Here is a 50,568-nt window from a genome sequence, read left to right as displayed (position 1 = left end):
CCTAGTGTTTCTGATCGCTCCAGACTGGCCTCATATCGGATGAGAATATCGCTTGTTGAACCATTCATGCTACCCGACAGGATCTTCTCCACCAGGCCCCAGCCCTGCATTCAAGTCTGTTATCTGAAGCTTGGACATTGAGTGGAGAGTGCAGGGCCCTCCTCACCTGTTGTCTCTGTTAGTCAATTTATGTTACATGCTACTTGTTATGTCCTGTCTACCCGTTGTACAGCGCTACGGAATTCGATATATAAAACAATAATTATAATAATTACTGACCATGGCGCGTCTGCTGAGGTTTTGATGAGGCTTCTTCAGAGTTGCTAACTAGTTATGTCTGTTAAATACGGCAAGATCTGGAAGGACTTGTGTCAAACAAAAGGGTGCATCGTCCAAGAGCTCAGGTATCACTCTGCACTTGGACTTCCTTGAGGTTGGGTTCCACCTTCTGAAGGTTCAGATTGCAGCCTTGAGTGTATTTAGGGGATCCTGTTCCTGTTGGCGATGCTTCCTTCAGAATTTGACCTGGAAGATTGCTGAGATTTCCTGCCTAGGGTTTGGATATTGTCCCAGATGTCTGCGCCTGTTAGTAAGATTTTTCTCCTTGCATTTGCAGAGCTCCAGGCACCCAGAGACGTCTCCATTTTATCTAACGCATGAAATTATCTAATCTTGTCCCCAACTGTCTCATTCTCTGGGTTTTAAGAGATGCTTCTTTATTTAAAAATAAATCCTGGAGATTCTCCAATCCGTTTATCTGCCTGAAGGTTTCCGTTAGACGTCGGGTTGTTGCTTGCGTCAGACTTCCGAAGATTCCATGTCGGACTGTTCCGTCCCTCCTAATTCTTCTGTCTCCCAGTTTGCTGCTGGGCAGCGCAAGGGAACTATGGAATTCCTCGCCTGGGAATTTCTCTTCCTTTCGCTTATCATCCAGCGCCATGTCTGACTTCACTCAAGGGTAAGGGGACAGTCCGGGGGTATTTCCACGTCGTTTGTGCCATGCCTAAGAGGAAGAATAGCTATATCTACCCGATATATTTATTACTTGCCTTTATTTAGCACCGTCGATTTCTGCCGCGCTTCTTAGTCCGTATAGTCGAAGGGTCTGAGAGAACTAGAAATGCCCGTGAGACACGGCCGTGCTTTAGGCAGAGGTGCCCGAACTTGCAATGTAAGAAGCGTATGGTGAAATAAGGTAAGACTGTCTCCGTTTTCACCCGTTTAGTGGCCGTAGTCACCGCTTTAATGATGTGGTGTCGTTCTCCGCGTCCTGCTCTCTGTGTGATTGTTTAATTCCTTACAACAGACACGAAAAACCGCCAGCTGGCTCTCCCGCGAGATGAGGAAGGACGGGCATTGCGTGGCGTTGTTGAGTGGAGAGTTACCAGTCGCTCAGAGGGCCGACATGATCCAAAGATTTCGGGAGGCGAAAGAAAGGGTGCTGATTACGACAAATGTCTGCGCCAGAGGTAACATCGCCTGTAAACGCTGTTTTCTTGTCCGGCAGCATGGAGCGCTGTGTTCATTTCTGTCATCCTCTGCTTTTCCAGGGATTGACGTGGAGCAGGTGTCCATTGTAGTAAACTTTGATCTCCCGTTGAACATGGACGGGGCGGTCGACTTTGAAACGTATCTGCACCGTATTGGCCGCACCGGACGATTTGGAAAAAAGGGCTTCGCTGTCAATCTTGTGGAAAAGTGCAGCCTCTCTATGTTGCATGACATCGAAGATCACTTCAGTGAGTATGGGGTTAATGCCTTTCTAGTGGGAGAAGTGGAGCTTTACCTACCAGGCCCACACTGTGACGGCCGCCATTCTGCCCCCTAGGCTGAGAATGCGTGGGAGATGCTGCAAAGCTTGTGCATGCGTGAAAAGTAAGGGTTAACCCTGGGGGACGTAACTGTGCCGGGTTACTTCCTATGGATAAAGTACCGTTTGCTCTCCCCGCACAGTGTCCCCGATCAGCATTAAATTATTATTGTTATTATTATTATTATCCTTTATTTATATCGCGCCAACAGTTTACGCAGCGCTTAATACAATGCATAATAAATTCAAGGGATATGACAAGACAAGAATTGACAGACTAAGACAAACCGATACATTTGGTGGAGAGAGCCCGGCTCGCAAGCTTACAATCTAGAGGGAAATGTGGTGACAAACATAAGGCATAGAGAGAGGGTGAGAGGTAGTGTGGGGGTATCAGTGACGGGTGAGAGGTAGTGTGGGGGGTATCAGTGACGGGTGAGAGGTAGTGGGGGGGTATCAGTGATGGGTGAGAGGTAGTGTGGGGGTATCAGTGACGGGTGAGAGGTAGTGTGGTGGTTGTATCGATGACAAGGAAGTTCTAGCAGCTAAGATGGTGCGGCGTCTCTGAAGAAGTGGGTTTTTAGATGTTTCTTGAATGTCGGGAGGGAGGGTGAATTCTGAAGGTTCCTTGGGAGCAGATTCCAGAGATCTGGGGGCAGCTCGAGTGAAATCTTGTAGACGGGAAAAGGAAGAGGTGACGAGTGAGGAGGAGAGCCTTAGCCCATAGGAGGAACGTAGGGATCGAGTAGGAGAGTATTTGCTAATGAGGGCAGAAATGTACGGAGGAGCAGTATTGTGGATGGCCTTATGTCAGTACCAGGATCTTAAATTTAATTCTAAAGGTAATTGGGAGCCAGTGGAGGGTTTCACAGAGGGGGGGAAGCAGAAGAGGAGCGACGAGCAAGCAAGATGAGCCTAGCAGCGGCATTTAGGATAGACTGTAGAGGAGAGAGTCGAGACAGTGGAGTGCCAACCAGAAGAGTGTTGCAGTAGTCAAGACGGGAAATGATAAGGGAATGAACCAGGGTTTTAAATGCCCTCGTTAACTCTTTAGATAACGCTCTGACAGAACACATCTTCTCTTCCAGAAACGAGAATTACGAGATTGAACACCGGAGACATGGATGAAATTGAGAAAATCTACCAATGAAGTGAGGAGCGGCAGCCGCTTCTTTTCAGTTTGTTTGTTTTTTGCATTTTTCTGTAAATCTTTGTTATTATTATTAAATATCGACATAAAGACGAAGCACTTGGATCTCACTGGATTGTTCTGTTTGCATTTAAATTCTTCCAGACTCACTCATTTGTTGTTCTATAAAATGTATATTTAAGGTACACGCCATACGTTGGAGTAAAAGTCTCTCTGGGAAGCTTTTGGTTTTTCGCTTCACTTTTGTTGTTTCTCGAGCACTTTTACACCATGATCCGCTGGATTATTCACTAAATATCAATAAATGATTTAAAACCTGCGCTGCACCATTTCACCGCAGGATCTCTACATGACACTTTACGATTTTGTTGGGCTAAATATTTTATGGTGTGCATATATCTACACACGCCATGCACACACGTGTGGATTTTTGCTTTACTTTGTGCTATGTTTGTGTTGTATGTAAATAATAAATCTCATTTGTAATGTTTTATGCCACAAATACAAAGGTTTTATGCATAATCTCTAAAATGTCCAGGACTCGTTTAATTGTTTATATAGCGCTAGCACATAGACAGGTTTAGTGCTTTTTTGGATGTTACAGGCGACAAAATGGAAAATCCCCCTTCTCCAAACGTAAAACTTTTGCATTTTATTTTGCGATGCCCGGGGTATCACTAGGAAGGTTTGGACACCAAGCTCTGGCAAAGGAGCCATAACGTTAATTTTCCTCCAACGTTTCCGTGTTTCTTGTAATCGGTGCAAAGAATTATATGTGGCAGCAGAGAAACGTGCCTTCAGCTGCTGAAACCCCGCATGCGCAGGTTTTTGTGTGTGTGTGTGTATATACCGTATTGGCTCGGATATAGGCCGCCCCCGTATATAGGCCGCACCCTAAAAGTTTGGTGCTTTTTTAAAGAAAAAGCTTTTTTTCTTTAAAAAAGCACCAAAAAAAACATGCTGCCACTCTGTCCCCCCCCCCGAGATATGCTGCCACTGTCCTCCCTCCCCGCGATACGCTGCCGCTGTCCTCCCTCCCCGCGATCCGCTGCCGCTGTCCTCCCTCCCCGCGATCCGCTGCCGCTGTCCTCCCTCCCCGCGATCCGCTGCCGCTGTCCTCCCTCCCCGCGATCCGCTGCCGCTGTCCTCCCTCCCCGAGATCCGCTGCCGCTGTCCTCCCTCCCCGCGATACGCTGCCGCTGTCCTCCCCGCGATACGCTGCCGCTGTCCTCCCCGCGATACGCTGCCGCTGTCCTCCTCTGCCCCCCCCCTCCTCGACTTACCGGAGCAGACTCCCGGGTGTCTTGCGGGGCCGGCGAGGGACATCTACGCAATACGCGTATGCAACTTCCGGTACCGGAAGTTGCATGCGCGTATTGCGTAAATGTCTCCCGCCGGCCCCGCAAGACACCCGGGAGTCTGCTCCGGTAAGTCGGGGGTGGGCAGAGGTAAAACGCTTAGATAACCTCCCGTGCCGGCACCCCCCCCCCCGTGGGAAGTGCTGGCAGGGGAGGCTGTCTGAGCGTATCAGGGAGTAGGATGCAGGTCCCCTGCACCGCTGCGGGGGATCTGTATCTTAACCCCGCTGCCTGCCCGGCGCCCGGGACTGCATGTCCCGGGCGTCGGGCGCTAGACCCCGAATATAGGCCGCACCCCCACTTTAAAGACTTAAAGTGGGGGAAAAAAGTGCGGCCTATATTCGAGCCAATACGGTATATATAATTTTAGATCTACAGGGCACAGTACATTTCACTGCACATCATCAAACAAAGGGTTAAATGATAATGTGCTATACAAACCGTTTAGGTAAAGAGGTACGTTTTCACGAGTAGACCAGCCTTTTGCTTTTCTCCTACACTCGCTTTTGTGGATTACAGCTCCCCTCAGACTCGGGAGAGCTCAGTTTCCATGAGCGGAGCGATGCATCCATTCATAATGGATGTTTCCATTCCGACACCAGAACCCCCCCACCCCCTCGCGCACATCATTGAGGCTGCCGATTGGTCTCTGATGGGTGTGAGGCGGTCGTCTATACTGGGACCCGTCGGGTAGGTGCGGGGACAGCAGCGCACACCGCTACTTACTTTCTAACCCAGCATTTGTGGTCATGCGTCTGCTCTGTTGCCATGGCGGTGTAAGAGCCTGCCGGCTCGGGGGTCTATGAACTTGCAATCTGTGAGTGCTCGCCCCAAATAAGATAAACGCTCAACTGAGAATAAAATGCAGCTTTTAAACACTATTTCAATATCTTTTTTTGGAGGGCACTTGTGGATGATCACCGGATGAGCCCTTAAAAGGTGACATGTTTTCCCTTTAACTCCTTGTAACGGGTTCACCAAGAGAGCTGTAGTAACTCCCAGAGATCACCCAGTATCCTCCTGTTGTCCCCGGAATCGCTTCCAGCACCAGTCAGCATGCGCACCTTGGAACCCTGCTATGTATACCCAATAAGTAGACACAACTACCTTGAACTGAGTACAGAAGTTTATTGTTGTAAAACATAGACTGATATAGCCACAGACCTTCATTAACATAAATTAACATTGATAAACAGGTAGACAACCCAACCTTTAATCCCCTTTAGCTACTGAATATCCCCCTGGTAGCCATCCTGTTAATGGGATTAGTTTAACAATGAAGTTCCTGCCTGTTTGGCAGCCAGGCTGGAGCCATCTCTGAGTACCTTGGGCCCCTGTATGACAGCTCATTCTGTCACACTCCTCAACGACAAATGACGTGCCAGGCACATCACAGAAAGACTGAGTTAAGGACCAATGACGTGCCTGTCAACCATCTCTTAATTCACTCAAAGTGTGTTGCTGCAAAGCCGCCCCAGAGCATCACCGAGCCCCCACCATGCATAAGGCGGATTCTTCCTTTCGGGGTACGCTTCATTCTTCATCCTCCAGACACATCGCTGATCCACCGGGCCGAAAAGCTCCACTTTGGTTCTTTACTCCCCGGAACAGAATCCCAAAACGCCTGAAGCTTATTTATGTGTTTTTCAGCATATTGGAGGTGACTTTCCTTGTGCTTTGGGCTCAGTCATGGCGTAAGTCTTGAAGCACCTTCATGGAAACCTGCGTTAAGCATGCGCTGTCCTGCGCTCACTGACACCGTGGTGCCCGTTGCCACCAAGTCCTTCCGTCTTTTGCAGTCACTCAACCTGCCTTCTCAGAGATCTGGTTGCTGCCATCGACGGCTCCCTTTTCCGCCCCATCCAGGCCGTGTTACCAACCAACCCTAGCTAATGAAGCCCTTGATTGGTTACATCAGGTTTGTGCAAGATGACACCTGTTTTGCATATTTGTGCCGCTGGGATTCTGTTCAGAGAGTTGAATAATTTTGAAACTGAAGAAATCAATAAGTTGCGTTTTTAGTAGAATTTGAGGAAATCACTTGAAGCATTCGTTGTGTTGCAGGGTTTCAATTGCTTTTGTAATATTTGTTCATTGCAAACAGCTGAAAGTGTTAATTTTCACAATCAACCTGATTTCTAATGGGGGTTGAATAATTTCGATTGCAACCGTATACATTTCCATCACTAAAGATTATCCAATTCCCAGTCCCTCTTACCCATACAGTGCAGCAGCAGCACTATCCACATATCCAATTCCCAGTCCCTCTTACCCATACAGTGCAGCAGCAGCACTATCCACATATCCAATTCCCAGTCCCTCTTACCCATACAGTGCAGCAGCAGCACTATCCACATATCCAAATCCCAGTCCCTCTAACCCATACAGTGCAGCAGCAGCACTATCCACATATCCAATTCCCAGTCCCTCTTACCCATACAGTGCAGCAGCAGCACTATCCACATATCCAAATCCCAGTCCCTCTAACCCATACAGTGCAGCAGAAGCACTATCCACATATCCAATTCCCAGTCCCTCTAACCCATACAGTGCAGCAGCAGCACTATCCACATATCCAATTCCCAGTCCCTCTTACCCATACAGTGCAGCAGCACTATCCACATATCCAATTCCCAGTCCTTCTTACCCATACAGTGCAGCAGCAGCACTATCCACATATCCAATTCCCAGTCCCTCTTACCCATACAGTGCAGCAGCAGCACTATCCACATATCCAATTCCCAGTCCTTCTTACCCATGCAGTGCAGCAGCACTATCCACATATCCAATTCCCAGTCCTTCTTACCCATACAGTGCAGCAGCAGCACTATCCACATATCCAATTCCCAGTCCCTCTTACCCATACAGTGCAGCAGCAGCACTATCCACATATCCAATTCCCAGTCCCTCTTACCCATACAGTGCAGCAGCAGCACTATCAACATATCCAATTCCCAGTCCTTCTAACCCATACAGTGCAGCAGCACTATCCACATATCCAATTCCCAGTCCCTCTTACCCATTCAGTGCAGCAGCAGCACTATCCACATATCCAATTCCCAGTCCATCTTACCCATACAGTGCAGCAGCAGAACAATCCACATATCTAATTCCCAGTCCCTCTTACCCATACAGTGCAGCAGCAGCACTATCCACATATCCAATTCCCAGTCCCTCTTACCCATACAGTGCAGCAGCAGCACTATCAACATATCCAATTCCCAGTCCCTCTAACCCATACAGTGCAGCAGCACTATCCACATATCCAATTCCCAGTCCTTCTTACCCATGCAGTGCAGCAGCAGCACTATCCACATATCCAATTCCCAGTCCCTCTTACCCATACAGTGCAGCAGCAGCACTATCCACATATCCAATTCCCAGTCCTTCTTAGCCATGCAGTGCAGCAGCAGCACTATCCACATATCCAATTCCCAGTCCTTCTTACCCATGCAGTGCAGCACTATCCACATATCCAATTCCCAGTCCCTCTTACCTATGCAGTGCAGCAGCACTATCCACATATCCAATTCCCAGTCCCTCTTACCCATGCAGTGCAGCAGCAGCACTATCCACATATCCAATTCCCAGTCCCTCTTACCCATACAGTGCAGCAGCAGCACTATCCACATATCCAATTCCCAGTCCCTCTTACCCATACAGTGCAGCAGCAGCACTATCAACATATCCAATTCCCAGTCCTTCTTACCCATGCAGTGCAGCAGCAGCACTATCCACATATCCAATTCCCAGTCCCTCTTACCCATACAGTGCAGCAGCACTATCCACATATCCAATTCCCAGTCCCTCTTACCCATACAGTGCAGCAGCAGCACTATCCACATATCCAATTCCCAGTCCTTCTTAGCCATGCAGTGCAGCAGCAGCACTATCCACATATCCAATTCCCAGTCCTTCTTACCCATACAGTGCAGCAGCAGCACTATCCACATATCCAATTCCCAGTCCTTCTTACCCATGCAGTGCAGCACTATCCACATATCCAATTCCCAGTCCTTCTTACCCATACAGTGCAGCAGCAGCACTATCCACATATCCAATTCCCAGTCCTTCTTACCCATACAGTGCAGCAGCAGCACTATCCACATATCCAATTCCCAGTCCTTCTTACCCATACAGTGCAGCAGCAGCACTATCCACATATCCAATTCCCAGTCCTTCTTACCCATACAGTGCAGCAGCAGCACTACCCACATATCCAATTCCCAGTCATTCTTACCCATACAGTGCAGCAGCAGCACTATCCACATATCCAATTCCCAGTCCCTCTTACCCATACAGTGCAGCAGCAGCACTATCCACATATCCAATTCCCAGTCCCTCTTACCTATGCAGTGCAGCAGCACTATCCACATATCCAATTCCCAGTCCCTCTTACCCATGCAGTGCAGCAGCAGCACTATCCACATATCCAATTCCCAGTCCCTCTTACCCATACAGTGCAGCAGCAGCACTATCCACATATCCAATTCCCAGTCCCTCTTACCCATGCAGTGCAGCAGCACTATCCACATATCCAATTCCCAGTCCTTCTTACCCATACAGTGCAGCAGCAGCACTATCCACATATCCAATTCCCAGTCCCTCTTACCCATGCAGTGCAGCAGCACTATCCACATATCGAATTCCCAGTCCCTCTAACCCATACAGTGCAGCAGCACTATCCACATATCCAATCCCCAGTCCTTCTTACCCATGCAGTGCAGCAGCAGCACTATCCACATATCCAATTCCCAGTCCCTCTAACCCATACAGTGCAGCAGCACTATCCACATATCCAATCCCCAGTCCCTCTAACCCATACAGTGCAGCAGCACTATCCACATATCCAATCCCCAGTCCTTCTTACCCATACAGTGCAGCAGCAGCACTATCCACATATCCAATTCCCAGTCCCTCTTACCCATACAGTGCAGCAGCAGCACTATCCACATATCCAATCCCCAGTCCTTCTTACCCATACAGTGCAGCAGCAGCACTACCCACATATCCAATTCCCAGTCCCTCTTACCCATACAGTGCAGCAGCAGCACTATCCACATATCCAATTCCCAGTCCCTCTTACCTATGCAGTACAGCAGCACTATCCACATATCCAATTCCCAGTCCCTCTTACCCATGCAGTGCAGCAGCAGCACTATCCACATATCCAATTCCCAGTCCCTCTTACCCATACAGTGCAGCAGCAGCACTATCCACATATCGAATTCCCAGTCCCTCTTACCCATGCAGTGCAGCAGCAGCACTATCCACATATCCAATTCCCAGTCCCTCTTACCCATACAGTGCAGCAGCAGCACTATCAACATATCCAATTCCCAGTCCTTCTAACCCATACAGTGCAGCAGCACTATCCACATATCCAATTCCCAGTCCCTCTTACCCATTCAGTGCAGCAGCAGCACTATCCACATATCCAATTCCCAGTCCCTCTTACCCATGCAGTGCAGCAGCACTATCCACATATCCAATTCCCAGTCCTTCTTACCCATGCAGTGCAGCAGCAGCACTATCCACATATCCAATTCCCAGTCCCTCTTACCCATACAGTGCAGCAGCAGCACTATCCACATATCCAATTCCCAGTCCCTCTTACCCATGCAGTGCAGCAGCAGCACTATCCACATATCCAATTCCCAGTCCTTCTTACCCATGCAGTGCAGCAGCACTATCCACATATCGAATTCCCAGTCCCTCTAACCCATACAGTGCAGCAGCACTATCCACATATCCAATTCCCAGTCATTCTTACCCATACAGTGCAGCAGCAGCACTATCCACATATCCAATTCCCAGTCCCTCTTACCCATACAGTGCAGCAGCAGCACTATCCACATATCCAATTCCCAGTCCCTCTTACCTATGCAGTGCAGCAGCACTATCCACATATCCAATTCCCAGTCCCTCTTACCCATGCAGTGCAGCAGCAGCACTATCCACATATCCAATTCCCAGTCCCTCTTACCCATACAGTGCAGCAGCAGCACTATCCACATATCCAATTCCCAGTCCCTCTTACCCATGCAGTGCAGCAGCACTATCCACATATCCAATTCCCAGTCCTTCTTACCCATACAGTGCAGCAGCAGCACTATCCACATATCCAATTCCCAGTCCCTCTTACCCATGCAGTGCAGCAGCACTATCCACATATCGAATTCCCAGTCCCTCTAACCCATACAGTGCAGCAGCACTATCCACATATCCAATCCCCAGTCCTTCTTACCCATGCAGTGCAGCAGCAGCACTATCCACATATCCAATTCCCAGTCCCTCTAACCCATACAGTGCAGCAGCACTATCCACATATCCAATCCCCAGTCCCTCTAACCCATACAGTGCAGCAGCACTATCCACATATCCAATCCCCAGTCCTTCTTACCCATACAGTGCAGCAGCAGCACTATCCACATATCCAATTCCCAGTCCCTCTTACCCATACAGTGCAGCAGCAGCACTATCCACATATCCAATCCCCAGTCCTTCTTACCCATACAGTGCAGCAGCAGCACTACCCACATATCCAATTCCCAGTCCCTCTTACCCATACAGTGCAGCAGCAGCACTATCCACATATCCAATTCCCAGTCCCTCTTACCTATGCAGTACAGCAGCACTATCCACATATCCAATTCCCAGTCCCTCTTACCCATGCAGTGCAGCAGCAGCACTATCCACATATCCAATTCCCAGTCCCTCTTACCCATACAGTGCAGCAGCAGCACTATCCACATATCGAATTCCCAGTCCCTCTTACCCATGCAGTGCAGCAGCAGCACTATCCACATATCCAATTCCCAGTCCCTCTTACCCATACAGTGCAGCAGCAGCACTATCCACATATCCAATTCCCAGTCCCTCTTACCCATGCAGTGCAGCAGCACTATCCACATATCCAATTCCCAGTCCTTCTTACCCATGCAGTGCAGCAGCAGCACTATCCACATATCCAATTCCCAGTCCCTCTTACCCATACAGTGCAGCAGCAGCACTATCCACATATCCAATTCCCAGTCCCTCTTACCCATGCAGTGCAGCAGCAGCACTATCCACATATCCAATTCCCAGTCCTTCTTACCCATGCAGTGCAGCAGCACTATCCACATATCGAATTCCCAGTCCCTCTAACCCATACAGTGCAGCAGCACTATCCACATATCCAATTCCCAGTCCTTCTTACCCATACAGTGCAGCAGCAGCACTATCCACATATCCAATTCCCAGTCCATCTTACCCATACAGTGCAGCAGCAGAACAATCCACATATCCAAATCCCAGTCCCTCTAACCCATACAGTGCAGCAGCAGCACTATCCACATATCCAATTCCCAGTCCCTCTAACCCATACAGTGCAGCAGCAGCACTATCCACATATCCAATTCCCAGTCCCTCTTACCCATACAGTGCAGCAGCAGCACTATCCACATATCCAATTCCCAGTCCCTCTTACCCATACAGTGCAGCAGCAGCACTATCCACATATCCAATTCCCAGTCCATCTTACCCATACAGTGCAGCAGCACTATCCACATATCCAATCCCCAGTCCTTCTTACCCATACAGTGCAGCAGCAGCACTACCCACATATCCAATTCCCAGTCATTCTTACCCATACAGTGCAGCAGCAGCACTATCCACATATCCAATTCCCAGTCCCTCTTACCCATACAGTGCAGCAGCAGCACTATCCACATATCCAATTCCCAGTCCCTCTTACCTATGCAGTGCAGCAGCACTATCCACATATCCAATTCCCAGTCCCTCTTACCTATGCAGTGCAGCAGCAGCACTATCCACATATCCAATTCCCAGTCCCTCTTACCCATACAGTGCAGCAGCAGCACTATCCACATATCCAATTCCCAGTCCCTCTTACCCATGCAGTGCAGCAGCACTATCCACATATCCAATTCCCAGTCCTTCTTACCCATACAGTGCAGCAGCAGCACTATCCACATATCCAATTCCCAGTCCCTCTTACCCATGCAGTGCAGCAGCAGCACTATCCACATATCCAATTCCCAGTCCCTCTTACCCATGCAGTGCAGCAGCACTATCCACATATCGAATTCCCAGTCCCTCTAACCCATACAGTGCAGCAGCACTATCCACATATCCAATCCCCAGTCCTTCTTACCCATGCAGTGCAGCAGCAGCACTATCCACATATCCAATTCCCAGTCCCTCTAACCCATACAGTGCAGCAGCAGCACTATCCACATATCCAATCCCCAGTCCCTCTTACCCATACAGTGCAGCAGCAGCACTATCCACATATCCAATCCCCAGTCCCTCTAACCCATACAGTGCAGCAGCACTATCCACATATCCAATCCCCAGTCCTTCTTACCCATACAGTGCAGCAGCAGCACTATCCACATATCCAATTCCCAGTCCCTCTTACCCATACAGTGCAGCAGCAGCACTATCCACATATCCAATCCCCAGTCCTTCTTACCCATACAGTGCAGCAGCAGCACTACCCACATATCCAATTCCCAGTCCCTCTTACCCATACAGTGCAGCAGCAGCACTATCCACATATCCAATTCCCAGTCCCTCTTACCTATGCAGTACAGCAGCACTATCCACATATCCAATTCCCAGTCCCTCTTACCCATGCAGTGCAGCAGCAGCACTATCCACATATCCAATTCCCAGTCCCTCTTACCCATACAGTGCAGCAGCAGCACTATCCACATATCGAATTCCCAGTCCCTCTAACCCATACAGTGCAGCAGCAGCACTATCCACATATCTAATTCCCAGTCCCTCTTACCCATGCAGTGCAGCAGCAGCACTATCCACATATCCAATTCCCAGTCCCTCTTACCCATACAGTGCAGCAGCAGCACTATCCACATATCCAATTCCCAGTCCCTCTTACCCATGCAGTGCAGCAGCACTATCCACATATCCAATTCCCAGTCCTTCTTACCCATGCAGTGCAGCAGCAGCACTATCCACATATCCAATTCCCAGTCCCTCTTACCCATACAGTGCAGCAGCAGCACTATCCACATATCCAATTCCCAGTCCCTCTTACCCATGCAGTGCAGCAGCAGCACTATCCACATATCCAATTCCCAGTCCCTCTTACCCATGCAGTGCAGCAGCACTATCCACATATCGAATTCCCAGTCCCTCTAACCCATACAGTGCAGCAGCACTATCCACATATCCAATCCCCAGTCCTTCTTACCCATGCAGTGCAGCAGCAGCACTATCCACATATCCAATTCCCAGTCCCTCTAACCCATACAGTGCAGCAGCACTATCCACATATCCAATCCCCAGTCCCTCTAACCCATACAGTGCAGCAGCACTATCCACATATCCAATCCCCAGTCCTTCTTACCCATACAGTGCAGCAGCAGCACTATCCACATATCCAATTCCCAGTCCCTCTTACCCATGCAGTGCAGCAGCAGCACTATCCACATATCCAATTACCAGTCCTTCTTACCCATACAGTGCAGCAGCAGCACTATCCACATATCCAATCCCCAGTCCCTCTTACCCATACAGTGCAGCAGCACTATCCACATATCCAATTCCCAGTCCATCTTACCCATACAGTGCAGCAGCACTATCCACATATCCAATCCCCAGTCCTTCTTACCCATACAGTGCAGCAGCAGCACTATCCACATATCCAATTCCCAGTCCCTCTTACCCATGCAGTGCAGCAGCAGCACTATCCACATATCCAATTCCCAGTCCCTCTAACCCATACAGTGCAGCAGCACTATCCACATATCCAATTCCCAGTCCCTCTTACCCATGCAGTGCAGCAGCAGCACTATCCACATATCCAATTCCCAGTCCTTCTTACCCATACAGTGCAGCACCAAGTCCACTGGAACAGCAGCCATTCTGGCAGAGGCCCTTAATTCTTTGGTAGGTGCCACACAAGCTTCCCAAAGGCAGACTGGAGTCTCTGAAACGGCCAACATTCTCACTCCCCAGAGAACACAGCTCTCCCCACACCTGGTGGAGCCAATGGCTTTCTTGCAAGTCAATATGCTTCCAGTATGTTACCCAGCACCCCTCTTATAAGTGACTGGGGTTCTAGTGCATCTCCTCACCTGCCTTACTCTGAGGGATCAGTTCTTTAAATATTTTTCTAATTTTTGGGGAAAATCAGTGTCTTGTACATTGGGGTTGGATATGTGCCAGCGTCCACCCTCTCCCAGTACCCTGGTACTACGTCTGCGGCTGCTGCCAAATCACCTTCTTTACTCCGACGGATCAATTCATCAAAATGGTGTAGTTCTTGGAAGCATGCTGGATGTGTGTAATGATTGGTGCAGGGCTGCTGCGGGTGGTCCTGTATGCATACTGCGCATGGATCTCTTTCTAAACCTTCAGATGGTGCTGCTGGTGGTGAAAGGCGAGTCCAGAAGGCATCAGGAACCTCCTTTTTTTTGGAATGCACCACCCCTCCCATTTTGTTTACCAATCAAAAATGGCCCCCAAATTTGCGTGTGATTTTACTTGCCATGTAGAAGTCTGGATACATGCTGTAGCTGCAGGTCTTCTTTAATTCTGGCTGGTGGGGTAAAGATGGACCCGTATGTCATGCTAGAAGAATTGGCCATTTGCCAAGTTTTAGCAAATTTGGTGATTTGTACAAAGCCATGAAGAGAGACCAGAACCCCGTGAAGCAAGGTTTAATAATCCTTGTGTGGGAAGCTTCCGTTGGCGCATGTGTATAAAATAAAATATGTATACATGTATAAATAAAACTCAGCACTCCCTTAGTGTTGCTGCTCACCTCCAGGAGCCACGTTAAGAGTGCTGACCCTAGGGGAACTAGGGGCAAATCGCCTAAATATCAGCACAATTACTTTCCTAGTTATTCTTAAAAATTGTATTTGGATGTAGATCTGTTCTCTGCCATCTGCACAAAGCTTTTATGTGTATGAATTACTTGAGGGGATTCTAAAAGGATTTATTTTGGTTTAAAAGTGTCTTTAGGTAAACCTGGGTCTTTAAGAGCTTTGCCTGTCGGGAACTTTGGAGTCCTGACCAAAAGGAGAGGGGGATAGAGAGTTTTCTGAACCGTCTGAAGGCGGATATGGAAGCCGGAATATGCTACGTGCCTCTTGTTTTCTGGATTACTAAATACATTGTGCTTGTAATTTTATCAGATAAGAAAGCTGCTGAATCTTCTTTGGTAATCAGACCCACCTCACAACATTCCCCATTTCGGTGGAAGCTCTCACTAAGTTATATCCGCAGAGATGCCGACGGAGATAGATCATGATAGAGAGAAGATGCAGAAGTGGTCGGCGGAAGCAGAAAGGGGGCGTCCGAGGAGGTAGGGAAACATTTAGAGAGCATGAGAGAGAATGAATGAGAGTGAATGAGCACCACATTTCGTTCCTGAATTAAAAATACCATTTTCATCTAAACTGAATGGGTAGGAAATGTAATTTGTTGCCAAAAACGAACCGAACAAAAATCCTAATTTGCGCGCCTAATGCTCATCCCTGTACACAGAAAGGGTCAACACAGAGAAATTTTCATTCCGCTACCAGCACTATTGTCTACCTACCTGGCATCCAACGACAAAGCAATTCATAGCTGGGTAGGTGGGGTAAGAACCGTGGAGGAAGCGGACACAATCTGACACAATCTGTCGTGGCAAGAGAAGCCGACACAATCCGACACAAAACCATTAACAGACTACTTAAAAAGTATTGAGTGTTACGGCTTTTTAATATCCTGAAAATTCAGGAACAAAAATTGTGCGGATTATTTTTATTCTTCACAACAGAAAACATTAATAAACCCGGGGCGGCCCCCCGAAAGCTATCCGGCCAGGGGCTGATACTGTGCTTAACGTACCGCAACATTTCCGACGCTACTTCTCCCTTCTATGTTATTTAGCATGTTTTGTAACCTCATGTGTAGCGAGGCATCAAAAACCTTGAACCCACTTGTCTCGGCCATGCGCGAGTCCTGACTCAGCTTATTATCCAGCAAATATTTAAAAATATTGCCCCTGCAGCCAACGGGCGAGGAGCGTTACCGGTTGTGTCTTATTGATGATCTTTATCCTGACGCGCAGACGATATTCAGGTGACCCGGTACCTTTCTCTAGGAAATCGTGACATCGCGCTGGGCACTTTCTGTATTTATTTGACGTTTATTGGCATTTATTCACAATGAGGTAGTGATGGGACAGTGACTGAAATGTGCAGCGAGATGGGGATGTGATCGGACAGCCCCGCCAACTGTGTCACAAACTGGAACTTCTCTACGACCTGAGGAGAAAAGCAAAGAGGTCACCCGGCAGAAACATATAAATCAGCAGAAGGCCAATAAATGATAATACAGGAGGGATGCCCGGGGGCAACACACACAATAGATGTCTTTGTGACGTCTATCTGTAATACGGCATGGCCTGGGCGCGGGGGGGGGGGTGGTTCACATGGAGCATCAGCCAAAAAGCCCAATTCCTGGTGATTTCAGAAAACTTTTGTTGATAAGCAAGCATTTCATCAAAGCGCCTTCCCTGGTTTTTGCTGGGTTTTGGTATTTAACTCACCGCAGGTAACACGGAGAGGGATTTGCGGTACAGAATGTAATCGATGCGGCGCCCCGTCCACCACGGCTCATCTTCATCCACGTCCTGCGGAAGCGGGGCTGCTACATAAGTCTTGCGCTCGCCGTCAGATAGGAGAGTCCTGCAGATGGACGCATTAGGAAGAGATCAGAATGTCTCGCCATTAAAATGGAGGAGGAGGACAACAGGCCACTCGCTTACCTTCTGAGGTTCTCTGGAGTCTTCACGGCTTCGTGATATAAAAGCTCCTGTCTGAGAAGAGTACCTGGAACCAGCAAACAACGGTCTCAGCACCGAGCAACGCGTCCGAAAATGACGCATGAGGAACGTGAAACCCTCAGAGGCCGGGCTGCAGACGAGCCAACCACGGAACAAGAAAAATGGAAGAAAGAAAAGCCTCGTAACCTGAATCACAACCACGATCATCTCAGTCAACGCAACGGTGTCAGAAGATGAATAATGAATGGAAATAATACCTCGAAGAAAGCAGAAGGCAGAACGAGCATGAGAAGCGAGTGCCGGGTTTCTACTCACCCACGGTGCCCCGGCGCTCCTGCCCCGCGCGGCCCCTGCAGGGATCCGTGTATACAGAGAATAACTCGTGCTTCTGCTCCAAACAGTCATCTGAAAAGGATCGCAAAGACTATAGAAAGCTCCATAGACGCACTCGGCGCAGAAAATAACCTCAGTTACATCACGAGAGCATAAGAGACCCGACAGAACGCAGCGTCCGGAGCCGAGACCTACGGAGTTTATACGAAGGACGGTGACACTCGCAGCTCGGTTAGAGGAGACGCCGGGAGACGCGTAAAAAGCCTGCGGGAGATGCTCTACCTGAACTCTCAAATGGAAAAAGAGACGGAGATCCACGGAGCTGATGGGATCCTCCAAAAAGTATTAAAGAGAGCTCCAGAGGGTCCTGGCACAACCACTCATTTCACCGGTCTCTACCGACAGGATCACAAAAAAGACTCGGCCAACTACAGACAGTAGTCTTTACTTCCATAACGGGGAGATTATTGGAAACCTGTTCATTGAGTTCGGGTCATTCTGTAAAGCAATGGAGAATTAACAGTAAAACGGAGGATAGACGAGGCCTTACCAGGCGAGCAGTTATCAAAGTTTAAGTCCCCGCAGAGGACATCAAAAGCCACTATTTCCCCCTCGCTGTTCTGAGACTGAAATTCCGATATCCACTGAAGCAGGAGAGTCATTTGGTCACAACGAATATCCGCGTCCTCTGAGGGAACACAACAGGATGACACGGGTTACTCTAACACATTACATCACATGTTTAATATTATACATTATACAGGGGGCCGGTCACTGATTTAACTATACATTATACAGGGGGCCGGTCACTGATTTAACTATACATTATACAGGGGGCCGGTCCCTGATTTAACTATACATTATGCAGGGGTCGGCTCGCTGATTTAACTATACATTATACAGGGGGTCAGCTAATTTAACTATATATTACGCAGAGGGCCGGCTCGCTGATTTAACTATACATTATACAGGGACTAGCTCACTGATTTTACTATACATTATACAGGGGCCGGTCACTGATTTTACTATACATTGTACAAGGGGGCCTATCTGTACGCAATAAAGGTAAATGTAATAACTCTGGGTTATCCGCTGTTTAAATAACTGCAAACGCTGCCACCTTGTGGACACAGTAATGAGGTGCAAGTGAGCAGTGTAAGCGCAATGCTACAGCAGCAAACTCAGGGCTAAGGTAATTGAGGCAAGCGAGCCGCGGCAGGCAAGCAGCTCCTTCCATTTGGGAACATGTACCTGGCATTGAAATCAGGCGTGTGAGATGCCCCGCGCGGGAGCCACCGTCTACAAACGTGGTACCAACTTGTAAAAGAGCAAAAAATAGGAAGCCAAAAAAAAAAAAAAAAAAGAATAAAAAGAGGAAGCAGGACCTACGGGAGCAAAGAAACCGGTCTGTGACTCCAGGACACCTGCTCATCATAGAAGAAGGAAACAGAGAGTGACGGCCGGATCCGAGACCAGAACCCAAAGAGAGGGAAGCAGAGCGACAGATGGGGCTGGATCCGAGACCAGAGCCCCCAGAGAACCCAAACCCAAAGAGAGGGAAACAGAGTGACAGACAGCACTGGATCCAAGACCAGAACCCCTAGAGAACCCAAACCCAAAGAGACAGAAGCAGAGGTGCAGGTCACCCCCACAGCTAACAGCCAAGGGGTGCAGGTCACCCCCCCCCAGCTAACAGCCAAGGGGTGCAGGTCATCCACCCCCCAGCTAACAGCCAAGGGGTGCAGGTCATCCACCCCTCAGCTAACGGCCAATGGGTGCAGGTCACCCACCCCCAGCTAACGGCCAATGGGTGCAGGCCACCCACTCCTCAGCTAACGGCCAAGGGGTGCAGGTCACCCACCCCTCAGCTAACGGCCAAGGGGTGTAGGTCACCCCCTTTTTTTCTGGATTTTCTCTCATTGGGATTACCTGATAGGGAGAACACGAGTCGGAGGTGCAGGAGGTGGACAGAAAGTGACTGCTGAGGGTTATTTGTTTCACAAGCTGGGGAATTCATCACAGTGGGACAGCAGATTTATGCAGTCACTGCCAGTACTTACCCTCCGGGGCATGTAAGTGGGTACAATTAATATATCCCACAATTCTCTGCTTTTCTTCTGAGACACCAACCAGGACCTTGAAGAATGGAATAAAATACATTTTTATATAAATGACAGAAGGTGGTCACCCCGAGACATGCGCGAGACAGTATCCATTAAAGGTCTCCCTATGCGCTGGCTGAACGTATAGGAACGAGGGGCTGACTGCCTCCTCCTACCTAAGAGACGCTCCCCGTCCCCACAGCGTATCCACCACCCTGCCAGTGAAATTACCACCTGCTGGTTGATTGGGACAAAGACCTTCTACAACTGGGGGTCAACATTAAACCGTCGCTCCCTCTCCCCACTGCTCCTGCATTCTGTGATGTCACTGCCAGGGGCAGACCCCAGAGGTAGTCATGGCACTAACCTTAACACAGAGTAGTCCTTTGGCAGCGAGGGCATCCTCCCCACGTGCGTTGGGGTAGCAGTAGTACTTGGCAGCCACTGGCGGGTGCCGGCTGGCCAGGAACAGCCCGCTGTTAAAGAACCGGAATCCACAGTTATAGGGCCCTGCGGGGCCTACATCGTACAGGACATGGGGGAAGGAAGACGCCAGCACATGGCGTAACCTGCGTGACGCTCGCCCATCAAACACTTCCTGGAGACACAAAAAGTCAGCATCAGGGGGAAAGGTCACAGCAACCTGCCCCGGGAAGCCCCCGTCCCCACTGGGACCCGTCTCCTCCTCGGCCACGCTCTCCACCACGGTCAGGACATCCTCCGCGCTGCACACCGAGGCAGCATCCGCATCGCCCGTCTTATTCTTGGCCGGTTCCTGGGGGGCCACCAGAAGCTGTGCGATAAGGTCACTGCGCCATTGGGTATGTCCCAGGTTGCTGAACCGCGCCAGGCCATCGGGCAGGAGGCAGAGGTTGGCACTGATGATGGTAAACGTTCGTGGACCGTGGACTTTGGCACCAGTGTAGACACGCGAGCTGGAGCTTCGCTGGTAGCAGAAAGGGCGCCGCACTTGGTGAAGAGGAACCCAGAGCAGCAACCCCATGACCGCAAGCGGCAGAGAGATGGCGAAAAGCAACAGGAAGAGCGGGGCCCCCAGCAGACAGACAATCCTGACGGCCACACCTTGGGAACGTTCCACGCTTGTGACAACCACCACGCTCAGGAATCGATCCAGAAACCAGTAAGAAGGGAAAATCAGAGCTGAGCCGAGGGAGAAGAGAGGGCCCAGGAGACAGCATCTGAAGGGAGACTCCGAGAGAGACATCCAGATGGGAGCCGAGGATCCAGAGCTAAAACGTTAGAGAGATGGAGAAGGCATTACGGTTACACGCAGGGTAAAGAAGCCATGTCTCTGGGGGCCGTGACAAGTTTTACGCAAATAGAGGCTGGAAAAGGACGTGTAAATATATCTGGATGCGGCTGTAAAAGAGTCTAACACATTTAACATTTCTGCTAACCCCAGTAATATAAAAGGACCATATATAATTATTGGGATAGGCAATAGTCAGATATGTAACCATTGGTCATAAATAAATGATCATTAAGATATATTAATAGGCTTCAGGGTTTCCTTGACCTTTAGTATGGAAGGAAGGATTTGCTGAACAGGCTTTCTATAGATAGGATAGTAACTTGCTAATGCATGGTATAATTGTAACTGTAAAAGGGCATTACAATATGCTTACAGTGGCGCATGTGCAACCCACCAACAGACTGTACGCAATCAGTGTCGGCTGTACATACGTGTAACAGGATGCCGTGCACTGCTTGATATATACACAATGTGACAGAATGAGCTGTCATACAGGCCCCAAGGTATTTAGAGATGGCTCCAGCCTGGCTGCCAAACAGGCAGGAACTCCATTGTTAAACTAATCCCATTAACAGGATGGCTACCAGGGGGATATTCAGAAGCTAAAGGGGATTAAAGGCTGGGTTGAATACATGTATCTGTTGATTTATGTTAATGAAGTTCTGTGGCTATATGAGTCTATGTTTTACTACAATAAACTGTTCATTCCTGCTGTACTCAGTTCAAGGTAGTTGTGTCTACTTATTGTGTACACATAGCAGGGTTCCAAGGTGCGCATGCTGGCTGGTGCTGGAAGCGATTCCGGGGACAACAGGAGGATACAAGTGGGTGATCTCTGGGAGCTACTACAGCTCTCTTGGTGAACCCGTTACATGCATTTTTACAAAAAGTACATAGCTCCACGTATACGCATTTCAAATGGTTATGCATGTTCGGGGCGGGGGATACAGGTTACATAGTTGCAGATCTATGTTACACAGTAATATATGTTAGGGGCAGGGGGGTAAATTAGGTTACATAGTTATACAGACACAGGTTATACACAATTACATGTCTGCTACAGACAGAGGCACAGCTATACATGTCACACATGTCTGGGACAGGGCATGCGATATAAGTTACACACAGTTATATATCATACATACAAGTCACATACACACAAAAAGCTCTAACCTTTGGCAGGGGGCAGGAAGTTGGTGCAGCAGAATGTGGATGTGGATGTGATGACATCATCAGGTCACCTGACTTGGCTTCTGCTGTTAACCCCTTCAGCACCTTGTCCGGGCAGGACTTCCTGGTTCAGCAGGAATCTCCCGCTTTCTGTTTAACCCTTTCGTAACGTGCCGCTGCGTGAGTTGATTTGGGCTTGGCATAGAATGGGTTAAGGGATTAGGCTGCAGGGCTTTGTTCATTAACATTTTGTTTACATTTTTCCCTTTGGAACCGGAGCCCATTATGAAGCCTGATTACCCTGTGCTGGGTATTGTCAGGAAGATGTTACCCGTGGAGGAGTGATGGGCCAGACAGCCTAGCTACATCTCCATGGAGACAGGGTAAAATTATTGAAGAGATAATGTCTAAAATATGATGGTTACATAACATACATCACTATGACATCACTATGCCTGCGATGTGCTGGTGTCAGGGAGACCAAACACGCCGTGCAGACATGACTGTAACAGGAGTTATGTGAAAGTTTCCTTTTACCGCCTGACAGGGGTGCGGAGTTTGGATGAAAATGATCACTAGGCCCGGAGGAGGATGATGATGCTGCTGATGTCATAATTATACCAAACGGGATAATGCGATCCCTGCAGATGTCACCCGGTTTCAGGATGTCAATCAGCTGAACCCCCGACTCCCATCCATTACTCAGGTGACAAAAAGGACAGTCATAAAAAGATGGGCGATTGGTAAAAATGGGGTAGAGTCTGTTTTACCATCGAAGAGGCAACATCAGTGGAATTAATGTATGATATTTTACGCCGTGCACCGTGACCCATCTCATACTCAGATGAGATATTTTTCATCAGTTCTCTAATCAAATTCAGCCACGAGAGAGCCTTTTATATATATCACGTTACTAAGGGTCAAGTAGTGAGAGAGGCAAACGTGCACGCTAGCGCATGTTTTCAAAGTCGCTGTGTGCGTAAGGTGTGAGGTTAGGAAAGTGGAGTCATGGGGACTCAAACCTGCAACTGCTCGCTTGGAAATGTAGCTGCTGTGGCCTCTTCCCAAGTGGCCTCCTCATAAGCGGACAGATAAGAGTTAAACGGGAGGGAAACTACAAACTACATACCAAGTACCACTGCAGAAATCTACCCCAGTACCTCAACACTCAACCTTTATATGTGAAACCTGCCTGTGTTTGCTCTGCTACTCCTGTCCCCCACATATTCTCCCTATTCCTATCACTCTCAACCACCAAACTCAACCAACATGCGCAACCTAAACAATTTTATTCCTATCATCATCTACAACCATAAACTCCCTCCTGTCTTTAACTGTGTGCTATGGAATGCCTGCTCGGTATGCAACAAACTCGCTTGTATACATGGCTTTTTTCTATCCCATGCTTTTAACCTCCTAGCTCTTACTGAAACCTGGATCCCCTCCCATGATACGACCGCCTCTGCTGCACTCTCCTTCGGAGGACTACACTTCATGCGCACTCCTAGGCCTGATGGCAGAAAGGGTGGTGGCGGAGGCATCCTTCTCTCACCTCACTGCACCTTCCAGAATATACCAAGTCCTCCCTCCCTCTCATTCTGTTCCTTTTAAATTCACACAATCCGTCTTTTCTCTCCGCTCTCTCTTTATATATCGCCCTCCAGGTCCTACCTCAGAGTTCTTTGACCACCTTTCTGCCTGGCTCCCTTTCTTCCTCTCTCCTAATATCCCCTGTGTAACGGGTTCACCAAGAGAGCTGTAGTAACTCTCAGAGATCACCCAGTATCCTCCTGTTGTCCCCAGAATCACTTCCAGCACCAGCCAGCATGCGCACCTTGGAACCCTACTATGTGTACCCAATAAGTAGACACAACTACCTTGAACTGAGTACAGCAGGAATGAACAGTTTATTGTAGTAAAACATAGACTGATATAGCCACATAACTTCATTAACATAAATCAACATTAATAAACAGGTAAATGTAGACAACCCAACCTTTAATCCCCTTTAGCTACTGAATATCTCCCTGGTAGCCATCCTGTTAATGGGATTAGTTTAACAATGGAGTTCCTGCCTGTTTGGCAGCCAGGCTGGAGCCATCTCTGAGTACCTTGGGCCCTGTATGACAGGTCATTCTGTCACATATCTCCCCTTTTAAAAAGAAGACTGAACTGGGCCAGACCCCAACCGGGTCTGCATCCAGTTCAGTCGGGGAGCACAGCTCCGTCGCTCCTAGAGTTGTGGATGCAGGGGGCTGGCAAAGGGCACCTGTCCCACTAACCAGTCCTGGGGTGCACTTAGAGACTGGGGAGTTCGGGTCCCAGACGAGGACAACAGTCCCACTCGCCAGGGCAGGGAGACAGGGTCCATAATCTGCGGGTAGCAGGCTTGCTTTCAGTCCTCTCCAGGGGCCCCAGTGATGGACAGTTCCGTCACACACTCCATCACATATCTCCTTTTTCTGAGGGAGACTGACGTCTGATAAGACCCCACACGGCTTGACTCCAAAGTCAGTCTGTATATCCGGACCACCACTGCCAGCCACACATTGGTACTCCCCAAAACAATTTAACAAAGGACCAGTACTCACCCAGCCGCACTCTGCTTCTCCCAAATAGTGTAACTGCCGCTGGGGAGAAGGGCCAAATGTGCCTTCTCCCTGGAGTCCTCTCAGCCGCTGGGGAGAAAACAGAGCGGCTGGGGTCCCTTCCATATGGGGTTCTGGGCTGACTGCTCGGCACCTCTGGGGACTGCAGGTGGCGACCGTAGTCCAATCCACCTGCATGGTACAAATGTTTGTATGATCCTCGGCAAGGGGAGGAAAGCCACATGCATCCTCTCCTGTATACTCCATCTGCTGGGGAGAGATGTCGATCTGCCTCTCTCCCATTGTCAACACTTCTGCTGGGGATACAGGATCCATAGAAATCACTGCCTCTGGGCAACATTGGGGGGGTAAAGCCAATGGAGCTGGGGTCACAGAGGGGAGCGGGCAGAGGCCAGCGGCACTCTGCCCCGAGGGCAGCGCTTCAGCTGCATTTGTAAAATCCAGTGGCACCTCCAACTCTGTGGCTGCCTGACCGGACCCTCTTTGGATACTGCGGTCAGGCTTGGTAACAAGCGGAAGGGGTGGGCAGAGGCCAGCAGCGCTCTGCTTCGAAGCCAGCAGTTCAGCTGGGGGATCTGGCTGGGACATGCAGGGGGGTTCTTGGTCAGTTTCTGTGCCATATTGCGGGGAATAGGGAAAAGTGTCTGGGGTGAGGGAAGGGAGTGGGCAGAGGCCAGTTGCGCTCTGCTCGGATGTTTGTGCTTCTGGTGGGGGCACAATACTCACAGGATCCACTGGAGCACACTGCTGAGCACGGTCAAAGAGTTCTCGGTAGGCCTGCTCCAGGAACCATTCTTGGTAAACCAAATAATCGAAATCAGCCCATAAGTCGGGCAGGTAACAGGGAACATCTGCGAGAATCCCTTCCCTGAGCTCCCGGATCTCCTCGCACCGATATTTCGATGGGCTCCCAAATTCTCTGTCCTCTTGTAGGCTTTCCATTATCAATCCCGGGCCACCAAAGTCATCGCCCTCTGGCATGTAGTCATCCTTCAGCTCTGGACACCACTGCACGGCCTGCCAATACAGGGCCCGGTATCCACAATCCACAGTCATTTCAAGTGGAAGCAACTTCTCCAACTCAGCCACCAAGTCCTCTTGAGGCTGCTCTCCCAGGTACTGCATTCGCCAATCTAGTTGTAGCACGTACCATTCCTTGGAGGATGGGAGGACTATTCCCCGGACACCCTGGTCCACTCTGAGAGCCTCCATCCAGGCATTTATGTAACTTGCGACTCTGCTGTGCACAAACACGTCCTGTAGTGCTGGAACCATCTTTGGCTTGCTGCTGGTATACTCGCTGGTACTCCGCTGGGACGTTTGCAAGGAGGTTCCCACCGCTGCCGCCAATGTAACGGGTTCACCAAGAGAGCTGTAGTAACTCTCAGAGATCACCCAGTATCCTCCTGTTGTCCCCAGAATCACTTCCAGCACCAGCCAGCATGCGCACCTTGGAACCCTACTATGTGTACCCAATAAGTAGACACAACTACCTTGAACTGAGTACAGCAGGAATGAACAGTTTATTGTAGTAAAACATAGACTGATATAGCCACATAACTTCATTAACATAAATCAACATTAATAAACAGGTAAATGTAGACAACCCAACCTTTAATCCCCTTTAGCTACTGAATATCTCCCTGGTAGCCATCCTGTTAATGGGATTAGTTTAACAATGGAGTTCCTGCCTGTTTGGCAGCCAGGCTGGAGCCATCTCTGAGTACCTTGGGCCCTGTATGACAGGTCATTCTGTCACACCCTGTCTTATTCTGGGTGACTTTAACATTCCTTTCGATATATCTAACAACTCTGCTAGCTCCAAACTCCTCTCCCTGACATCCTCCTCTGGTCTCTCTCAATGGACTAATTCCCCTACTCACACTGAGGGACACTCACTTGATGTGGTTTTCTCCAGATCATGCTCCCTTTCAGATTTCTCCATCTCTCCCTCACCTCATATTTGTAGGCCATTACCGGATAAAACCATTACCCAACTGTCAGCCTCACTAGAACCTCTCTGTGACAGGGCCAGGCTAGCCGGCTCATATGTTCGTGTGAAGTTTATCAGGGTCATGGAGCGCTTTTGTGTCCATTTTGTGATACCCGTGACCCGGTAATGTTTTATATTGTGTTTTATTGTGTAACCGGCCCAGAGACAGGTGGGGGAACCCATTGTATTCCTTAATCCCCTCACCTGATACATCCCCTGTATACTGATGGGATTTGTGATGGGATGAGGCTGATGGGGTTGGGTTCGGTGCTCATTGAATTGAGATTATATATAAAGTTCTGTGTGTTTGTAAATAAAGTTGTTCTTGTTTAGCTACGAATGGTGGTCTGGCTGATCCGTGGATAGCAGGAGCTCCGTATGAGGGACTGGTGATTCCTCAGCCCTCAAACAGGGGGACCCAGCCTTGGGTACGGTGACCCTGTAACACTCTCTTACCTTCCATTTTAACCCTTTCCTGCCCAGACGCAGCTGCCTCTTTTTATAACAATACGCTTGCCTCATCTCTTGACAGCATAGCTCCAATTACTATATGTTACCCCCGACAATTGAAACCTCAACCATGGCATACCAAAATCACACGGCTTCTTCAGAAGTGCTGCCGCACAGCCGAGCGATACTTCAGAAAATCCGAATCCAGCCAAGACTTTACTCGCTATAAATTCATGCTTCACAGCTACAGCTCGGCCCTCTCTCTCACCAAACAGCTCCACTTCTCCACTCTCATATCCTCCCTTTCTTACAACCCGCAACGCCTTTTTCTACCTTCAACTCCCTTCTCTGTCCCTCCACACCCACACCACAAACCTCTATCACTGCCCAAGATCTTGCTGTGACGGGACCGACCTGTACCCCGACTGGGTACTCCCGCCAAATGTTGCTTCCTCCTGCCGGGACACCAACAAGTAACCCCTTCAGCACCAGGCAGAACCAGCGTTGTAGATAGAAGGAGGGACCTCGCTGCACCGAAGCCGCGTTGGCACTGTGGCTATCCGAAGCTTAGCTACACAGCGTGGCTACAGCCCACCCCAAACATCAGGCAACACTCATGTTGAAGTGAAAGCAGGACTCATTTATTAAAGCCAAATACAGAACTATATATACACAAGTAGAAAAGGGGCAAGACAAATATCACATGATCTAATTACCATGGCAGGAAAGAAGTAATTAGATCAAATCCTGCAACACAATATATCCGGGGGAAGGACAGAATGACATGAGACATAAATAATGACATTAATTGGGGACGTAGACCTGGAATGACGATAGACATATAATTAACAGGATTAACAGCTACCTGTTATGTAATTGATAATTAGGTGTGCAGCAGGGACACCTAGTCATACCTACAGGGGGTCTTAAGACAAGGGCTAACTCACACAATAACAGGGGAAACACTTCACACCTATACAATTAACAATGCTAAGACAATCGGCCTTCTTCCTACCACAGGATGTCCAGCAGACGTTACAGTTCTGAGACTCTGAGTGCTAAAACATGGGGAACATCAGCAGAAACTGAACCCCTGTATCCACACACAGAAGTCACTACAAGGCCCGGGCCCATAGTCGATAGGGAGGAGGCTGGCTCTCAGGCCTCTCCAGGGACCCCAGTGATGGAGGGTTCTGTCACACTTGCTACCCACTTCAAACAGAAGATCGAGACTATTAGGCAAGACCTCTCTTCTTTACAACTCCCTCCTACACCACCACTCTCTCCACTCCTCCCATACTAACTGCCTTTTCCTCTACAACCGAAGAAGAGATCGCCACTCTTCTTTCTTCCTCTCACCCAACAACCTGTCCCCTTGAACCCATCCCATCACACCTCACAAAGTCTCTATGTCCATCGCTTGGTCCATCACTTACCCACTTAATTAATCTTTCTCTATCATCTGGAACTGTACCAACGGCCTTCAAGCATGCGCTAATCACACCCATTCTAAAAAATCCTTCCTCAGATCCCGTCTGACTGACTACCGCCCGTCTCTGCTTCCTTTTACCTCCATGTTGTTTGAACGGATTCTGTACAATCGCCTCACTAACTTCTTCTCCTCTAATTCCCTCCTTGACCCTCAAACCCCTTCACTCTACTGAAATGGCTCTAACGACGGTCTCCAATGCCTCGCTCTCTGCCAAAGCAAATGGTCTCTTCTCCATTCTAATACTACTGGATCTCTCTGCTGCTTTTGATTCTGTTGATCGCAAACCTTCTTCTAGACTCACTTTATTCTATAGGCATTTGAGATGCAGCTCTCTCCTGGATCTCCTCATAGCTGTCTAACCGTTCCTTCTCTGTCAGCTTCTCTGGCGAGACATCATCGCCCCTTCCACTTTCGGTTGGTGTCCCCCAAGGTTCAGTCATCGGCCCTCTGCTGTTCTCTCTGTATACTTAATCTCTTGGCAAACTAATCAACTCATTTGGCCTCCAGTATCATCTCTATGCAGATGATCCTCAAATCTACTTTCTAAAACTGAACTCATTATCTTCCCTCCATCTCCACTCCACTCCCTGAATTATCGCCAGATCCTGCCGCTTACATCTAAAACACATTTCTTGTATCCGTCCATTCCTCATCCAAGAATCCACAAAAACTCTGGTTCATTCACTTATCATTTCCCGTCTTGACTACTGCAACCCTCTTCTGGTTGGCATTCCACTGTCTCGACTCTCTCCTCTACAGTCTATCCTAAATGCCGCTGCTAGGCTCATCTTCCTTGCACGTCGCTCCTCTTCTGCTTCCTCACTCTGTGCAAACCCTCCACTGGCTCCCAATTACCTTTAGAATTAAATTTAAAATCCCGGTACTGACATATAAGACCATCCCATAACACTGCCCGCAATAATAGTGCCCCTCCATACAATTCTGCCCTCATTAGCAAACACTCTCCTGCTCGATCCCTACGTTCTTCACATAGGCTAAGGCTCTCCTCCTCACTTATCACCTCTTTCTTTTTCCCCTCACTCATTGCCCCCTATATCTCTGGAATCTACTCCCACCACATCTTAAGCATTCACCCTCCCTCCCAACATTCAAGAAACATCTCAAAACCCACTTCTTCAGAGAAGCCTCACCATCTTAGCTGCTAGAACCTCCTTGTCATTGATTCAACCACCACACTACCTCTCACCCGTCACTGACACCCCCACACTACCTCTCACCCTTTCTCTGTGCCTTATACCCCCCACACTACCTCTCACCCGTCACGGATACCCCCACACTACCTCTCACCCTTTTTCTGTGTCTTATGTTTGTCACCCCATTCCCTCAAGATTGCAAGCCGGGCTCTCTCCACCTAATGTATCGGTTTGTCTTAGTCTGTCAATTCTTGTCTTGTCAGACCCCTTGAATATATGTGTGATGGTAGCCGTCTGAGACTTGTGGGCATACAAGGATTAATGTGTATTTTGTATTTTCAAACTGATGTTCCTTCTTTGTATAATCCCTTTATGTTTATTGGTGCTGCTTCCTGTCTGTACTGCCATTATCTGGAGCTGATGTTATTAACCCTTTGTTGTGGTGTGAACTATTGTATCCCAGGATGTATTTCATGTGTTTAAAAGTTCCTGCCCTGTATAATCCCGTTATGTTTATTGGTGCTGCTTCCTGTCTGCAATACCATTATCTTGAGGTGATGGTATTGATCCTTTGTTGTGGTGTGAACTATTGTATTGTATTAATGAAATGCCTGAGTTAATCTCCTTATGTTAACTTTCCTTTTATATACAAAGTACTTTGTTTCTAGTGTTTTACCCACCCCTTGTTTTCCTATATAACCTTGTATGCCTTGCAATAAACAGAGAAGTCTTCCCCAAGAGTTTGGTGTGTGTCCATTTCTTGGGAGGTTTGCGGCAGAGTCTTCGGATCTGTCAGCATTGAGCGTAACACTTGGCAGCCTCTGTAAGGGCTGTACTTGGAGGCAGAGGGATCAATACATGCCCTCCTATCCAGTGGCTAAAGGACTCGATGCCTACCCCAGCTCAGGTCAAACCTGCTACCGTCTACTGACCCTTCAGCCTCGCTCCAAAAGTTTCCCCTACTGAGACCAGCATCCTGGGGGAGATACAGTCACCGACTTGACCCCGGTCTCAGCAACGCTCCTTTCTGGACGATACATCCTGGGGGAGAGGCTGCTCCAGGTATCCGTATCGTCACAATATGGATTGTATTAAGCGCTGCGTAAATTGTTGGCGCTATATAAATAAAAGATAATAACCTCTACACTACGAGACAGCGAGATCTCTCCAGATCCCAGTCCCCCCTTCGTTCTGCCCGTCTGACCAGTATTATTGGTTCTGATGGCAGGATCGTGTAAGTTGGTGTGGTTTTCTGGCCGTAATTCACCACCACCCTATTGAAAGGCTCTTGGAGGCTGGTGCTGATTGTTTCCTGTTTTATCTCTTGTTATTAGTCTTCGATTCAGGAGCCATTCACCTATCCGAAGCAAAGTATAAGCTTCGTCACTGTGGTGGATTGCAGAGCTTTATTGCCCTCGCTCTACAGCACGCCTCATCTCTCTTTAACCCCTTAAGGACAATGGGCGGTCCCTAAACCCATTGAAAACAATGCATTTTGAGCCCGTACATGTACGGGCTTTGTCATTAAGGGGTTAAGCTGACGTCTCTAACCCCCTGTAAATGTTGCTTTTTCTCCCCACTTTTTGTACTGTTTCTTAATAAAATTGAGACATCAGTAGCATGAAAAACAATTTATTGATCAGCATCTTTTCAGCCATCATTTTTTTTTTAAAGGAATAAAATAATTCACCAGGAAATGTAAATCACATCGGACAAATTACCTGAAACTTAAACCAAAATAAAATCCAGGACAGATTTTCATAATTCCCACTAAAAATAAAGCTGACCAGCTTCCAGCACTGGCCGTTTGGTCACGTTACTTAGGAGGTTATTTGTGACACATAATTACATGATACGGTTCCCCCCTGGTATGGTGGGTACTGCCCTTAGCCCCTCCCCCATAGTACAGTGGGTACCTCCCTTCACCTCCTCCCCCCTGGTACGGTGGGTATCTCCCTTCACCTCCTCCCCCCACGGTAAGATGGGTACTGCCCTTAACCCCCCAAAGCATAAGCTACACGTTATAGTCGATTGCAGCCGTTGTTAGATTTAAACTACACAGTAAAGTAAAAGCCGTAGCAGTAAGTTGCACAGAAGGTCGCCCTGGGGCCAATTCAGTGACAGGAGCAGATGGTACAATCCGGCAGTCACGTGACGAGTCTCTTCCTGGGAGTTTACGCAGGAATGAGCCGAGGCATGTGAAATAAATCAGAGTATCGCACAGCGCCAACCACCACCGTCCTGCGGAGCCTCGGTTTGGGAACATGGTACGGCAGACCTGGAACAGACACGCGTTACAGAGATAAAGCCTTCATCAAACACGTGTCACGTGACAGAGCGTCCAGATACATACGTTTCCTGAGGAGCTTTCAAGGTCAGCAGGAGGGACCCTAACCCACCCTAACCCAGCCACGTACCCCTGGTCAGGCGCTTTCATCCTCTTAGATGAGGTTCCCTCCTGGCCGGCAGAGATAGAAGAGCCCGACGCGGCCGAACCTTCTCCTAGTTCTTCCACCTGCAGGGAGAGTAACGCAGGTCACATGGAGAGCAATTTACTCATCACCCACCACATTTTATGCTGCATGTGTAACCCTCTCCTCCCTTCGTTACCAGCTATGGGCCCCCCCCAGCATTTACTCAGCCTTCCTTACCGGATAACCCTTTCTTACCCAGGTCCTCTTCAGCGTTCTATGCTTGGTCAGCCTGTGGTGTTCTGGAGCCGCTTCATGTTGTCTGTTCTGACAGTCTTCAGAATTTGAATGGATTTTCCTGCATAAAACAGAGTAAACTTAGGGATGCACCGAAATGAAAATTCTGGACCAAAACCGAAAATTTAGCATTCGCTTGGCCGAAACCGAAAATGACCCCCCCCCCACACCACCTTTAAAAAAACCCACCAAAATAGGACAAAAAAATTCAACAATATTAATATATATACCGTATTGGCTCGAATATAGGCCGCACCCTTAAAGTTTGGTGCTATTTTAAAGAAAAAATACACATTAGTGGAATGGTAAAACAGTATTATCTAATAAACAGGCATACATGTATTGTTACATAGTGAGTTACATAGTTATATAGGCTGAAAAAAGACATGCGTCCATCAAGTTCAGCCTTTCCTATATCTGTTAAGTTGTTGCTGTTGTAACATTTTTGGTATCTATTATGCAGTTTGTCAGCGTGTTATATACAAGCAGAAAACCAATAGCCATTTTAAGTCCCCCCTTATTTCATAATGCACCTTACATATAGATATGCCCCTCTGCCCCTTGATATGCCACTCTGATCCCCCAGATATGCTCTATGTCCTCTAGAAGTGCCACTCTGCTTCCTAGAAGTGCCCCCCCCCCGACTTACCAATGCATCCCCAGACTCCCGGGTGTCCAGCGGGGCTGGCCATTGAACGTCTGTGAAATATGCGTAGACAACCTCCGCTGCCAGCAATTCTGCTGGGGATTCTATGTCACGCCGGAGCTCCACCATAGAAGCCCCGGCGGAAGTGCCGGCAGCGGAGGTTGTCTAAGCACATTGCGCAGATGCCGGACATTTAGGAGTGCTGTGGGGGATCTGGATCCTAACCCTGCTGCTTACCCGCAGCAGGGATAAATGAAAAAGCAAAAAGAACACCCTTACTGCGCATCCCTGTGCTAAACCCTGAATATAGGCTGCACCCCCACTTAAAGTGTGTGTGTGGGGGGGTGCAGTACCTGCTAGAATCTGGGCATGATAGGAGTGTGATGACATTCTCCCTATGCCATGCTTTCCCCCTGCTGCTTCCCTCTGAGTTGCTGTGCGAGCAACTTCTTTTGCCCCGCCCCCAGTGGAAGAAGGAACGAGGCAGAGTCATGTGATGTGCATTCACGTGACTCCGCTGGGGTCCTGCTTCTCTTGGCCTGTACCAGAGACACTGCACAGGTAAACAGCCTGGCCCCTGCGGAGATTATTTCCGGCCTTTTTTTTATTTTATTTTAGCATTTTGCCTATAATGCCCTTTTCGTCACCGATATATCCGCGCATCCCTAGTAAACATATAACACATACATGGCTACGGCGCGTCACTGACAAAGATTGGAAAAACAAGCCAACCGAGGACAGCGTGGGTAATAAATGATACACAACCGCAATAAAGATGGAAGCTCCAGAAACGCGAAACAAATAGCTCCCCCTATTCTCAGAAACATGACGAGGGCACTAGAGACCCGAGAGACAGAAAACCCGCGCACGAGACCCACCTCACAGCCGTCACCAGGCACTCGTACCAGTCGTTGATATCTTGCTGATCCGTGGACATTAAAAGGATCTTCTCTTTCTCAAACGAGAGCTGAAGGACAGACAGACAGTATTAGAAGCCAGCAAGACATGAGGGGGCCACACAGGACAGCCACACATCTTCCAAACCGGAAGCAGAAAATGTTTGAACTCACACTGATAAGACCCCCCTGGCTCTGCGTGTGCCCTAGGACTCTCTCCACTCGACACTCCATGAGGGGGTAAACGGCACGGCAGGAGAACTTGTGAGCGTTGGTTGGGTGCATAGGGTGACAGGGAGACGTGACGGCAAGAACGTCGGAGAAAAGGAACAACATCCGGGGTTTGACCTCATCGCCGCTCTGCGGGACGAGAGACAGCCATCCTTCCCTTATGTACCAGCGCCCTGCAAAGCAAAACCCGTTAAATAGCAAGGACTACAGGCCCCGTACATTGCCACAAGGGGTTAAGTGGAGCGTGTGTGTCTGTACATTATGGGCCATAAAGGGTTAACCATTGCAGAACGCTCCCGACAGCCCCACTACAGCAGAATGCATATTAAAGTCCCCTGTGGGTGTGTGTGTGTGTGGGGGGGGTTGTTGTTTCGGGGATGTTTTGGGGGATTCCGCAGAATCCCACCATACATTCGCAAGAGGGGCTTCTCACCTATAATACGCACATAACATATGGTACGGAACTACGGATTAGTCTGTTACATGTTACTCTCATGCCATAGCGGTTCATGTGACACGTCCTCAGGGGGCAACAAACCTGGACTCCACCAATTATACACACAGCACACGCTAAGATACCATACAAACAGACCCACCAATTATACACACAGCACACGCTAAGATACCATACAAACAGACCCATCAATTATACACACAGCACACGCTAAGATACCATACAAACAGACCCACCAATTATACACACAGCACACGCTAAGATACCATACAAACAGACCCACCAATTATACACACAGCACATGCTAAGATACCATACAAACAGACCCACCAATTATACACACAGCACACGCTAAGATACCATACAAACAGACCCATCAATTATACACACAGCACACGCTAAGATACCATACAAACAGACCCACCAATTATACACACAGCACACGCTAAGATACCATACAAACAGACCCACCAATTATACACACAGCACACGCTAAGATACCATACAAACAGACCCATCAATTATACACACAGCACACGCTAAGATACCATACAAACAGACCCACCAATTATACACACAGCACACGCTAAGATACCATACAAACAGACCCACCAATTATACACACAGCACACACTAAGATACCATACAAACAGACCCATCAATTATACACACAGCACACGCTAAGATACCATACAAACAGACCCACCAATTATACACACAGCACACGCTAAGATACCATACAAACAGACCCACCAATTATACACACAGAACACGCTAAGATACTGTACACAGAGACCCACCAATTATACACAGCACATGCTAAGATACCATACAAACAGACCCATCAATTATACACAGCACATTCTAAGATACCATACAAACAGACCCATCAATTATACACACATCACACGCTAAGATACTGTACACAGAGACCCATCAATTATACACAGCACATGCTAAGATACCATACAAACAGATCCATCAATTATACACAGCACATGCTAAGATACTCACCAATTACACAGCACATGCTAAGATACTCACCAATTACACAGCACATGCTAAGATACCCACCAATTACACAGAACACGATAACATCATTGCTAACACTAACACACAACGCACCAAACCTACCATTTACACATCATGCACCAACATACCGTACATGTGAAAGCAGTTACTCGCGCTAACACACAGGAGCTATGCTTATACCCCGTATCCTGCTGCGGATAGAGGTACAAGAACACATGATGTATGTAGAATAAAACTCACCAGCACCCAGAACACGCAGCGTCCGACCCTTTAGCAGCTTCTGGACCCTCTGCAGCTGCCGCAGGTTCTCCTGATTCATGGCGATATCGTCTACATACCGGCAAACGTCACACACTGCCGAGAGCGAGCCTGCAAAAAGAGTCACACCACTGTCAGTGTGTGTGTGTGTATACACAGCAACAGTATCAGTGTGTATGTATACACAGCAGCAGTATCAGTGTGTATGTATACACAGCGGCAGTATCAGTGTGTGTGTATACACAGCGGCAGTATCAGTGTGTGTGTATACACAGCGGAAGTCAGTGGATCTGTGTGTGTATACACAGCGGAAGTGTCAGTATGTGTGTGTATATACACAGCGGAAGTGTCAGTGGATATGTGTGTGTATACACAGCGGAAGTGTCAGTGGATGTGTGTGTGTATACACAGCGGAAGTGTCAGTGGATATGTGTGTGTGTATACACAGCGGAAGTGTCAGTATGTGTGTGTATACACAGCAGAAGTGTCAGTGGATCAGTGTGTGTGTATACACAGCGGAAGTGTCAGTGGATATGTGTGTGTATACGCAGCGGAAGTGTCAGTGGATATGTGTGTGTGTATACACAGCGGAAGTGTCAGTGGATATGTGTGTGCATACACAGCGGAAGTGTCAGTGGATGTGTGTGTGTGTATACACAGCGGAAGTGTCAGTATGTGTGTGTGTATACACAGCGGACGTGTCAGTGGATATGTGTGTGCATACACAGCGGAAGTGTCAGTGGATGTGTGTGTGTGTATACACAGCGGAAGTGTCAGTATGTGTGTGTGTATACACAGCGGAAGTGTCAGTATGTGTGTGTATACACAGCGGAAGTGTCAGTGGATATGTGTGTGTATACACAGCGGAAGTGTCAGTATGTGTGTGTGTGTGTGTGTATACACAGCGGAAGTGTCAGTGGATATGTGTGTGTATACACAGCGGAAGCGTCAGTGGATATGTGTGTGTATACACAGCGGAAGTGTCAGTATGTGTGTGTATACACAGCGGAAGTGTCAGTGGATCAGTGTGTATACACAGCGGAAGTGTCAGTGGCTATGTGTGTATACACAGCGGAAGTGTCAGTGGATATGTGTGTGTATACACAGCGGAAGTGTCAGTGGATATGTGTGTGTATACACAGCGGAAGTGTCAGTGGATATGTGTGTGTATACACAGCGGAAGTGTCAGTGGATATGTGTGTGTATACACAGCGGAAGTGTCAGTGGATATGTGTGTGTATACACAGCGGAAGTGTCAGTATGCGCGTGTGTGTATACACAGCGGAAGTGTCAGTGGATATGTGTGTGTATACACAGCGGAAGTGTCAGTGGATGTGTGTGTGTATACACAGCGGAAGTGTCAGTATGTGTGTGTATACACAGCAGAAGTGTCAGTGGATATGTGTGTGTATACACAGCGGAAGTGTCAGAATGTGTGTGTATACACAGCGGAAGTGTCAGTGGATATGTGTGTGTATACACAGCAGAAGTGTCAGTGGATATGTGTGTGTATACACAGCGGAAGTGTCAGTGGATATGTGTGTGTATACACAGCGGAAGTGTCAGTATGTGTGTGTATATACACAGCGGAAGTGTCAGTGGATATGTGTGTGTATACACAGCGGAAGTGTCAGTGGATATGTGTGTGTATACACAGCGGAAGTGTCAGTGGATGTGTGTGTGTATACACAGCGGAAGTGTCAGTGGATCAGTGTGTGTATACACAGCGGAAGTGTCAGTATGTGTGTGTATACACAGTGGAAGTGTCAGTGGATCAGTGTGTGTATACACAGCGGAAGTGTCAGTATGTGTGTGTATGCACAGCGGAAGTGTCAGTGGATATGTGTGTGTATACACAGCGGAAGTGTCAGTATGTGTGTGTGTATACACAGCGGAAGTGTCAGTGGATATGTGTGTGTATACACAGCGGAAGTGTCAGTGGATATGTGTGTGTATACACAGCGGAAGTGTCAGTGGATGTGTGTGTGTATACACAGCGGAAGTGTCAGTGGATATGTGTGTGTATACACAGCGGAAGTGTTAGTATGTGTGTGTGTATACACAGTGGAAGTGTCAGTGGATATGTGTGTGTATACACAGCGGAAGTGTCAGTGGATATGTGTGTGTATACACAGCGGAAGTGTCAGTGGATCAGTGTGTGTGTATACACAGTGGAAGTGTCAGTGGATATGCGTGTGTATACACAGCGGAAGTGTCAGTATGTGTGTGTATACACAGCGGAAGTGTCAGTGGATATGTGTGTGTATACACAGCGGAAGTGTCAGTGGATATGTGTGTGTATACACAGCGGAAGTGTCAGTGGATATGTGTGTGTATACACAGCGGAAGTGTCAGTGGATATGTGTGTGTATACACAGCGGAAGTGTCAGTGGATATGTGTGTGTATACACAGCGGAAGTGTCAGTGGATGTGTGTGTGTATACACAGTGGAAGTGTCAGTGGATATGTGTGTGTATACACAGCGGAAGTGTCAGTGGATATGTGTGTGTATACACAGCGGAAGTGTCAGTGGATATGTGTGTGTATACACAGCGGAAGTGTCAGTGGATATGTGTGTGTATACACAGCGGAAGTGTCAGTATGCGCGTGTGTGTATACACAGCGGAAGTGTCAGTATGTGTGTGTATACACAGCGGAAGTGTCAGTGGATATGTGTGTGTATACACAGCGGAAGTGTCAGTGGATATGTGTGTGTATACACAGTGGAAGTGTTAGTATGTGTGTGTGTATACACAGTGGAAGTGTCAGTGGATATGTGTGTGTATACACAGCGGAAGTGTCAGTGGATATGTGCGTGTATACACAGCGGAAGTGTCAGTATGTGTGTGTATACACAGCAGAAGTGTCAGTGGATCAGTGTGTGTGTATACACAGTGGAAGTGTCAGTGGATATGTGTGTGTATACACAGCGGAAGTGTCAGTGGATATGTGTGTGTATACACATCGGAAGTGTCAGTGGATATGTGTGTGTATACACAGCGGAAGTGTCAGTGGATATGTGTGTGTATACACAGCGGAAGTGTCAGTGGATATGTGTGTGTATACACAGCGGAAGTGTCAGTGGATATGTGTGTGTGTGTATACACAGCGGAAGTGTCAGTGGATATGTGTGTGTGTATACACAGCGGAAGTGTCAGTGGATATATGTGTGTATGCACAGCGGAAGTGTCAGTGGATGTGTGTGTGTGATATGTTACATGTATGATGTGTGTATCTGCACGCTTGCAGTTGTGAGGAGTAATGTGCGCAGTGGAGCGCCCTTCAAACTCCTCCCGGGACTAGAAGCTCGAGTGTGGAGGGGATACTACAGGGGGTACTGGGCTGACCAATGAGAGTAGACAGGAATGGCACATGATGCTTTCTGCATGGCAGGCAGTGGGGTCCAAAGGAGGCACCGAAGGGAAGCAGAAGGAAACGTGAAGGATGCCAAGTAACCAGCAGCCATCAGGAAACCAGAGACGGGTGCACAGGGGTCACATGGCGCACTCACCCGTCAGCCTTTTTGTATCAGGGTTTCTGGGAAGGTTGTTCTCTGCCAGGTCTCGAAGGTAATGTTTATATCTGGAAAAGATTAAGTTACAAGATTCACGGGCCTAACCATAACCTTTTGCTGTGAGGCTGTTCCATTTATCCACTACCCTCTCAGTAAAGTAAAACTTTATTCAATCTAGGCCTCCGACCCTCTGTCTTTTCAAATTCTGTTTGGAGCAGCATCCCTGCATGCGCGCACGGTTCCCCGATCCACCGATCAGTGATATAGCCGAGTAAGCGCCTCTTACTGACCCACGGAGCCTTTTCAGCGGAAGCTCCAGCAGCTGCTCCAGGCTCCTTCCCTCAAATTCTGGCCGAGATTCTTGAAGTTTGTTGAAGCGAGCAAACAATTTATTCTTCTTCTTCTGAGTCTAGATGAAATAAGTTTGATACATCATATAGACCTGTCCTAGTCAGCGCTGTCCTAACCCTATCACATCCCTAACCCTATCACATGGACCTGCCCTAACCCCATCACATGGACCTGCCCTAACCCCATCACATGGACCTGCCCTAACCCCATCACATGGACCTGCCCTAACCCCATCACATGGACCTGCCCTAACCCCATCACATGAACCTGCCCTAACCCCATCACATGAACCTGCCCTAACCCCATCACATGGACCTGCCCTAACCCCATCACATGGACCTGCCCTAACCCCATCACATGGACCTGCCCTAACCCCATCACATGGACCTGCCCTAACCCCATCACATGGACCTGCCCTAACCCCATCACATGGACCTGCCCTAACCCCATCACATGGACCTGCCCTAACCCTTTGTCGTCTATGAAATCTCCGCTCTTCGTCTCAGAGGACGACCTCTTGTTTTTTGTACGTCTGTTAATGAACAGATCGCTGAAGAGCTCTTTATATCCTCCCCGCATATATTTATATAATGCATATCGGCCCCGCATATATATATATAATGCATATCGGCCCCGCATATATTTATATAATGTATATCGGCCCCGCATATATTTATATAATGTATATCGGCCCCGCATATATTTATATAATGTATATCGGCCCCGCATATATTTATATAATGTATATCGGCCCCGCATATATATATATAATGTATATCGGCCCCGCATATATATATATAATGTATATCGGCCCCGCATATATTTATATAATGGATATCGGCCCCGCATATATTTATATAATGGATATCGGCCCCGCATATATTTATATAATGTATATCGGCCCCGCATATATTTATATAATGTATATCGGCCCTGCATATATTTATATAATGTATATCGGCCCGCATATATTTATATAATGTATATCGGCTCCGCATATATTTATATAATGTATATCGGCCCCGCATATATTTATATAATGTATATCGGCCCTGCATATATTTATATAATGTATATCGGCCCCGCATATATTTATATAATGTATATCGGCCCCGCGTATTTTTATATAATGTATATCGGCCCCGCATATATTTATATAATGTATATCGGCCCCGCATATATATATATAATGTATATCGGCCCCGCATATATATATATAATGTATATCGGCCCCGCATATATTTATATAATGGGTATCGGCCCCGCATATATTTATATAATGTATATCGGCCCCGCATATATTTATATAATGTATATCGGCCCTGCATATATTTATATAATGTATATCGGCCCGCATATATTTATATAATGTATATCGGCCCCGCATATATTTATATAATGTATATCGGCTCCGCATATATTTATATAATGGATATCGGCCCCGCATTTATTTATATAATGGATATCGGCCCTGCATTTAGCTGCAAACTATCAAGTAAATGCAGGTGGCTCTAAAGGAAAATGTGCATTAACCCGCTCGCCGCGTTAATGAACGAATGGTGATACCTCTAGGAGTTGACGTGTAGGCTGGATACGCTCAGCGTGCTTTTTGTAAAGGTCCAGAGACTGTGAGAGGTTCTCAAACCCGGAGCCAAATGAGCCACGGGCCAGAGAGGAGAGGAAAGTCCTGCGGGGCATAGAGCGGCTTGGATAACTCCAATGAATCATAGCCGGAACAGTAACCCAAGCCCACCACACAGCCTGCACACCCGCAGTCACCCAAACCCACCACACAGCCTGCACACCCGCAGTCACCCAAACCCACCACACAGCCTGCACACCCGCAGTCACCCGCCTCCCTCTCACCGGTGTACTTTCAGCATGTCGGGGATGGTGCCACAAATTCCTTTCTGAGCGATCTTCAGATGGCCGCAGCGTGCGCGGAAGACATCATCGTAGAACTGAGATTAGAAAAACATATTTAGGGCGGCCCCTGGGAAATGGATTCAATGTTTAGATTTAAGCGCAAAGCACTCCTGCGCATGCTGTGAAACGAGGCGGCGAAATGGTTTATATTTCCAGATACAGTCAGACACGTGTGCGGATTATATATGTATATTACATACATAAACATACGTATACCTATCTACTCACAGAAAGTGACATGTCCTTGCATGACCTCTAAACCTCAGGTCTCTGCATTGATATGTTGGTTCTGCAGCCGACATGTATGTTTCAGGGTCCCACCCCCCCGTCTCACTTTTGTTATGAGCTCGAGTTCCTCCACGTAACGCTGCTCTGTCTCCAGTAACTCTCGCATCGTCCGCGCTCTTTTACGTTCCCAGCGCTCTCTCTGCTCCTGTACGGTCCCGCCATCTTCGCGCGCCGCGTCTGCTCTCCGCGGACCACCGGCTCCCCCGCCGCCATTCATTCTCCAACTAAACGGAGCAAACACGGAAGGGCGGAGTCAGGAAGATCCCCCGGGCTGCTTGGACGATGTGTGCCCTCTTCTGTCACCCCACTGAAGTTACCCCAAATCACTTCCCCAAACATACTTTGAGTGGAGTCTTCGGGAGGATTTGGTAATTAATGCTGTTAATTACGGGGGGTTTATGCATTTCTGATGCCTGACGTTACTATTAAGAAATCAAACCTGTAGGTTTAATAATTCTTCAGCAAAACCTATAGATCTATACATTGGGGTGTATTTACCAAAGGGAGCATAATGTACGGTGAAGTCAACGAGCCGGCCCCTGTATAATGTATAGTTAAATCAGTTACCGGCCCCTGTATAATGTATAGATAAATCAGTGACCGGCCCCCTGTATAATGTACAGTTAAATCAGTGACCGGCCCCTGTATAATGTATAGATAAATCAGTGACCGGCCCCCTGTATAATGTATAGATAAATCAGTGACCAGATGTATGTATGTATGCATACATTATATATGTGTTTATATGTACGTATACAGTATATATGTGTTGTTTGTATGTATGTATGTATGTATACATTATACATGTATGTATGTATGTATGTATACATTATATATGTGTTGTTTGTATGTATGTATGTATGTATGTATGTATGTATACATTATATATGTATTGTACGTATCGCCGATTCCTCAATAAATTCACCCCAAACCAGGGCCTGGCCAAGGCTCTGTGTACAGCGCCACGGATTACGACGGCGCTACATAAATCAATAACCGGTAACAACCATTCAGACCCGGCACCGGTAGCCCACGGAGCGCGAGCGTCCGTATGAACTACGAGCTCCGGGAATCCAGCGGAACATCTCCCGACTCACCGCCACCCGCACTTCCCGCGCCGTAATTCAAACCCACTTCCGCGTATGACGCCAGAGGGGGAGGTGACTGTGTGTAAAAGTGACAGATAACGCGCCACCTAGTGCCTGGAAGGAAGAACTGCAGCCAGAGACAGCTTTAGAGACGGCTAGAGCTACAGAGACAGTCAGAGGTAGGGACACACACACACACGTCCCTCGCCTGACTAATCCATATCCCCTCCCCAATCACATTATCCTCAGTCTATCCTCCTAATACCCTCAACCATGAGTCCCCCCCCCGTCTGACTACTCCATATCCCCTCCCCAATCACATTATCCTCTGTCAAGCAGCCGCTGTTCTTCCATCAGACATGGCCCCAGCCCCTCTATACCCGCGTATCAGACATGGCCCCAGCCCCTCTATACCCGGGTATCAGACATGGCCCCAGCCCCTCTATACCCGCGTATCAGACATGGCCCCAGCCCCTCTATACCCGGGTATCAGACATGGCCCCAGCCCCTCTATACCCGCGTATCAGACATGGCCCCAGCCCCTCTATACCCGCGAATCAGACATGGCCCCAGCCCCTCTATACCCGCGTATCAGACATGGCCCCAGCCCCCCTATACCTGTCAGGACCCTGGTAAGCAGGTCGGGTAGGAGCCCAGTAGCAGGGGATACAAGGGGTTCTGTTTGTACCCCACGATGCATGATGGTAAGTGGTGAGGTACGGACAGGCGCAATAACACACAGCACAACAGAATATGAGGAAAGGTACTGTATTGGTATAGGTGATATCACAGCAAGTAAAAGCAGAAAGTCTCTTTGCAGGATGCCCACTGGCAGGGCTGACTGGTACGGAGGCCCACTGGGTGGGCTGACGGCAGGAAGCCCACTGGGTGGGCTGACGGCAGGAAGCCCACTGGCAGGGCTGACTGGTACGGAGGCCCACTGGGTGGGCTGACTGGTACGGAGGACCACTGGGTGGGCTGACGGCAGGAAGCTCACTGCAGGGCTGACTGGTCCGGAGGCCCACTGGGTGGGCTGACGGCAGGAAGCCCACTGGCAGGGCTGACTGGTCCGGAGGCCCACTGGGTGGGCTGACGGCAGGAAGCCCACTGGCAGGGCTGACTGGTCCGGAGGCCCACTGGGTGGGCTGACGGCAGGAAGCCCACTGGATGGGGCTGACTGGTACAGAGGCCCACTGGGTGGGCTGACGGCAGGAAGCTCACTGCAGGGCTGACTGGTCCGGAGGCCCACTGGGTGGGGTGACGGCAGGAAGCCCACTGGCAGGGCTGACAGTTAGCTCAGGTACAGGCAGGTAGCTCAGGAACAAGACACGGGTAGCTCACGGTACAGGGCCAAAGCAGAGCGGTCCATGCACTTCAATGCAAAGGCCCTGACTACAGGGCAGGGCAGGTTAATAAAGGCCAGGTACTACTCAGGTGATCAGACCCAGCTGACCTGGTAATCCGATCCTGAGCACTGCAGAGAGAGGAAGAGGGTGGCCACTAGTGGTAGCAACCGGAGAGAACGCAAAATAATAATGCATGGTCCGGGCTAGCAGGGTGGAATCCTGACAATACCCGCGTATCAGACATGGCCCCAGCCCCTCTATACCCGCGTATCAGACATGGCCCCAGCCCCTCTATACCCGCGTATCAGACATGGCCCCAGCCCCTCTATACCCGCGAATCAGACATGGCCCCAGCCCCTCTATACCCGCGTATCAGACATGGCCCCAGCCCCTCTATACCCGCATATCAGACATGGCCCCAGCCCCTCTATACCCGGGTATCAGACATGGCCCCAGCCCCTCTATACCCGCGTATCAGACATGGCCCCAGCCCCTCTATACCCGGGTATCAGACATGGCCCCAGCCCCTCTATACCCGCGTATCAGACATGGCCCCAGCCCCTCTATACCCGCGTATCAGACATGGCCCCAGCCCCTCTATACCCGGGTATCAGACATGGCCCCAGCCCCTCTATACCCGCGTATCAGACATGGCCCCAGCCCCTCTATACCCGGGTATCAGACATGGCCCCAGCCCCTCTATACCCGCGTATCAGACATGGCCCCAGCCCCTCTATACCCGGGTATCAGACATGGCCCCAGCCCCTCTATACCCGCGTATCAGACATGGCCCCAGCCCCTCTATACCCGCGTATCAGACATGGCCCCAGCCCCTCTATACCCGCGTATCAGACATGGCCCCAGCCCCTCTATACCCGCGTATCAGACATGGCCCCAGCCCCTCTATACCCGTGTATCAGACATGGCCCCAGCCCCTCTATACCCGCGTATCAGACATGGCCCCAGCCCCTCTATACCCGCGTATCAGACATGGCCCCAGCCCCTCTATATCCGCGTATCAGACATGGCCCCAGCCCCTCTATACCCGCGTATCAGACATGGCCCCAGCCCCTCTATACCCGCGAATCAGACATGGCCCCAGCCCCTCTATACCCGCGTATCAGACATGGCCCCAGCCCCTCTATACCCGCGTATCAGACATGGCCCCAGCCCCTCTATACCCGGGTATCAGACATGGCCCCAGCCCCTCTATACCCGCGTATCAGACATGGCCCCAGCCCCTCTAAACCCGCGAATCAGACATGGCCCCAGCCCCTCTATACCCGCGTATCAGACATGGCCCCAGCTCCTCTATACCCGCGTATCAGACATGGCCCCAGCTCCTCTATACCCGCGTATCAGACATGGCCCCAGCTCCTCTATACCCGCGTATCAGACATGGCCCCAGCCCCTCTATACCCGCGTATCAGACATGGCCCCAGCCCCTCTATACCCGTGTATCAGACATGGCCCCAGCTCCTCTATACCCGCATATCAGACATGGCCCCAGCCCCTCTATACCTGCGTATCAGACATGGCCCCAGCCCCTCTATACCCGCGTATCAGACATGGCCCCAGCCCCTCTATACCCGCGTATCAGACATGGCCCCAGCCCCTCTATACCCGCGAATCAGACATGGCCCCAGCCCCTCTATACCCGCGTATCAGACATGGCCCCAGCTCCTCTATACCCGCGTATCAGACATGGCCCCAGCTCCTCTATACCCGCCTATCAGACATGGCCCCAGCCCCTCTATACCCGCGTATCAGACATGGCCCCAGCCCCTCTATACCCGGGTATCAGACATGGCCCCAGCTCCTCTATACCCGCATATCAGACATGGCCCCAGCCCCTCTATACCCGCGTATCAGACATGGCCCCAGCCCCTCTATACCCGGGTATCAGACATGGCCCCAGCCCCTCTATACCTTCATATCACACACAACCCCGGCCCGCGGATCAGACATGGCCTCTGGATTTTGGAAACAAAGTTGCACTTTTATTATTTTCACCACGCTGCAGTTTGGGAAAACGTTCAAATATTTCCACTTTGTATACTTTGTAAGAAGCGCCGTAGAATAGATAATAAGAACTGCAATGCGCGGTCATGGTTTGGGTCGTGATAGAAGACATGGGATACAACGTTTCAATGATCAGTTCTCGGACGTCACTGGCAGCCTCCCTGAAACAGCAGGACTTCCCCCCCGTACTCTCCGCTGAGGACGGCCTCCAGTTGTGGAACAGACATTTTCACCACGTCGTAGGGACTTGAATTGCGCCCCAGCCGACCTTCTGCGCGCCGGGTTCCATCTCCCCGAACACAACAAAACGCGCTCCAGAAGAAGGTGGGCACGTTGACTCGATCGCGCAGCCACCTGCCCTGCCCTGGGGTAAGGCCGGAGATGATAACCCCGCTGAGGACATGTGTTTGGGAGCAGGCGGGCAGGATCTGGTCACGCAGGAAGGTTTCATACTGATTCCAGGTTCCACTGTTGAAGTTGGACTCCTGGGGTGCCATGTTGGTGAACGTGAAGGTGGAGATCTGGGACTCGCTGCTGTGGTGCTGGCTGGGATTCAGATGTCCTCTGGTGAGGCCGGAGTTCCTGTAATCGTCGTTCACCGCCTGACTTTCTGTCACGGCCTCCAGGGCTGGCTGCATTGTGCTGTGCGAAGGCTGGAGCATGTTGGCTTGAGGGATGGAGGCCAACTGCAGGGGACAGAAATATGGCCAAATATTATATAGGTTAAAGGTGCTGATCCACCTCCTCTACCCAATACAATGTCAGTAAATGCCACAGCTGGAACCTCCAAGGGGCAGCGGGCACTGCAGGGTGAGGGGCACCACCATGTGCCTCCCTCCAATTTTGCAAGGGGACATGACATCAGCACTGGCATGACCTCTGACCTTGCCCTGGACATTAAGAACCCTTGTTATGACTCTGCTAAATGCACCGTTACTAAACCTGATTTCTGGTGCCACTGAATGGTCAGACCTTTCCCAAAAATAGCGCATCAAGTGATTGACACCTGACATAATTATAGACAGTCCTAATAGATCGTCCTTTTCTAGGGAAACTCATTTTTCAGGAGATGAAAAGCTACTCAGAGAAGCTAAATTTAAGGCAGACCAAACCTCCCAGAGCATCATATACTAGGAAAGAATATATTTTTCCTAAAAGCCCGAACCCTGCGCTTTACTACAGCAGGTAGCCAATGGAAGTTCATACATTCAGATGGCAACTGAAGCCCATATAGGTTACAGTACAGACAATATGGTGGGGTAGACACACAAAAGAAGGGCTTAAATGCTACAAGTATACTAAAGAATGTCACGAGAAAAAGACACATTTCCACAAGAATGACTCCTTTGTGCGCCTCTGCATGTTAGCAGGGATGAGACATTTGTTCATGCGCGCTGGCAGGCGGATCTAACAAACGAGCAGCTGCCAGCATGCAGTGATGCTTATTTTATTCTTACGATGATGGATGGGAGATGCTGGTGGCCCACTGGGTCTACTTGGCCAACTGCGCATTCCTGCATGGTTGGCACTCAGTTAAAGGCTGCACGGTGCAGAAGATGCGTCGATGGGAACTCCCGCAGTATTCTGCATCCCCATTGCAACCAGGAAACCATGCAGGTGCAGGCGCCAAACAGCCATGAGGTTTCATGAACAGTCCCTACACAATATAGGGGCCGGAACATTTCCAAAATAGCCATTAATGGACTGGGTTATTGACACAAATAGCTCCTGACATTTTAACTCCTTCAATATGTTATGAATACCTTCAGCATGGCTTTTATGTGTCCCTCTTTAGGAGGAACAGTCGCTCCCTAGGCCCTTAACCCTGGTGCCCCGCTTTCCTCTTTCTGGGAATATTTGTTGGGTATGAAGGCATCACAGGGATCTGCAGCCCTAAAGGGTTACAATAATGTGTATAGAAACTAGGCTTTTACCGAGCCATTTCTTGGACTATCGATGAAGGTTTATGGTCAGAGATTTGGTTTTACAATTTAGGGAAAAAAGGGGAGGCAAGAAAGAAAAGATACAGAGCAAAGGAGTGAAGAGAAAAAGAAGTGCAAAGGATAGACAGAATATAGAAAATTGGCAGGAGGGGCAGATGAGACACCTACATACACTAACACACACATCACCCAAACACACACCAGTACACACACAAACACCCTGACACTCTGGCACTCACACCATAAAATGTCACCAATGCCCATAAAAATGTATAAAGTGGTAAACGTGTAAAGATCTGCCCCAAAGCCCCAATGAAAGAGGCTGCGCAGTGTGGAGGACACCTAAATGTCACTCATTTCTCCTTCCTGTACAATGTTAAGTGCTGCCCCCTACTGTATGTGCTGTGTATAAACACATTACTCGGTTATACATCCCACATGCTGCAGGGGTCAGCTCTATATTTGCTTTGGCCAATAACATGAAAATTACACGAGTCTTGGAAAATACGGCTGATATGGTCACCATAAATCACACGCATGCACGTTTCATGTCACAGCCCTATCCCCGAATCACAGCTGGAAAATGTTGGCTCTCCACGTCGGGGAGAGTTTTCCTATTTGTTTTGTGAGATGCGGAGGGACGCTCATCAGTTTCCTATGACGGGGAAGTAAAACACATGAACAGTTTCATGGTAGTGAATACAAGGTCATGCTGAGCAGTTAAAGGGTATGGACATCAGCATAAAGTTTTTATGTAAATTTGGGCTCTAATGGTACTTTTTGAAAATAAATACAAGCTGATGGATTTGAAGTTTAATTTGAGTTCTTACCATGGGCTCCAGGTACCAGTTGCTGGAAGATATGTCTGGCCGGGAGGTGGTGGACTTCTCCAGGATGTAGGCAGAGTAGATGGGCACTCGAGCCAGGCGATGGTACAGGGTGGCATAGTAATATACACCCTGCAAGCGCTGGCAGATGTTGGCTGTGTTAGCAGAGGACAGACCTAGCGGCTCCTGGCCCTGATAGAAGAAGTTCTGGCAGGCTGCTACATCCGAAAACTCCTGCAGAACCTCACCAAACCCCCCGTAGGAGAGGATGGTCAGAGTAAGGAAGAGCCTCGCAAAGTTCCTCATCTTTGGCCTCAAGCTTTCCTCCGGCGCTGTTCATATACAGATACCCGGGCCACGTCATGGAGAGAAAACCCAAGCAGCTTTCCAGGTGATCACACAGAATGCATTCCCACCATTCGCCGATCAGAAAACTCAAATCAAGGAGCACAGAGGTCACAGCGCGTGGACCACGGGAAAAACATTGGCTTTAACCCTATCATTGTCTCAATGGAAAACACGCATAGCGGGCAACAACATATGAATCCAGATATGGACCTATCTCGGGGTCTTGGCGTGTGTGTGGACCGGCGGGAATCCGGAGTTACTTTAGCTGGATTTTATCTGGCTGTCATAAAATCATAAACAAGCCAAAAACGCCGGGATGGGTGGCTTCTTTTCCATGTGGATTACATGGAACCTGCAGCCGTGGCTCACTGACGGATTTTAGACCTGCTTGTTGGGGATTTTCTCCTAGAGGGGTTTAAGAAGCTGCCTTTACAGCAAGAGATGATTGCAAAAAAGGTTGTTCTGGTCTGGGCTCTGACGGGTTACGGCCTGGCTCTGACGGGGATTTTCTTTTTTTAAGCCATTCTGTAGTAGATTTATATCCATGTTTCGGGTCCTGCTGTATCACCCAACTCCTAGTGAGCTGCAGCTGGCGGCCGGACGTTATCCTGTATGATACATCCGTAATCGGGGAATTCATTGTCCCCTCAATGATAGGAAGCTTTCCGTCCCCGAGGCAGCACAGCAGCCCCAAATCCCGCTGCCCCCCCGCCGCACGTCCCCGCTGGGATGATGTTTTCATGTTGGCCTGCAGTGCATTTTTCACCCCGTATATCGTGCTGCGAGTTCTTCGTCTGTCCACAGGGCGCGTTCCCGGCAGCGCTGGGGAGAGTCGAGCTGCTCTTTTGGTAAACTTCAGGCGCGCTGCGATGTTTAATTGGAGAGCCGCGTCTTCCTCCGAGGTGTCCCGCCGCGGACTCCATTAGGATGACCACATGTCCCGGATTGCCTGGGACAGTCCCGTTGTCCCAGGCAGCCTCAG

The 50,568-nt window shown here is 49.0% G+C and overlaps 4 protein-coding genes and 2 long non-coding RNA genes across 7 annotated transcripts in view; 2 read left to right on the top strand and 4 right to left on the bottom strand.

Moving 5' to 3' along the window:
* LOC128467458 (ATP-dependent RNA helicase DDX25-like) overlaps positions 1–3,137 on the top strand; it is a 12,844-nt gene extending 9,707 nt beyond the window's left edge. Inside the window, exons 7-9 of the mRNA XM_053449112.1 lie at positions 1,307–1,469; positions 1,551–1,739; positions 2,899–3,137. Coding sequence (XP_053305087.1) covers positions 1,307–1,469; positions 1,551–1,739; positions 2,899–2,960 — 414 coding nt within the window. The 3' untranslated portion in view covers positions 2,961–3,137. The remainder of the gene's footprint in view (positions 1–1,306; positions 1,470–1,550; positions 1,740–2,898) is intronic.
* Positions 3,138–16,090: 12,953 nt separating this feature from the next.
* On the bottom strand, positions 16,091–22,046 carry LOC128467444 (sphingomyelin phosphodiesterase 5-like). Of its 2 annotated transcripts, XM_053449093.1 has the most exons (8): positions 22,014–22,046; positions 19,935–20,817; positions 19,526–19,601; positions 18,016–18,153; positions 17,448–17,537; positions 17,115–17,178; positions 16,896–17,034; positions 16,091–16,611 (listed from the first exon to the last, which is right to left on the bottom strand). In XM_053449093.1, exons 2-8 carry the CDS (start codon positions 20,790–20,792, stop codon positions 16,504–16,506), a joined length of 1,473 nt encoding a protein of 490 aa, XP_053305068.1. In that variant the 5' UTR covers positions 20,793–20,817; positions 22,014–22,046; the 3' UTR covers positions 16,091–16,503. The 2 variants fall into 2 exon arrangements, with proteins under 2 accessions (XP_053305068.1, XP_053305076.1); XM_053449101.1 differs by lacking the exons at positions 16,091–16,611; positions 16,896–17,034 and having other exon boundaries at positions 17,140–17,262.
* A 7,946-nt stretch (positions 22,047–29,992) lies between these two features.
* LOC128476342 (uncharacterized) lies at positions 29,993–30,790 on the top strand. Its single transcript, XR_008347361.1, has 2 exons — positions 29,993–30,435; positions 30,489–30,790. It is a non-coding gene; the product is annotated as an uncharacterized LOC128476342 (long non-coding RNA).
* A 534-nt stretch (positions 30,791–31,324) lies between these two features.
* LOC128476331 (uncharacterized) lies at positions 31,325–31,791 on the bottom strand. Its single transcript, XR_008347350.1, has 2 exons — positions 31,684–31,791; positions 31,325–31,634 (listed from the first exon to the last, which is right to left on the bottom strand). It is a non-coding gene; the product is annotated as an uncharacterized LOC128476331 (long non-coding RNA).
* Positions 31,792–31,907: 116 nt separating this feature from the next.
* On the bottom strand, positions 31,908–43,097 carry ARHGEF39 (Rho guanine nucleotide exchange factor 39). The gene is made up of 12 exons (XM_053454929.1): positions 43,036–43,097; positions 42,059–42,236; positions 41,665–41,759; positions 41,365–41,485; positions 39,738–39,856; positions 39,445–39,515; positions 35,916–36,044; positions 34,133–34,362; positions 33,941–34,029; positions 32,378–32,477; positions 32,126–32,223; positions 31,908–31,986 (listed from the first exon to the last, which is right to left on the bottom strand). The coding sequence occupies exons 1-12, from the start codon at positions 43,095–43,097 to the stop codon at positions 31,917–31,919; spliced, it is 1,362 nt and encodes a 453-aa protein (XP_053310904.1). The 3' UTR covers positions 31,908–31,916.
* Positions 43,098–46,424: 3,327 nt separating this feature from the next.
* LOC128476315 (endonuclease domain-containing 1 protein-like) lies at positions 46,425–49,563 on the bottom strand. The gene is made up of 2 exons (XM_053457992.1): positions 49,242–49,563; positions 46,425–47,154 (listed from the first exon to the last, which is right to left on the bottom strand). The coding sequence occupies exons 1-2, from the start codon at positions 49,542–49,544 to the stop codon at positions 46,615–46,617; spliced, it is 843 nt and encodes a 280-aa protein (XP_053313967.1). The 5' UTR covers positions 49,545–49,563; the 3' UTR covers positions 46,425–46,614.
* Positions 49,564–50,568: the final 1,005 nt, after the last annotated feature.

The sequence above is a fragment of the Spea bombifrons genome, chromosome 1 (genome assembly GCF_027358695.1).
Source record: "Spea bombifrons isolate aSpeBom1 chromosome 1, aSpeBom1.2.pri, whole genome shotgun sequence".
NCBI classification, from domain to species: domain Eukaryota; kingdom Metazoa; phylum Chordata; class Amphibia; order Anura; family Pelobatidae; genus Spea; species Spea bombifrons.
This window is presented reverse-complemented; position numbering and strand designations above follow the sequence as displayed.

Excerpts from the sequence above, each read along its gene's own strand:
- LOC128467444 (XM_053449093.1), bottom strand. The coding sequence starts at position 20,792 with ATGTCTCTCTCGGAGTCTCCCTTCAGATGCTGTCTCCTGGGCCCTCTC. Across the intron at positions 17,538-18,015 it reads CTTTGATAACTGCTCGCCTG|ATGACTGTTTGGAGCAGAAG; the intron begins GTAAGGCCTCGT and ends GATCCTTTTCAG. Across the intron at positions 17,035-17,114 it reads ACTCCAGAGAACCTCAGAAG|GACTCTCCTATCTGACGGCG; the intron begins GTAAGCGAGTGG and ends GTCCATCTGCAG.
- ARHGEF39 (XM_053454929.1), bottom strand. The coding sequence starts at position 43,097 with ATGTTCCGCTGGATTCCCGGAGCTCGTAGTTCATACGGACGCTCGCGC. Across the intron at positions 39,516-39,737 it reads CCGCTGAAAAGGCTCCGTGG|ATATAAACATTACCTTCGAG; the intron begins GTCAGTAAGAGG and ends AATCTTTTCCAG. Across the intron at positions 31,987-32,125 it reads ATGAAAGCGCCTGACCAGGG|GTCTGCCGTACCATGTTCCC; the intron begins GTACGTGGCTGG and ends TGTCTGTTCCAG.
- LOC128476315 (XM_053457992.1), bottom strand. The coding sequence starts at position 49,544 with ATGAGGAACTTTGCGAGGCTCTTCCTTACTCTGACCATCCTCTCCTAC. Across the intron at positions 47,155-49,241 it reads ACTGGTACCTGGAGCCCATG|TTGGCCTCCATCCCTCAAGC; the intron begins GTAAGAACTCAA and ends TGTCCCCTGCAG.